The 72,089-nt window shown below is 43.0% G+C and overlaps 2 protein-coding genes across 2 annotated transcripts; one reads left to right on the top strand and one right to left on the bottom strand.

The window, feature by feature from the left end:
• The first annotated feature begins 8,283 nt into the window (after nt 1-8,283).
• Nucleotides 8,284-12,278, top strand: LOC119400237 (uncharacterized). The gene is made up of 2 exons (XM_049417177.1): nt 8,284-9,187; nt 9,251-12,278. Exons 1-2 carry the CDS (start codon nt 8,392-8,394, stop codon nt 12,136-12,138), a joined length of 3,684 nt encoding a protein of 1,227 aa, XP_049273134.1. The 5' UTR covers nt 8,284-8,391; the 3' UTR covers nt 12,139-12,278.
• An 11,197-nt stretch (nt 12,279-23,475) lies between these two features.
• LOC119400229 (flotillin-1) lies at nt 23,476-71,580 on the bottom strand. The gene is made up of 11 exons (XM_037667239.2): nt 71,336-71,580; nt 67,124-67,199; nt 65,336-65,426; nt 64,113-64,256; nt 56,274-56,393; nt 54,398-54,493; nt 50,724-50,843; nt 45,365-45,625; nt 41,622-41,759; nt 34,694-34,900; nt 23,476-29,408 (listed from the first exon to the last, which is right to left on the bottom strand). Exons 1-11 carry the CDS (start codon nt 71,382-71,384, stop codon nt 29,379-29,381), a joined length of 1,332 nt encoding a protein of 443 aa, XP_037523167.1. The 5' UTR covers nt 71,385-71,580; the 3' UTR covers nt 23,476-29,378.
• Between the last annotated feature and the right edge of the window lie 509 nt (nt 71,581-72,089).

Here is a 72,089-nt window from a genome sequence, read left to right as displayed (position 1 = left end):
CTGCGCCATTTTCTTGAACTGTAGGGTGGTGGTGGTAGTGTTTTGAATAGACGTCTTTTTCCTCTTCAAACCACTACCACCACCACCCTACAGTTCAAGAAAATGGCGCAGAATTGTTCAAAGCATTGGGGTTTAGGGACAGTAAAGGTAAACTGTAGGGTGAAGCCCTTTACAGGCCAGTATCAAGTGTTCAGCCGTTTCCTCCTCCTCTCCACATGCACTCCATAACGTGTCTATTCCTTCGTATTTGGCTCGGTACGTCTTGGTCCGCAATACTCCCGTACTGGCCTCAAACAGCAGAGAACTACCCGAGAATTATCGTAGATATTTTCCTTCGCAATTTCCTGCTTGAAAGTTCGGTAGATCTCCAGTGCTTATTTCGTACTCATCCCTATTTTCCACATGTCCCTCTCAGTTTCTTTCACCTTCTTAACGGATAGTTCCCTTTGGTTCGGTTTCCTGCCGTTTTCTAAGTATTTACTTGTCAATCTTCTTGTCCGCTTCCTCTATTTTGTATCGACATTCCTCATGTACAAGTAGCTGAAAACTTTCCTAGCCCAACGCTCCTCCCCCATTTCTCTCAATCGCTCCTCAAATTTTATCTTGCTGCTAGCCTCCCTGCCCTCAACTGATGTCCATCCCGTGTCACCTTGTACCCCCTGGCAGGGTTGCCAGGTTTGGCTACTTTGCGCCAATTTGGCTACTTTTTTAGGCCGGTGGCGGCAGAAAAAGTGTGTTGGCTACTTGGCTACTTTTTGGCTAGTTTCTTGTTGCCTCAATTTGAACCAAATTATCAATAGCTTGTGAAGTCGCAGCCGCTGGCGTTCGAGTATGCGGTGTCAAAACGTGGTCATCAAGGCGTGTTACAATCTCCCGAAATTGAATTTGGCGCTCGCATTATACAAAAGAAAAGTCTTATGCATAAGTGGCTGGGATTTGGGAGAAAACTGTTGCATGGCGTCTAATTTCGCAGACCACCTATTGCTGAACATGACTTTTAACTAATTGAAAGTGAACAGGACAACCGAAAGCGCTCCGCATCCAAGGTGCTATGCACTTGACGACATTAGAAATCGGATATCTGACGAACTGCTTGTGTCGTTTCCAAGAATTAGGGGCGGACTGCGACTCGAGAATATTAATTACTCGAACTTAGTCATCACGCGAGAAACGATTGCCGAAGTGAGTACAATTTATGCTTCAATCACGGAAACTGACTTTGTGCACACTTATGCAGCACTAATTTTTATTGTCGATGGTACTTGTAGCCCTTTCAAGAAAAGTCACGCAAGGCGCGCGAAGAGGACGTCATTTCTGCAACAGCGTAAGAAACTTCATCATCCGGCACGAAATGATTGCTAAAGTCAACAATTTATGCTTTATTCTCAGAAATTATGATTTTGAGGGGTTTCTGGTGTACTTATTTACGTTTCCACCAAAAGGCTACTGAATTTAGTCATTTGAATAACAAGGTCGCAGTCGTTTTCACACACGTGTGGCTACTTTTGGCTACTTTTAGTGCCCTTGGCTCAAGTTGGCTACTTTCTGGCTAGTTTTTCTGATTTATTGGCTATTTTTTGTCTTTTCGACCTGGCAACCCTGAAGCCAGCCTACCCAAGGAGGTTTAAATAAAACTTGCTGGAGTGGAGGCCGCCTATACTTACCAATGGGCCGCAGTGAAGCCGCGCCGCGCGCGCGGCGGCCATATCTTGCCATAGGCAAGAAACGTGAGCCAAAGCGCGCCCGCCGCGCTGACCGCGTCTTTCCGCCGTGGTTTTTAAAGGGGCAGAGACTGCTGCGAAATTCGCTGGGTACGTTCCTTTGCGCGTTTCCGTCATTTATGCCAAATTACAGGCTTGAGACGTGCGCAGATTGTTTGCAAATGAATTTTAAAGATTGTCTGCAAACGCCCTTCTGGCTTCCTACAATTATTGGCAACATTGCGTCTGTGACGTCAGTATTGGGAAGGCGGCGGAAGTGACGCAGCCGAGGGCACCGCTAACTACGGCGCTTCGGCCGCTACAGCGAGCGTCTGCTGTGCACAAGGCGACAGACAGCCTTGGTTTGGCCGGCTCTTCGCTGGTCGTCCCGACTGTCACAGTTTTCATACTCCGCGCCGGCGTGACCGGCATGCCTTGCACGACTTCCGGTTCGTTCGTAACAACGTCTACGTCATACGTAGACAGTACACTTGGTTGGGTTTCGGTTTCGGTGTTGCGCCTTTTTGCTTATTTAAAATTATTCTCCCATTTGCCGAGTATTTTTGCTATCGGGCCCGTAACAGGAGCGCCTCAGGAACATAAAAGCACCATTACTTTGACATGGCCAAAAAATCGCCGGAGTTGGCCTTTAAAGGCCAACTCCGGCGATTTTTCGAGGTCGATGGATCTCAGTGAAATTCGCTGGGTACGTTCCTTTGCACGTTTCCGTCATTTATGCCAAATTACAGGCTTGAGACATGCGCAGATTGTTTGCAAATGAATTTTAAAGATTGTCTGCAAACGCCCTCCTGGCTTCCCACAATTATTGGCAACGTTGCGTCTGTGACGTCAGTGTTGGCAAGGCGGCGGAAGTGACGCAGCCGAGGGCCCCGCTAACTTCGGCGCTTAGGCCGCTACAGCGAGCGTCTGCTGTGCACAAGGCCACAGACAGCGTTGGTTTGGCCGGCGCTTCGCTGGTCGTCCCGACTGTCACAGTTTTCATACTCCGCGCCGGCGTGACCGGCATACCTTGCACGACTTCCGGTTCGTTCGTAACAACGTCTACGTCATACGTAGACAGTAAACTCGGTTGGGTTTCGGTTTCGGTGTTGCGCTTTTTTGCTTATTTAAAATTATTCTCCAATTTGCCGAGTATTTCTGCTATCGGGCCCGTAACAGGAGCGTCTCAGGAACATAAAAGCACCATTACTTTGACATGGCCAAAAAATCGCCGGAGTTAGCCTTTAATGGTTATAATGGCGAACATTAAGGGAGAAGTTGTCAAGAATAAGAAGCGAAATCGCAGATAAGAATGCGGTCAGTTTTATTTTGTTTCTTTTGGCGTTTTCCTTGCAAGCATGCACGCCGAAGGGCCTGTATCGCTGTTTTTTTTTTTTTAATAATTATCCTCGTAAGAGCAGACCTCACTTCTCGGCATTCATTTTCCTGTTTATTTCGTTCGTCATGTGACGGAGTCTTATGCATATATGGAGTTTGGCCACTTTCTTTGAGCGGAATATAAGTGTGGGTCCAAAGCACCACACTCGATATGCTCATCGAGAAGGATATATATTTGTCAAGGCTTGAAAGCCATCTCTTTTATCAAGACAAGCTCAAAATCTCCAAAACGAATAGTTCTGGCTTTGCATGGACGTGCTTCAAGGACATTCAGCTTGCAGTCGACACTATTTCAATAGATACAGCTTTGTAGGCTCGGCCGCTCTCTCTTACCCTGTCAATGAATCAATTAAAAACGCCCAAGTGGCATAAGTCATATGTTTAAGCCAACGAGCATAGTCTGTCATCATGTATTCCAGTCCCAAAGTCCGCATACCTAACCGTTTAGTCGCCCACAATCTCAACATGTTTTCTCATTTGTCATCAACAATCAAAGTACAGTAGAGTTTTTGTGCGGCATTGGGCTAGCTTTTTCGAGACAGTGACTCATCTGTGAAGCCAGCATTTCCTTTGATGGAATTCTGTACGCCGTTCTCGTATAGAGCGCTCTGCTGATCGACAGTGCGCGATTAAACTTCGTGCGTACATACTCGTAAGCTGATGGAGAATAGAAGTGCAGCGTTAACGCAAACGCCCGCAGCTCGGATGGAATACGTGCCTTTCTGGTCTTTTCGTGCCCTAGGGGTTGCTGTATGTATGGGGGAAGGCTGCAGTGAACATCGCCCTGCCCTACTCAGACATGAGCTTTTGATCCTTGATCTCCTTTATTAACGCTTGAGGATCGAGCCTCGCTCTTTTTGGTCAGTCTGCAATTTTTCTGCTGCAGAATTTTCATCTTGAGCTGTTTTATCTCCCCTTGGGAAACATGAAGCATTTCTTAGTAATGCTGCCGTGTAGGTGATGCAAATGTCACATATACAACTTTTTTTCAATTTGAACACACATAACGGCCGGAGTACCCCTGGGCGATCGGTTAGGTCGCTTTATTTGCAGCTGGAAAGAGCACTGCACATGGTTTTACTCGCTGCACTGCATAAAGCAAATACAAATATAACGAAAAAATGCACGAATGTAAGAAAAAAACAGGTCCTTGTATATTGCCCAAATGACGTTACATAACCTCGTAGTTGTGAGCTACCCTTTTATAGCACGAACAGGGCAAGATAACGAAATCTCGCCTATTTATATAACTTCAATGAATAGCAAGCGGTGCGTTATCTTCCTATTCGCGCTCCGCACCAGTGGTATCAACAAGCACAAGAATGTGTATCACTGGGTTTTGCAAGTGTTTTACAAATGCGTCAAGCACAGCTGGTCGAAGAACTCCCAGGTCGCAGCCTAGTCCGGTCGAAACAATTTGGCAAGAAGTGTCTCTAACATATGCGATCGCCGTCTTCTGGCTTCCAGATTTCCCGTCAAACAGCCTGCCCCGACGTCACCATACCGACGTGCTTCGAACATTTGAGTCCTTACGAAACCGGTTAGGAAAAAAAGAATGACCGTCAGATGTGAAATTAGAGACAGATTGCGGGCTGTTAGCATGTGTTCCGGCATATGGAGAAGTTTTCATCGAGCTCGAAATGTTCTGCTTACAACTGAAACTTCATCCCAGAGTACCTTTTCGCTCGATTTATACAGCCGTACGCAACGCACAATGTATCCAACAATGTCCGGACGCCACCACGCCAGAGAACAGCTAGAACATCTATGCGGCCGCTGTAGCATGCGTTGCGGTAGGCGCGCTTTCTGACTATGGCACAGGGTTGCCAGGTACTCGGAGAGCTACCCGCCAAATTTCGGCCCATTAATAGCCCAAAAGTAGCCAAACGTAATTAATAAAAAATAGCCCAAAATAGCCAAAGAGTAAATATGAAAAAAAAATTCTATTTATTATTTTTTGTGCAGAGATAGTTTCACATGAATAAAACAAAAAAAATGAAGCAGTATTAAAAGAGAAATCAATACCTTTTGTGGGGAATTACCCATATGATATGCATATCTCCAAGTGTGCTGCTCCATGCAAGATCGCGTATGTGGTGCGGATAGTGGCAACAGAAAGAAAATGCCACTATTTGCTGGCATTTCTATTTTCTTGTTGCTTTATTAATTTGTTTTCTTTGAAGTGACGCCAGCCACAATGTGATGATCGTAGCCAAAGTAATGGAGAACCCAATGAAGTTACTTCGTGTGTGCTTTCATTGACACTTTGTATTTAAATCCACAAATTTATCCGCTGTCAGAGGGAGCGACTCAGCAGCAACGCGAAACCCGGCAAAAGAAGCTTCGCCTTCAAAGGAAGAGAATGAATTCATTATTACTGACTACCGTAACTGTATGGTGGAGGCTTCTGATACCTAAATAATGCAAAATGCCAAGGAAAAGATAGTAGAAAGAGTGAAGGAAAGATAACTGTGTACGTAGACACTTGATTCACAACGAACTTGAGGCACAACAACCACTAAAGAGGAGAAAAGGCATCGGAAAACAAGCGTTTCAAGCGAAGGCAGGTAATAGCCCAAATGTAGCCAAATAGCCAACGACTAAAAATCCCGCCAAGTCCACAAAAAAGTAGCCCAATTTGGCTATTTATAGCCCAACCTGGCAACCCTGCTATGGCAAGATGGCGGCACGCGGCTTCAGCTGAGTACAGTGTTCTAGAAGTTTATAGTGCGCTCACTGAGCGGCGGAGCGTGACGCACTTCATGTCGCCGCCGACAGGCGGCGCGGCTCACAGCGTCACCTGAAACTTTCCGGCGGGTTGCAGGGCGCGGATAGCGCGCGTTGTTGTTTTGCGCGCAAGAAAAGTCAATCTTACGGTGCGAAACTCACGGAAGTTCTTTTGATGCAAGTTTTCTGTGTGTTGTGAAATAAATTACTGTCGTTGTGACTGATTTACGGACGGCGAGCGATGTTTTAAGCGGCTATTGCATAAATGAATGCTCCTCCACGCAGCCGCTGCAATAACAGGGTGTGTAATTGGGGGCGTTCGGTTTTTTTTTTTTGTCCGGCTGATCGATACGATTTTCAATGCACTTTCGCCACTGTAGCTGTCATAGCGACTTCACTCCCGCCTTTCGAGCCCCACTATGCCGAATATAAACAACGCCTCATTTTAAAAAAATTTCGTGTATATATGATCTAGCTGGTCTGTGTAACTAACCCACTTAATGTTCTTTTTTTTTTTTCGCGAATCAATAATGGGCGGAATCACACGGCTTCGTAATAAATGTATCCGCACCGTACGCTTAAAAAAATTTTTATTTACAGACGTAGATCGTACAAGGTTACCAAAACTGCAGTTGGACTCGTATACCCAATAAAAAAAAATATTTATACATAGTTAATATGAGTACATAACAAGTAACATGTATCACGTGCGTACACATTTTTATTGCACCTTGGAATTGCACCAGCGCGGATAAAACAGGACACGAAGAAATACTCGACAGTGTCATGCACTGACATACTGATTTTATGTACACAAAACCCTGCCTATGTATGCCCAAATGTTTGCCGTATCACAATATGAATTATCAATGCCAAAAATGTCACTCGTGGTCAAACAATAAACAGATGCAACAAACGTGTATGAACATCTGCTAGTCGACTACGAAAATGAAAAATAAAGGACAGCAAGAAACGCCGGCGATGTTTGCAGTCGACAGCCGACGACAACGTCGATCTACCAGGAACTGGGGCATCCCAAAGAGAGCCCAATCCCTTTGGACCTCCCCCGCTTCCTAATGAGAGCTATTTCAGCCCCCCTCTACATCTCCTTTTTCTGTACGTCACTATCCAGCCCGTTTCATCCGTCAGTATAGTTATGTGCTTAGGACTTCGATAGCGAAACAAGCAGCGACGTACCAGCGTTCTTTATTATTTTTTTTAGAAGTACCCCTAACCCCCCCCTTTTTTTTTTACTAAAGCACGAGTATGGTTTTGTTGTCACCACCCTCGCGCGTTTTCTTGCTTTTATTGCTGTCACACTTGACTCTGCGGTCACTCCTAGCTTCGTTGGGTCCAGCTGTTTTTTGTTGTCAAACGCAGCCCCAGAAATTCCTCTGCACGTACGCTGCATGCTCTATGTGCACGACCGCCTGAGGCTGTAAAAAGCGCGTCCCTCCCGTCCAGATGCAGCGGCGGGCCGTCTTTGAGACAGTTGCGATTTACGGATAGACACAGATGCCGATCCTTCAGAAAAACAAGCATATATAAGTGCAGTAAAGCGGCACGCGGGGTGCCGACAAAGGTCCTTCAAGCGAATGAACGGAGCGAACATGCGCTGCAGGGCACACACAAATGGAAACAGTAGCTTCAACTACTTGGATCAGTTTAAAAAAAAAGAATAAAATGCTCGACTCCCTCCCCTCCTCATTTTTTTTTTTTGTGATCTCTTTTTGTGTCGTTGTGGTGGCCCTCTTCCCGCCACCAACCCCGTGTTTGTTGATACCACCGCAACTACAGCGTAACCAGCCTAACCCCCACCGACCAAGGGGACGCGCTCCACACCCCGCAAGAGTTTTCAGGAGAAACTGGCGGCAGCGCCCCTGGCGGGCGCTCAAGCTGTCGACGCGGAGAGGGCCGCGGCGGCGCGGCGCAGGGATATGGCAGTGAGCCCACTGCCCCATTCTAGTACACTGTAAGCTGAGGTAGCTGAGGGGCGCCTCCTCCGCCATTTTTCCTTCCTCCATGTCCTCCACTCCAGCAAATTTTATTTTAACCTCCTTGAGCCTACCTATCTTGCTTTAAGCTCTACAATGACCCCTCTCAGATCCCTCTCACAACATCATACCTATTGTAATTCCACAGTGCCCTATTTTTCATTACAGCTGCATTCCTGTTACCTTTACGTCATCGCTACTGCCGACAGCGCCACCGCTTACTTTCTACGTCAGCGGATCAAAAAATTGACAAAAGCCACGACCTACAAGAACATTCGCTGTTGCATCTGTTTGATGTGTGGCATTTGACTAATCTCATTTGTAATGCTTTCTGCATCATGCGTATTTAAAGCAACGTTCTAAAATCAGCACTAGAGTTCTAGTCAAAATAGCCAAGACTGGCCAAGCGCCAAGCCCTATCACGCTATCACGTCACGTGATAAAAATGTTGCTTTGTACGTTTTTAGTTTTGGCGCGAATGTGCGCTCGAGCCTCGAGCTTTGGTGTAGTGGGGTAGAGGATTGAAGTGTCGAGCACCTTCTGAACGTTTGGCCATTGCAAGCTCTTCCTGGATGAGGCGACTTAAAGAGTGGGGAATTGTGCCTTCCAGCGCCTACGACTTTCGGATTGAGGGTTATTGTGAAAGAACTGGCAAGTTCCTCACAACAGCAAACGTACACAACCGGCTGAGCAGTACACGTATCGTGTGCACTGACGGCAAGAGCTACGAGCTTGTGGGACCGTTCGACCGAGTTTCGGGTGCTGAAGGATACATTCCGGAGAGAATACTCGACGCATTCGTGCATGGTGTACCACGGAACTGGAGGCAAGTCATACGGGGTTGGCTTGAACAAGAAGACTCAAATGGCCGGGATTGCCGTGAAGCCGAAAGCACAGTGAAGTACCCAGACCTCCCTTTTCAGCGTTGTTCTGCTGATAAAAGTTTCCAGAAGATGCAGCGAGACAGTGCGTTCAACTTCCAGCGGCGCAGACGACACAGCGGCGTTGCATCTGCCTCAGCGACTTCGCCAACCAAGCAGCACTCAACTCGAAAGAGCGGCGTTGCCATTGTCGGTAGCTACGCTTCTCCTTTGTACATGAAAGAAGCCAAAATTTATGTTGAAAGACTGCCTGAGGCGATATTGTTGGAAACGGTGAATGGAGCTATTGCGGTGGGACCGACAAGCAGCACGCCTCGTCACGCGCCAGTGTCTCTGGAGAAAACAAGAAACCTTTCAACTTCGACTCGAGTGTCATTATCTGGTAAAGCCAAGCAGAAGGTGCCGAAAAAACTTGGAGCAGAAATGGGCATGTCCTTGAGAAATAGTTCGTCCCCTGCCACTCGGGCCAGAGCACGTGATGAAGTGTGTACACGGTCCTTGAGAAATAGTTCATGCCCTGCCACTCGGGATAGAGCACGTGGTGCTTCAGGGGCACGCAGTGATGAAGTGTGTACACGGTCCCTGAGAAATAGTTCTTGCCCTGCCACTCGGGCTAAAGCACATGATGCATCAGGGGGACACAGTGATAAAGTCTGTACACGGTCGCGATCGGCTAGTGCACAGCGAATCTTGCGGAGCGCAAAGCAAGGAATGCAAGCGACTCGTGATGTGAATGGCAAAATCAAAACAGCTTCAACTTGTGAAATGCAAGTGAGAAAGCGAAGTACTTCTGGCAGCACAGGTAAAAAAGGAACTGCATTCCTGAAGCTTGACCATGTTGCTGCATTGCCTGTAGCCGAAAGAGCATTATCAGGGCCGTCACCACGGAAGTACAGAAATCAAGGCCAGAAGAAAAGCACAAAGCAGAAAGATAAACCTGAATTAAGTGGTAGCCGAACGTCTTCCAGAGGAGAGCAAATGCACAGTAATTATGGGCCAGTGAAGGAACGCAAGAGCAGTACAAGTGTGCAGACCAGGATCGGCTGTTATCCGACACGTAAAAACAGTGAACTTGAGGTTAAGGTGATGTCACCATGCGTTTTGCCAGACAAGTCGAAGTCTAGCGTGGATAGTTCTCGCCACAGAGCTGGTGGCATGGAGCAAACAGGTATTCAGCTCAGAAGTGATAAATGTGACATCTTAGCTTCAAGGCAGCATAAAGCAACTGCAAGTTTGGAGGAGTGTACTTCTGCTATTATCAACAAAAGGTATCCTGTACGCAGCAGTAAAAAAGCAAGCAATACGGGATTGTCGTCAGCCAAGAAGAAATTGGACGACTTAAGTTCACTGTCGGGGTGCCAGAATGAGGCTGCAAAAAAAAATAACATTCGCCCTAGAGAGGATGAATGCGGACTCAGTGTAAATGAACATGTGCGGACAAGAAGTGGCCACTGCTATCAACGCAAGAACGTTGAATGTAAAGACAAGCTTGGAGCCAAGTCGCTGAACATGTTGCCAGCTAAGCGTAAGCATAGCTTGGACAATGTTCAGCGTGCAGCAAGCGAAGAGCAGCAAACAGGTGCTCCACACAGCAGTCGTGCGTCGTGTGACAACACATTTGCGAAGCAGAAGAAAGCAGCAACTAGTCTAAGAGAAGGCAGTTCCACTGTTAAGCAGCAGCATCTATCACACACTACCATTGAAATGGACAGTGCAGAGACTATACCAGTGAAACTGAAGTCACTCAGAAGGAAATCACCTGGCAGCCAAAAGGATCCTGCTACAAAGAGCAGCCCTCACTCTGAAGTACAGGGGAAACACCGGTATAGCACTAGGAGTTGTGCACTGGCCTTACGCAAGCGTGCACCCAAATCATCAAGTGGTTTGCTAGCTAAGCACAAATTTAACCTGGAAACTTCTCAAATCACTGCAAGTAGTAAGCAACAGACAGGCGCTTCACGCAGGAACCGCACCTTGAGCAAGGAACTGGTTACAAAGCAGCAGAAGGCAACTGAGAATGAAACACACCACAGTTCCTGCACAGTCAGAACGCGCCGCACCTCAAGCACCAAGTTTAACACTGGCCAAACAGGGTCACCGAAGACCCGAAGAACACCATTACCAAGAAAGTCTGCAACCACGTCTTCACATGATACATCTAAGAAGACCTTTGGAAATGTTTGTCAAGCAAAAGCTGCTTCATGTACTCACCGTAAAATTGATACTACGTCAGCATCGGGCAAACAGAAATCAAATATGAGCTCGTCAAGACAGGATACCGCTACAAGCCAGAGAAGGGCACCGAAAAGAAAACGTTCTGTTACATGTTCATCTGAATTTTCACCCAGGAAGAAAACCTCCAGGGGAGATACTTCTCAAAGAAAAGGTTCAGCTAAGGTTACATCATGCTCTGTGTCCAGTAGAGCTACAGCAGGCAAGCAAAAATCTAGTGAGGGTTGCATAGGACAACAGGATGTTTGCTCCGAAAACCGAGGGGAGTCATCAGTGAAACCTTTGGCTACACCTTTGCATGCAATTTTGCCCAAGGAGGCAGCCGTTGGAGATAAATCTGAAACTGATGTTGCCAAAAATCACAGTAATACCACAGGCATAAAAAGAGGGAGACCAAGAAAGAAACAACCATCATTAGAAGTTCACAATAACAGTGACGCCCAATCTCGTGGACAGCCCAGTTCTGAAGTTGCTAACGCTTTAAAAAGTGTACAAACAGAGCAGGCAGGTAGTGAAAGTGAGAGCACACCCAAGTTGAGTGTCTCAGATGCACTGAAAAAGGGTTGCTGTGAACCAGCTGAGCCTTTCGTGAAACCACAGCCATGCAAGCAAGGTCGCAGCGCAGACTCTACAAGTCAGACTACAAAGCCCAAAGCAAGTGAATCCACGGAGGCACTTCTAGCAATAACAGCCAGAAAGGGAACCCTCAAACGTAAGGCCCAAATCAAGAAGCTGGCAGATGCACTGGCAGCGAAGGAAGCTTGCGATGACATTTACCAGTCTCAGGTTTTAGGTGGAAACATCCCTGGTGATTTTTTCATGACGGAAAATTGGGATGAGCTGTCCGATTTCCGGGCATCTCGAATGACAACACCTGTGCCGAATTCCCCGCATCTCAGCCCAGGGAAGAGTCAGTTCTCATTTTCTAGTGTAGGCAGTGCATCATCAGAATCGCCAGTAGCAGCAGTTGCGATCATGAAGAGCATCCGTAAGCGAGATTGTGCTACCACCTTGAAATCCTCAACCCCGAAGTCTAAATATATGAAAAAAAATCCGAATGTAAATGTGGTGCTACAAGGACTGCGGAATCTGGAGGCAAAGTTAGAGAAAGAAAGGCTGAAAGAAAACTGCGAAGATTCCAATGAGGAAGTGGAGGACACAGATGTCGAAAGTAGTCAAGATGACGAACATCTTTTTTTCCACTGACATATCCAAATTTTGCATGATTTGACGCAGAGTGAGCACCTTTGTGTAAAGTACTACTTCCATTATGCTGTAAAGTTCTTTCAGCTTGTCTTGTCATCTCAGCAGCATTAGTGAATAAAGCTGGATGAATTTAACATGAAGGTGTTAGGCTCATGAAGTGTTCCTTTGCATGTGTATGTCTGGAACTCATCAGTTGACCTGCTGAGCTCATGAAAACAGTGAAGTGAGCTGGACAAACGTGTTAACAATGACTGCAGCCTTTATAGTATTTGTGTGTGTATCATCAAGGCATGTGAAAGACATCGGCTCCTAGTTGTCCTTCACTGAGTATTCAAAAGGCCCTGCAACACTTTTTCAGCGTGGTCAAAAAATGCTGCCGATTGGTAGTCGAGGGTCCTGAGAACACACGAGCCAAACATTATAGCGCAGCATGCGGCCTGGCATTTACAATTAATTCTCAGTCAACTAGAAACTGCTCGCTCTTCTCTCGAGAAATGATGCCATAAAACCAAATTACTGCACCATAAATCCAAAGTCCTCTGCCATTGACTGATTTGAGCATCGTGCGCTACATAGATACCATGGCTGCTGCGGGATGCCGCCACATGCCCACACGCACACTCGCGGTCACACTGTAAGTAAGCAGCGCGTTCGAAGTAAAAAAGAAAGCGCTTAAGGTCATGACGCGTGCTGCAGAAGGGACGTATCTTCTTGCCCCCTCGTCATACCCCTCCCTGCATAGCCTTCGGCATGCTTGCTGGTACGAAAGGAGAAAGTGCTTAAAGTGTGTGGAAAATTCCTGCATCTCCACTCGTACTTGATGGATTCTAAAAATTTTTGTGGCAGTTAATTTGTAAGGCAATAAGCTCTTTTAATGAAGCCGTTCAATGGTTACTTGGAAAAGTGTTGCAGGGCTCCTTTAAAAAAGATTTGTAAAGTAGATTATATTAAATTACCAGAAAATCATTTAGCTTGCTTATGCAGCAGCAGGGCTAGGCAAAGATACTTTGAAATTGTATCGAGATACGACAAGATATCCAAAGGAGAAATATTTGAGGTACAAACAAGATACTAGCAGAATAAATGTATCCGATACGATACTTGTCATTTTTATCTTGAGATACTTAGACACATTATTTAATTTCTCACTGTAGTTCCATTGTAAAGGCTGTTGCAAGTTAGCAGTTTGCTTGCAAACTTTTTTTCTGACATTCATGAATTCTTATTACGCTAAAGATGACACTGGATTTCATCTGTTGTGTTCGTCTCCCTGTTATAATTATTGTTTTTAGTGTAAGAGGAAACTATGAACAGCATATCGTATTGTCATTGTCTATAGGGCCAGGAGGATTTCATGAGATCAGTCCGCAATCAATGTGTATACTCTTCCTCCAAGACCGATGGCAATCAGGGCGTCAAGTATTACACTGTGGGACACAAGAGTCGAATGCTGTCTTGATATCCAGAAAAATGGCAAGTGCTATGTGTCCCTGGGTAAGTTCTTCAATTGATGAGATGAAGGCTATTACATTGTCAACAGCTCACCGGTGTTGCCTAAATCCATTCATTTCTTGGGGGTAAAGTTTCCTGCTTTCAAGTAACTATGTTAGTCGTTTGTGTACCATTTTCTCCATGAGTTTTCCGATGCAACTTAAAAGAGCTATAGGTCTGAAAGAGGCATAGCAAAGGCGGCAACTATTCATGAGCACTACAGAACGCCATACTGCATACTATACTATAAAGAAGGCACAGGGCGCGGTGCTTAGCCCTTTATTGTTTAATCTTGTTCTTATTCATCTCAAGAAGCAGTTACTACGTGGTGTCCACATCACAATGTGTGCAGACGATATCTGCGTATGGAGCGCATCACCTTCTCGTTATGTCACTCAGCGGAGGTTACAGAAAGCGCTGGCAAACACCTCCTTCTATTTGCCACACCCATCTCCAGAAAAGCATGTCGTCATGGCTTTCTCTTGGAAGAGCATGAAAAAGTACCCATCAATAGTCGGTGGACACGTTCTTATGTGTGATGCCAAAGGTTTCTTGACGTAATCATTGACAGAAGCTTATCTTGGTCACCACAGGTGAACAAACTGTGTAAGGATTTCTGCAATCTCACAAGTACTCCGCTACATGGCAGGAGCACGATGGGGTAGCGACTGCCACTCGATGATACTTCTACACATAGCTTACGTCGGCGGTATTTTGCGCTACAGCCTGCCAGTACTACAGCGAACAACTCTCTACGAATATGCCTTGGCCCTACCAAAAGGATCATCATGTGTCGGAACGGTAACGGAAGCAAGATGCTTACCTCTTGACGTCCTCAGTAGGCAAGAAGTCTTGCGCATTCATCTCCGACACATCACCCAAGATGGAAAGCACTTCCTTGGCTGCATTACTAAAAGCTGCACTAACTCAAGCTTTGGACAAACAGTCCAAGAAATAGCTGCCCCTATTCTTGCAATGATTCGTCAGCTCATGCCCTTGAATTTTCCACCTCGGACACTGTCATCTGTGTAAGTCTGTTCACACATCCCCGGTATCAACATGAAAAAGAATACACCACAAGTTGAGATTTTGCAAATCACCCTAAAATACATTGCCAAGAAATAATCCAGTTCGGCTCACATCTTTACCGACGGGTCTTGCTCTGCCCATAGTTCGTCATGTGGTTTATACATATCTTCAACTGACCAATGTTTCTCTTACTGTCTTGAACGACTAACAACAACCACGTCAGTTGAACTGTATGCAATAAAGGAAGCCATTCTTTACACCCAGCGACAACCTCCTGGACGATGGGTCGTTTCAACGGATTCGAAAGCAGCCCTAAGAGCATGAGAAACATCAACACCACCCGTCAATAATATCCGGTGACGCAAGACATTGGTTACATCCACCACTAGACCACTGTGTCTGGTCACACTGTCATGCTTCAGTGGATTCCCGGACACTGCGGCATATACGGAAATGAAAAAGCGGATCTAGCTGCATGTAGAAGTATGTATTTAAGGAAAATTCGGCGAACATACTTCACTAAATCAGATGCATCAGCAATGGCAAAGAAGTACGCCCACTGAGAGAGAGATCAATTATGGAATCTTTCGCCTCAAGACCTCTTTCTCCGCTCCATAGACCCTGACTTAAAATCAAGATTTCCGCATTGCCTTCCTCGTCACCTTGAGACACTCTATCATCGACTTCGCCTCAGCGCAGCATTCACCAATAGCTACATGTGCTGCCTTGGTTTGACCACTGACCCATACTGTGACAACTGTGGCGTTTCAGAATCAATACAACATATTTTATGAGATTGCCAGGCATACAGAGAAGAAAGAACTTGTCTCCAAAGTAGAATATGCTCAACTTCCCAAGCACCGCTAGATCTCGAGAAAATACTTGGACCTACGTCTTCTCCTCAGAAACGTCAGATTATAAAATTTCTGTTATTCCTCGAGGACTAACCGAACTGATAAACTGTAATGTAACTTACATCAGCATCATTACATTGTGACATGTACGTATCACGATCATAGTATCTTCTTTTCTTTTCCTTCTCCCTTCCTGCCCTCCTCCTCCTAGGGCCTTTCTGTCCTCAATCCCCTCCCCTATACAGAGAAGCATGTAGGCGCCTTTATATACACCGGCAGAATTCTCTGTTTTTCATTAACGAGCTTTCTCTCTCTCATAAGATCAGTGCATGTATGCTGTGCAATTGGCAATTTTTCCCTCCTTTGTTTACAAATCGCACAATGCACTCTTACTGGATTCCGATAATAAATGGGGTTATGTTTTGCTATGCATCTGCCTATAGCTTCTTGTGTGTGTAATCCATACAGAAAAGGTTGCACTTGTTCCATGAAATAAGGATGTCTATAAAGCAATTAAAAAGTGCAAAAGTTACTTTCCATTTCTAAGCATTAGCAAACAGTACTAAACACAGCTTATGCTACATAGTAAAGTAATTAGATACAGCAAGAAATGTGCAAAATATATGCCACCTGCTGGTGTCAAAGGGGATCCTTATATCATCATCACGACAGTGCTATATTACGCTTAGACATGTATCATTGTGCACAGTACGGTCCACTGCTAAAGAGAACACTCGAATGAGCAACCTTCATGTTGTTTGGTGCACAAACAATCTTCCCCTAACGGCTAGTGCATGCGGGAAGATTGATTGTGCACGTTACTATTCTATCGTAAGGGTTTGGAACTGTCAACCACCAGTAGTGTTATGCAGATCTAAGCCATTATGCTTTTGCAGGAGAGAGAAATCCGGACATACCCAAAACGCAAGTGTTCCCTTTGACAGTGGACCTCTCTGTACGTAACTTTAAAAGGTTCATAAAACATAAATTTGGGCTAGTTGCTCTAGCATAAAAGAGGAACCACAGTGGAGTTTCGGCAATGGACGAACAGAGAAACGAGCAATAACAATGAAATAGCACCCCAGTTTCTGCTGTTTTTGTGTTTGCCCCTTGTCAAAATTGTGCTGTGCTCCAGCCATAGGCTTGCGCACAGGGGGGGCAGGGGGGGCGGCCGCCCCCCCTAATCACCTAAGAGGGGGGCGCAAAATCTGCCCCGTACATTGACCCTTCTAGTCACCTACGAGGGGTGGGGGGTGCAAAATCTGCCCCATACATTGACTTAGTAGGGTGGGGGGGCGCTGCGATGAACCTTTGCCCCCCTTATGGGGAACCCTGCGCACACCTATGGCTCCAGCTCTCATGATTAAAGGTTTAAGTTCGCAGGGCACTAATGCTACTCCACTTTGTAGCCCTCAGACAAAGAAACTCTATTTATTTATTTATTTATTTAATATTCACATAAGCTTTCCAGAGGGGACAGTGCGTTTGAAAACGTTGCGGGAGATATTAAAGATTACCCATATTTGGCATCGAACTCATTCGCGTGATAGTGTCTCGGAAAGAACAGAAAGATATTAGCAACTTTCGAGGATCATTGATGAAATGATGTCAAAGCAGCGAAAAGCACTAGAGTGTGTAAAGAGGTAAATGTATAACTAGAGAAATCAACTCTAAACACAGGCATTGTGTTGGTCATACTTTATTATAAACAGGCCTGTGTGATGCTTTTACAAGATTAAACTTAACTAATTTCTTAAGTTCATAGGCTGGTTGACAAAGAAAAAAATGTGAAATCTCTCACAAATATAACCAGCAAAGAGAATTTTCGCAGATGTGTCGGCAACGACATAAGAGTATATAAATTTTAAATATGACTCAGGAATAAACCACATACTGTATAGCTGCAATCGATATGAAGCCTGAAGCCAACTACCTCAAACACCAAAGGCCGAAATCAAAAGTGAGAAATTTGATGATGACTCAAAGCACCAAGCCGTACCGCATGCTCCGACCTATCGAAGGGTGTTTCATTATACGCGAAGTAGAAAATTCACCAATCATGTCTGTTCGTCTATAGTGTCTCCAAATGGCGTAGAAAATATATGTAGAAAATTCGTGTGCCAAATCAACAGGTGGCACTGCCACACTACTCATACGCAGATAAGTTTTTGCGTCTACTTTATTTTACGCTTCAGTGCATCCTTTCACTTGATAGTTGGCATTTGTGTTATCTTGCTGTCTTCTGTTTCTGTCCGTGTTTGCATGTCTTACCTTCTTTTATGAAGAATCCTTACCAACTAGCTCAGCTTTCAGTCATTCTATGCACTCTTTATATCTCCATTCATATTGCATCCTTGTCTGGCCATTAGTATATTTCTGAAAAGTCATTGCACTCATTCCAGTGCACTGCCCAAATTTATGAAAACGTGCACTGCTCAAATGAGCCCAGGACTGCCTGAGGTCACGCTTTTCTAGTGCCCACAATTTATGTTGTGCTCCTGCATGCGAGTGTCATGATTCAGGAGCGACAGCTTCCAATTCTGCCACAGATGAATCTTTCATCTTACAAACTATTCTTGAACGAGTTGTACATGAGTTGTACATCGCCTCAATGAAACTGCTGTGGTGCACCCATTAGATTCACAAATGAACGTATATTTTCCTGCGCATGTATGGTGTCTACTGTGTCAACTGAGTGACTATGTAGGTGAAGTGGTGCACACTAGTATGGGCTCCATGCAATTTGTTTTTTAAAGGATTGGAAATGTTTTAATGCATTTAGCGGTGCTCATGTTCTGAAGTATGCTCTGACGAATTTATTCTATGTTTTCTGAGCATGTAACGGTGCTGATACAGTATTTTCAGTATGGTATTTTTCTTTTTTTCATTACATAGGGGCATGCAGCATGAGTTTTGCCACTAAAAAGTTCGAAGTCATACTGTGCCACAGTTGAGGTGCACTGGCATGAAGCCACCTGAACAACCATTCATGGGCTGTCCAAATGAGACAGCAGTTCATAGAAAAATGGAGGCTTGAAGCGATCAATAGTGATCAAACAAGGAATGACACTGGAGTCACAATCTTCACAAAGGGGCTTTTTTTTCACTAGGGCAGCAAGTGCTTTTCCCTTAGCAGCGTTGATGCATGCATAGTACAGTTATCCCCCACTCTCAAGGAGGGAAAGGATAAGCTTGTGCATAGAGTAAGATAAGGTAAGGAAAGCCAAAGTTGAAAAAGAAGGGATGGTGGTTTCCCACACCTTTTATTTGTTGCGAGGCTGTCATGACGCAGCATGTCTTTTTATTAGAGCTGTGCGAATAGCAAAATTTTGGGTGCGAAGCGAATTCGAATATTGAAGAGTGAGTGCGAATCGAATCGAATATTTCTCGAATATTTCCAGAATATTTTTCGAATACTTCGAAGCGAAATTGCGGAGGAAAAAGTTGGAGAGGATTCCTAAGCATATTCTTATGAGATAGCAACATGAAAGTGTTTCTTTTGCTAGGTTGATGAAGCACTGGCGGCGTGGTGTTTCATAGTTGTCTCATCAAGAATGAGGCAATGTAGAGGCCGTATTCTATTTATGTACATGATTTGGTGCGACCAAAGTGTTGCCAACAACACCTTACACATGATAGGCAAAGATGCCATTTCCTCAGCCTCTCCTCCTCTTTCAACTTCTGTGGAAGCTCAACTGACGTGGCGGCAAGGGTGTGTTCCCTTCAAGTCCGGAGTTCCAAATCTGCCTCGTAGACATCGATATACAAGAACATCTGAAATTTCGAATGCTAAAAAGTTTCGACTTCCGATTTTTCGGACTACCTGCCCAAATTTCAGGTCCAAAACAGCATTAATCGAGCCCCCCCCCCCCCTCTGCCATATCTTTCATCTCCATGTTGGAACCAGCGTTTTCTTGAGTTAGTACATTTGCGACCGTAACGGAGCTTGAAAGGCAGCTTTGCCGCAATACCGGGGTGTAATGAGGTGAAGCATATTAAAAATCTAGGGACCACTTTCAATCGGTCGTTGGCTGTGTCTAGACAAAGTTCGACCGTAACGGAGCTTAAAAGGCAGCTTTGCCGCAATACCGGGGTGCAATGAGGTGAAGCATATTGAAAATCTAGGGACTACTTCCAATCTGACGACTGTGTCTTGGCAAAGTTCGACCGTAATGGAGCTTGAAAGACAGCTTTGCCGCAATACCGAGGTGTGATGAGGTGAAGCATATTGAAAATCTAAGGACTACTTCCAATCGCACGACTGTCTCTTGGCAAAGTTCGACCGTAATGGAGCTTGAAAGGCAGCTTTGCCCCAATACCGGGGTATAATGAGGTGAAGCATATTAAAAATCTAGGGACCAAAAAGGTGTCTTAACTGACACCTTTTTTCGAAGGCGAGTTTACTCTGCCATACGTATCTCCTATACGCAGAGACGGCTCTGAGCAAGTGTGAAGCTCAGCAAATGCTGATAAGATATTTTAATTTGATATTGAAGTCAATTTTTCCATGGCGCACCTACTGACATCGACACTAGCTTGACGTCAGGCTACACTACAGTACAAATTCTGGTGACTTCACACAGCAGTCTGGCTTGTTGTGACGACGTTAGGTACCGAAACCACTGATCTAATGGAGGTCAGTGACCGAAACTTCCAAGATGGCCGCTTGTACGTCATCAAAACTTCCAAAATGGCTGCTTGTGCGTGGAAACGTCATTCTATATTGTGCGAGCACGTGACGAGAAGCTCATACCGTGTTGTGACGTCAGGGTACACTAGGAACCGAAACTAGCTTTTAAAAACATACTGTAATTACTTTTTCAGGGCGCACTCGCGCTTAGCACTACCTTTTCTAGGCTCTTGAGGGCTTCACCTTTCATTTGACGCAAAAAACAACTGAAAATATTCGTGTCAGTACCCCTTTAACAAAGTTCGACCGTAACGGAGGTTGAAAGGCAGCTTTGCCGCAATACGAGAGTGTAATGAGGTGAAGCATATTGAAAATCTGAAGGAGTCACTTTCAAACTGACTTTGACTGTACTTGTTTTTGGGAAGTTCGAATAGTTCGAATAGTAAAATTCCAGTGCGAATCGAATCGAATAGCAAACACTACTCGAAAAATATTCGAAATTTCGAATATTCGCACACCCCTACTTTTTATTATTTTAGCTGTTTCATTATCTTCTTGCAGTGCTGACTGCATTGGTCAGCTGAGGCAAAGCATTTGCAGAAATGCCTAAGACATGGCTGGGACAGGATTGATGATTGTGGAAGAATGTAAAGTGCGCAAATTTGGGCACAGAAGAGGTGGACCAGGCAACACAAACGGCAACTATCAGTCGAAATTTTGCACCTTTTCTGAGTAGGTGCAGATAAGTTTTTGTGTCTATTTTCTTTTCTGTCACAGTGCGATCTCTCCGCTGAAAGTCCGTGTTTATGTCGTTTGGCTCTCTTTCCTTGTTTTCACGCCTTACTTTTTTCCACGAGGAATTCCTACTAACTAGCCCAATTTAATGTTTTTCCAAGGATCATTGAACTGTCCTGGCCCTGGTGGACTTGTTCACAGCAACAATAGCGCTATGGTTGCACAGAAATGTGCCACGCAACTATACCTGCCTTCCTGTAACTTTAGAATCTAAACACTCTGCAGACAAGACACCAAGGGTGGTAGCACAGGAATAACTTGTTTGTCCTGAACAAATGCCTTTTGTGGGATACACATGCACTTTATTAATGATGTTTAATTTTTGATGCAGCACATAAACAGCAGCAAACTTGGACCAGCAAAGATTGACAAGCAACACATTGTTTTTAGATCGCAGTGTCTTTTTCACATTGCTAGTTTGCTGCAAGTGTCATGCCTGCTTCAGAAAATTTAGTCTACATAAACTTACTTGAAGCAAGTATACATTTGGTGTTTTTTTACCATCACAAGCCCACCAGTGGACAGATGAAAGACTATATAATGCATGAAACTTCTCTAGTGAATATATTTTTTATAATTACTGATGCAACATTTATAAAATCATAAAGCAATCCCAACTTTGTAAAGCTTTAAAAAAAATGGAAGCATAGGCAGATATGAATAACCCAATATTTAGTATTAAGTTATGAATCATACTTGGATTGCAATGCCCAAGTCATAGACCAGTTTTGTTTAACTTGTGTGCCCCCATCCCATGTGCAGTTCTGATTACACATCATTTGGAATTCCAAGTAATCTAATCTGTCTGCTAAATAATGATCTTTGCTAAGTTAAGATTGCATGTAACAGCTCAAGTCACCATCTAAAATTTCATGAACTGAAAGTCACATGGCTGTACTACACAAAATAGAACATCACTACTGAATTTAAAAAACTGGTAGTACAATACAACAAAATCATTATTCCATGAAGTTCCCCATGGCTACATAATACCATGCCTTCAACTCTTTTTTTCGCTTAACCTGAAAACTCCTTTTGTATTAATGTTCTCAACTTCCTTCAATAAAAATATTCTTCGAGATATGTGCAACCTCGACAATGTGTAACTGCGAAGATATGCACTGTTACGCAGCAGTGACAACACAATTTGTGCTTGAACTTTGCGAGAAGTGGCAGGCTGCAATTCATTTGTGCATATGAAATGACAACATATTCAGTGGGCAGCTGTGAAACTTGCAAGATTTTATTTGTATGTAAACTCAGTGGGTCTGCAATGGGAATGCTCTTGTACCACAGTGTTTGGTGGCAACATCTTCATTAGAGCTGTGGTTGAAGACTCGTTGAAGACTCGTGCAATCTGGCACAAACCACGAGTAGGTGTGTTCAGACAAGGACTGACTTGAGGGTGCCCAGCTATTTTTAGTTCTAATTAAATTTTTGTACGAGCTGGGAAAATGCCTCATAGAAAGGAATCAACCTATGTTTTGCAAGTTGCAAGTATTAGCATGGATTTTACCAAAAAAAATATTTCACTATCGATGACAAAAACCACCTTTGCAATTTACAGATTTCACAACTTTGGAGGCCCAACAATCTAAAATTAGTAATGCATTGTAGCCACCAAAATTTGTTTTCTGTAAATCCACACCAATACTACCAGTGGCCCGTGGAAAGTTCATGTCACTTACAGCACATTTTTGAAAAGTTGCCAAACTAATTCCTGAACAACTGCCTCAGGCCGACCCCAATATTAAGGGGTATTTTTTTTTGCCATTTTAGCGAACACGATGAGGCTGAAAATATTTCTCACAAATCTTCAAAAGCTTTTCCTAATTAAGAAAAAAAGTATGCAACAGCACCACATTTATTTCATTATAAAATCCCCAAAATACCACAATTGTAAATATAGTGAAGTTTGCAACATTTTAGAAATGTTTGTGAAAAAAATCGTGGATTTTTATGAAGATATTCATGAATGCCCAGCCTTGACTGCTATAGTGCTGGAAAAACTTGCATTATTTTGTTTTAGACGAGAGAATTTAGCCATATAAGACCCATGTATGGTAAGCCCTGCGACGTGTGGCATTCTTATAAAATATCGCAGCATACTTAATTCTTAGCTTGTATTTTTTGGTTGTAGTAAAGAATGGCGACTTTTATTGGATCCTTTTTGCCCTTTCAAGTTACAAGAGGGCTGAGCTTGAATTTTCAGGGCTTCTGTATCCATATCACTACTACAGTTCATTAAAATAGCAGGTCATGTACAGCAAGTTTTTTTTTAAGTAATGCTAGTCAGGGGAACATATTTTGGGCAATAATTGCACTCGCTATTTGACGTGCTCTCTCTCAATAAAAATGATGTGCCAGCCTAGTGGAACAAGGCAATGATGCCATGACAATGAATGAATGAGCAGGGCATGTTCACATGACATTGGCAATATGGGTCCTGAATATTTTTCAAGTTACACCCTTATATAAGGCACAGAAATGCTTGCTGTAGCTAACTGGACTGACAGTACAGGACAGTACATGGTTCCGACAGCCTTTGTAAATATTTTTATTTCTCACAAGACGTACAGCACCAGCCGACAAAATAAAACCAAGGGGTCAATACACAGAGCGCTAGGCTAAAGGCTATTGCTACCATGCACATAAAATACCTACTATATGCATAAGCTAACATCTGGACGTTACCAGTGTTTGCACCGTCTTTGACTGGCTGCAAACATGCAACAACCAAGCCATATAAAAGAAAAAAGCACATCCGACAGACTGGAACATCATAAAAATACTTTTTTTTTCCCCCCCATGTTTATTAATAAAAGGAACAGGGGACAGGACAGTCAACAAGTTTACCAATAGTATTGAGACTATGTTCTACAACTTTTTCTGGAAGGATGGACGTTTTTCTGCTTCAAGAGCAGAGTACACATACGGCAGACAGTCATAAGCACTGCCAGACAGTCGCAAGTGAAAAATGCAGGCTGAATGCTGATGAACACATTTCTCCTGGCTAGAAACTCAACTTTCCCACTCACAGTAGTAGTTCAGAGCAACACATTCCATCCCTCATTACTGCCAGCTGTAAGCATGCAATTATGCTTCTGTGGCACCACAGAGCTGCCAACTATGACATTTTCACAAGTCACTGCTCAATGGAGAAACCTTCGAGAGAGTTAGAAAAGCCACACAAGAGAAGTTAAGCCTAGCCCCAATTGCTCACTGTACATAAGTACACTAGGTATACTTTTGCAAGATTTCTTGTGACTAGCACTGGATATGTCAACATCTATGGTCTGCAGAGTTTCTGGCACCGTGCCACACACACACACTCAGCAGTGTGCCAGAAATGCTGTTGCCCATAGATGCAATGCATCAAGTGCTAGTCAAATCGCAAAAGTGTTCCTGAAAATGAACCAAAAGTGCCCCACACTTGCACATTGTGCTTACTGCTACTCTATTCAGCCTCATTAAAAAAACTGTGAGCTGTTAAGCTTGTGCACATGAATCCTCAGTGTCCGTTCACATCAGTCTGCATTAATCACATAGTGTACATTTTGCAATGTACTAGTCTATACAGCTTAAGTAGCAATGGCAGTGGTAAACAGTATCTTGTACCACTCGAAGATCCCCTCAGGTGTGCTTCTTACTCTCTAGAGAACAAATCACGATTTGTTAACTGGATTCTAGCAGCAGCGCAGCATTTTGATCTTATAAGGTTTTCATGTGCTGAACAAGTTTGTCCAGTCTAATTTTGCAAGGAACTTTTTCAAGGAAAATTGCACAACAAGCCTATTACTTGATGTACAAGTTTTGAAGAGCATAACTTCGCTAATTATTCTTTTAAACCAACTTCGAGAAGGAGCTGTATTTCTTATAGTCTTAACATATACATGTACTACTTCAGAATTCCCCCCCCCAAACAAAAAATTATGCATACAATTTTACAGCTGGGTAGGTGACACTACTGGACCTTTCACATTTTAACTGTACCTTTTGAACAATGAACTCCATACCGTGCTGAATGCTGAAGTTCCTGCCACTACAGATTGACAGCAATTTTTTTTTTTTTTTGGGGGGGGGGGGGGGGGGACCTGTATTTAATATTTTAGGACTACAAACAATTCTTAAGACTCAAAATTTTTTGTTGCATGAAGGCTTTGAAGATTGGAACACGTGGCTCTTAAGCTTGGCTCTACAAGCGAAAATTGCGCTGCAAGGACATACTATACGACGTGCTATGAAGCATCAGCCCACTATGGAAATATAATTGCAACCTCCAGGCTTCATACTGCAAATGCGAAGAATTCCAACGCTGATAGATCAGCCAAGTTTATACCCAACAAATGTGTACCTATTTGTGCATCACTCGAACTGGGGTGTACAGAACTAGCAATTTTCTTGGGCCAAAAAACTGGTTATGAATTTATTCCTTCCATCTATCACCAAAAGATAAAGAATGTTGGGAAGAACCTGGCTGAATGTGGTAGTGACAGCTTTACATAAATCATATTGTGGAACTTCTGGGAAACAGACTGCAGGCTGTTTTGCAGCTATGGCAGTTTATCTCCAGCAGTGGTAAACTGTACCACCCAGCTGCTAACAAAAAGCACATACAAAGAGAAGGACCTAGAGGTGAAGCTGCAGTTGCTGCCAGCTGCTTGCTGCGCTGTTAATGTATTCTCAGCACATGAAAATCTTGTTTCCAGCTAGGCAATTCAAAACATCTGTAAGTGCAGCCCAAATATTTTGCACAATCGCTGTTGTAACAGCATGTTACGCAAGTGTAGGGTCTCAATTTTGAAGAGCTTTTAAAGCAACCAAGGCCTTTATATAAGCTTGGACACTCATATGCACATGCAGTGTAACACACTCCAGTACAACGAGCAGACTTTACTCAGAAGAGAAATAAAATGCAATGAAGAGGCTGTTACAATAAAGCACAGGACAGGCATATACTCTTCAGATTTCAAATCGCTCAAATACGACGTACTTAAACGCAGCGCACAGTGGCTTCACAAAGGTTACATGGCAGGGCTGGTAATTTGTAGAGCAGCGAGAATGTGCCATGAAGTACGCAACTGTATTGGCTTCAGTTAGGCACAGCTATGAAAATTGAACTAAAAAGGAAAGGGAAATGTTCTTCATAGTGTTACACTAACCACAAGACACAAATGTACAAGATTTATTCCATGTGGTGGACATTTTCCTAGTAGCCACACAGTACTAAAACAGGGCCTTTTCCTTCATTTAAAATGTCATTAAGTAGTTAACACTGTGGAATGTGAAACATAAGATGCGTGCAGTCCACTGTGGCTGAAGCATGCGTCATCACAGAGGCGCCAACAACACGACAATAGAGAGTGCCGAGAGAAGTTCCTAGTAAGCCAAGATGCGATGTCAGATCAGTTTTGCAGGCAGTGACATAATTGAAAAAGTTGTAGTTGCCGTAGAAAATCTGCTTCATTAGGCTGGCTTAAAGAAGCTGTGAATTGTGCACATACAGCCAACTCTGCTGCCACTGCACTCTTAAAAGTGGGAGGCAAATGATTTTGCATGTAATACACAAACATCTTGCTACAACAATGGATGGCATCCATAAAATTGAGCAGGCAAAACTTGTCCAAAGCTGTACATGCTGTTAACACCAAGCTGCTACAGCAGTTTGGCATGCCAAGGGTGCAAGTAACAGTCTCTTTCACTGCAGCTTTAATGAATTTTAAGCCTATGGAGAGACAGGTGCCATATGCTATCAAGTACACAATAACAGAAAATGTCTTCAACCATTTATGCTAAATGTGTACTCAAAAATATTCAGAAAGCACCTTTGTGCATTCTACAACAATGAACCAAATCTAATATACTGGATACCAGCAAACTGATAATAGCTGAAGCTAATGATTGGAACTACTGTAAGACATAACAGCTTCAAAGTGTCAGCTTCGTTGCAGCACATATGAATGTGCAAAAAGACTGCTTTTGTTACATTGAAGCTATTGTTTCCTACAATAAGCACCAACTTGACCAACAATGCACATCACTGGAATCATGCAATACGTTTTTAAGCATTCGCATTCAGTACAAGAGTATGTCAAATAAAAGAATAGCACTACGGAGCTGGTTCCTAAATAGTGCTGAAATGATTATAAGGACTTGTCACCAGTCTGTGTTTGCATGTCACTGGAACAATGAATCCACTGGCAGGAGACGAACAGGACATTTTTCATCCTTTATATTTGGCAGAGCAAGCACTTCACATCAACCACAGTGCAAATGCATATGGCGCAGTTAGCATGCATGACAATGCAACACACACACACACCTTTCATACAAAACAGGTCACCTTTTAATATTAAAACTTGACACACAATAACATTCTTAGCTGAGTAATAACGAAAAGGGAACACAACATAAAAGCTTTATCACAACAGAGGAAAGAAACAAAGGGAAGACAAGAAGGAACGTTCTATACAATTACATACTCCTAAAGATATTGTTGTAAACATAAGATAATATCTGGGGTTTAACGTCCCAAAACCACGATACGATTATGAGGGATGCTGTAGTGGAGGGCTCCGGAAATTTCGACCATCTGGGGTTCTTTAACGTGCACCTAAATCTAAGCACACAGGCCACAAGCGTTTTCACCTCCACTGAAAATGCAGCCGCCACGGCCGGGATGTTGTAAACACAAGATAAAGTACAGATAAGTTGTAGAGTCCATTATGGTAATTCTTGCTATGAAGATTCCAAGGGCAGAGCCTTCACACATCCTCTAAATATGTGCGTTTTCTTCAAGTGGCACACAGCATGTGGTCAACACAAATGCTCAGTGGCAATGTCATAAAATGAACTCAAACTTGAATACATTAAGATGCGTAAGGCGATCATTAGAGGATTTTCTTTCAGTGTGCAGACTTCTTGTGCGGTTACCTTTCAATGGACTCTAAAGGAGTTTGTTCCTCAAAGAACAAACAAGCAGAAAAACCTTTATTCAATCCCACCAAGAACTTAGAAGCATAGTGACTGGTGAGCTCTTTCAGTAGTTTTTAGGAAGCTGTATCCTTACTTTTCATCTCATTTGAATGATTTTCTTAAGGGCTACATAAGGCTGGAAATCACTGAAACATCAGCTACTTCATTAAATTTACCTGAATCACCCTTCTAGAACATCTGCACAGGACACTCATGGTACTTGAAGAGCAGCACGAAAGACATGCGTTGTATCTCTCTTCTTCTTCGGTCCAGTCTTTTGTGCCATTGTTCAAGTACCATGCATTTCAACCAACTCACCCAGTCTGCCATCCTACAGCACAGGACACATTAACGAACTGCACAGGTTTCTGTTACAAGATACAAAAGTGTGCAAAAAGCTTGGCGGCCATTGTAACAAAAAGGAAAAAAACGAACTCCACATTTCTTGCTTTATTTTGCCCCTTTTTTAAAAAGCAGTGCAAAGAGTATCATTACATAAACTTTCTGCTTGCAGTACCATGAGCCAGATGTACATGGTTACATGCTGTCTTATATACAATTCAAGCTGTAGCATGCACATTATGAAAGCTGCCACTGACATGCGCTTACGGTTAAAGTGATTTCCCACAAAAAAGAACACAAAACTAAATCTTTCAATAAAACAAACTTCAAAGCAGATACGACTAGGTGGGATACGCCACAGCTTCTCTAGCAATCACGGCATAAGACCATGACATATGCTAGCTCGTGACACTGATTGTGCATTTCTTTTTGAAGCATGCATTGAGATTACGGCTGCTGCTCTTACTGGCAGATACATTTAGCTGTGAATAACTCAGCTGTAAGAGACGCACTTTAACAAATTACACTGCCATACTGCAAGACTTTGCAAGCAGAACTTTTGGAACTCAGCAATAGGTATAAAAATAGCAAAAAAAAGGGATAAAACTGTTTCATGTAAATAATATATATAGTTACTGTGACGCCGTAAAAGTTTTTTTTTTTTTTGGCAAAAGACACTGTCACTACACACTTTTAAAACATTAAATGTGCAACCATTCATTTAACTTATACTGAAGCAGTCCAGCTGACATGGCTACACTTTTAAATGCAAGCTAAAGAAAAGTTTACAAATGAGTTTGTAAACTATGACAAAAAGAAAAGTTTCGCTTTGTAGGCTCTTTCAAAACTTTCTCGCAGATGACAAAAGATATTATACCACACAAATAACTTGTAAAACTGTTCAATGTCTGAACACAAGCTTACAATAATACTAATGATTAAAAAAAAGGAGAAAGCATGACCTATCTTTCAATCCATGTGCACCATTATTAAACGAGCAGAAACAGGCAAAGTGCGCAACCTCAAGGTGCTGCTTAACAGGCTAACATCACAAAGTGCACGACTTAGATTGGCCAGCGCAAAACAGTCTTCAATAGTCATCAGCTGAAGCAGGTGGCACCTCTTCACATGGCAGCTTGGGCAGTCTTGGTGTTCTGAAGCAAACAAAATTAAAAGATACAAGAACAATTTAGAAGAGGAACCAAAGCTCATGTGATATTAGCACAATTTCAAAGTAATGATGAGCCTGCTTCAGTGGCATCCCCAAATTTTTTTATTAACTACTGTGAAGACTGCATCTGAGCAGGTTGGTTGGCATAACATTTTCCAATTAATGGTTTAAAACACCTGCAAAGCATGTTTATAGAGACTGCGAGCAGGCCACAACGTGCAGGCAAGAGAGAAGCGAGTGCTCTGCCGAACCAGTTTCTCCTCGCTGTCTCCACCCGCCACCATGGTGAGGAGAGGGGAAAAGCAAAGAGGCTGAAGCAAATAAATACCAAAATTCAGTTGACAGTTGGAATTCATACCACTGATTCCTTTTTCTCCTCCACACGTAGTACTAGGATCCTGACATGTCTATAGGGCCAATGAAACACAGTCAACTAACCAGCACCTGCAGGTGCACTGGCTCTGCATAAATGAACGTGACATGACCATCAAAATGTTCATTCAGGCTATGGCCACTGGTAGGTGAAGCTCCAACTTACTCGTAAAAAAATATGTTTGCCTAGGGCTCACTAACTCAGATGCGCTCAGATGTGCGATCAGGCCCAGCATGGCTCGTTTCGAATCAGATTTTTACCCCTTCTGGATCACTGAATCAGTGCCTCATTCAGACTTGTGAAATAATTAGGCTCAATCTACTGTGACTCAAACCTTGATACTCGCTATATTCAGTATTCATTGTGAACATATACACAAATATTACACAGCTGAGCTGCCACTGAGTAGCCAGCAAAGGATCGCCTGTGGATTTTGATGGCCCATCAACATCTTTCCACGCAAATATGAGGCATGGAAGCAATAAATTATAGACACACACACACACAAACACACACACACACACACACACACACACTGCAACGTGACAAATACACAACTGTGCGATCAGTGCTGTCAAGTGGGGCCAGCACATCGGACTGCAAACTGCAGTCCAAATCAAGAATTTGCGGCCACCAGACTTTTCCCAACACAGAGGGGACTGCATAAGAGTTTGTACTCTGCTTCTGCAGTCATTTGTCTAGCTTGTGCACTTGATGTCATGCTTGATCACTGAAAGGGTCTCGAAGTGCAAGCATATTCACAGTCCGCTTCCTAAAACAGCTTGTCACCAACTGCTTAGTAAGCCACACCGTGCTGCACGGCCCAGCCAGTGACCCTTTGTCAAGCATCAAGGTGCAAAGTTCCCGTCTTATACCTAGTTGGCATGGTGGCAACTCTGTTCATAGTCGCCATGTCTCTGGCACAGCATGCAGTTTATGCATGAGACACTGTGCAGTGTCCAAAATTTATTGCCATTATACATTGGCGCTGTTGACGACAGTGCCACAGACCAAGAACCAAGTGCTGATAGTCACAAGGATCTAATAATTGCAGAAATTTTATGTGTCAAAACCACAATGTGATAATGAGGCATATTACAGTAAGGGACGCCAGATTAATTTCAACCATCTGGGGTTCCTTAATGTGCACCTAACTCTAAGTACAGGGGCATTTGTGAATTTCACAACCATCAAAATATGGCTGCTGTGGCTGAGAATCGAACCCACGTCCTTAAGCTTAGCAGCTCAGCACGTTACCGACTAAGCTAACGTGCCGGTGAAACATTTTCCTTTAACTACAGAATATATGAAATTAGCATGTGTGAAGCATGTTAAATACTTAGGTGTTAATATATCAGAAAATCTTGGCCAGAAGACACAAATTAGCTTAAGCAGCAAAGCAGAAAAAGTGTTTTTCCAAAGGTTAAAATATGCATCCACTCAAATCAAATTGACAGCACATTTAATCCTCCACGAGCCTGCATTACAAAATACAGGCATTGTATGGAACTACAAAGCAAATTTCAGATTGACAAGCTACAAAAGGTACAAAGGAGACGAGCAAGATCTTTTTTATCGAGGAACAAGCTTTCAGACGAGTTGTTGCTCAGTTATTTTTCTATTTGTAAACAGCCAAGTGTTGTTTCCACTAAACTTGCCCTCATATACGTACTGAGTATTTGATGCATATTTTGTCTGCACTTCTTCGAGCTCCTTTGTATAACAAAAACTTATGCTGTATGACATCAAAAACTTGTGCACTGTATGCGGACTTTGCAAGGGGAAAGAAGCCTGCGAATGATTAGTGACCATACTCTATATGAGGGGTTCTAAAAGTTTGTTCTACGGAACTAAGGGGTTCACAAAGGGACTTTTAAAGTTCCATGAGTGGTCAGAATGAATGTGACCCAATCATGTCTTACTCCCATTAATGCACAATTTATTTACTTTAAACAAGAACATTTATATTGCATTTTGAATTTAATGAAGCTGTCACATGCTGTATCTGCGCATTAGGAGTCTGTGAGCAGTGGGAGACCCATGCGGAAGAAATGGTAAGACTTGTCATACAGGTTTGCCAGGTTTAGCTACTTCGCACCGAATTGACTACTTTTTCAGGCTGTTGGCAGGAAATATTTTGCCTTGGCTACTTGGCTACTTTTGAAATACCTAACCTATCGTAACAATTGGATAGAAATATGTGTAGCTCATAATGTAGCAATTTTAGCAAATATTTAGCCACCAAGACACCACGGCACTTGAAATCTTTTCAAGCATGTGCGTCATCATCAGCAATCCAATGCGGATGCTTTCATTCCATCCACATGATCCAAAGTTTTATGCGGGTTACTCCAGCTGGAATGGGACCTATGGGGTCTACAATTGGAAAGGATCAGATTTCTGGATGAGGATACACCACTACAAAGATTCGTCCAGCAGAAACCCTATAGTACATGTTGCAGACGGAGCAGAAAAGCTGCTTGTCCTGCCTCGTGATTCTTGCCGTCTTCTTGTCCTCCGGAGAGTTCGTTTCGTCCCCTTTCTTGTCCTCGGCATCTGTTCCCTCTTTCAAACTCAGTTGTCCTTCAGACACCCAATGATCTAGGTGTATTCCTCCCTATTCCTCTTTGATGCCTGCCAGCCCACTTCAATTACTTGGGCTCAGTCTCCCTGTTTATATCTTCTTGCATGCCCAACTCTTTGTTGCCGCTGTCTGCGTCCTTTCCATCGGCATTCCTGTACGCAGTGTCCTTCCTGTCAGTGTCGCACTTTTGATTGGCACCCTCGCTGGCTTATTCATGTTCCAGACATCGCAAGGCTTCGCTTGTCTTTGTCAAGCAGCCTGGGCACCTTAGCCCCCCTCTGGTTGCTCACGTCATCCTCTGCTGGCCGCTTTCGTTTTTCCCGCTTTGTCTTTTGACTCGGGAGGTGTGACTGAACACATCTCGATCGAGCCGTCTGCATCGCCGCCCACCGCCACCCCTGCACTCCGCGGCCTTTGAGTGCGAACCATTGCCTTTGGGCTGGAGTTAAAAGCCTTGTGAGCAGAGTCGAGCAGTTATCACTCTCTCGACATGTGCTAGCTATTTTATTGTTGGCTTACCTTAGACCGTGCACAATTCTCCACCGCTAAGTTTCTATTTGTATTTGTTGCTTACGATACCTCTGTGAATCTGACATTGTCAGTCAATGACTCGTCCCTGTCCCCCCCCCCCCCACTGGCCTGAACATGCCATGGTCACAATTCAACGCAAACCGCATAGGGGGTCACAGCTCTACTTGTTAGGGCTGCTGTGGAGGTCTGTCACTCCACAAGTGCAGTGCGACCCAGAGAAGGGTCAGGTCTGCATGTGCTGATTGGAGTTTAATTACCCCTATAACATGTGTATGTATTTTTTCCTCTTTCTGTTGCACCCGTCCTGCAAGTGCTCGAGAAGGGCTAGCAGTAGAGATAACTAAATAAATGATAGCAATAATAATAATAATAATAACAATTGTTGGGGTTTTACGTCCCAAAACCCGATATGATTATGATGGATGCCATAATCGAGGGCTATGGAAAATTCAACCACCTGGGGTCTTTAACATGCAACTAAATAAATTATTGAATATTACACAAATTCTGGGTGACATGACATGAGAATCAACCAAAAAGAAATATAGGAAACCAAACAAGCACGTCTAATTTGTTGACATACTGGATTCAACACAAATGGGTGATCAATTTTGTGGAAGTTTTATTAAAGAGGAGCCTTAAAGGGGTCATGAACCACTTTTCCAAGTAATGATCTAATGGCCTCAGTATCGGAGTGTACTGCCTCCCGCATCGATTGCCGCAAAAATTTCTCGAATCCGTCAAGAATCAGCGGAGTTACGGGGGTTGGCGCACGCTCCCAGCGCTTTCTCTCTTTTCTCGTGCCGGCGAGCGCACTGGAAGCTAGACAGGGAGGGATGGCATGGGGGAAAGAAGTTACGCCAGCGCGCGTCATGAAACGCGATCGCTCTCCCGCTGTGATTCGCTTGCGCGAGTGCGGCTACCGTGTACTGAGGAGTGCGGCGCCGGCAAGTGGTGGCACCCCGCGGCAAGAAGCGCATCTGATCCGAACGCCGCTCTCGATTTACGTCGGCTATCGGCCAATAAGCATGCTATGTCTCTTGCTACGTACAGCGGACAGACGCCCCGCCCACCGACGAGAGTGAGAACCGGCCTCTGTTTGAAAAGAGGGTGCCTGGGGAAACGGCAACTTCGCGCTCCGCTTGTGGCCATTACGCGGCGCGCACGACTGTAATATTTGGCAGAGCAGTTCATAGCCGTGTCAGCTTTCCGCAGGATGTGTTTTTTCAATCAGCCCAAGGGGTGCTTCATGACCCCTTTAAAACAATATGCGGTAAGCAATGATGCCATCGAGCTTCACTTTCCTTCGATGTTATCTCTAGAAACACAGTACAAGTTGTGAATCGGAGGACAATGTGACACAAGTTGACACAATGTGAAGACTCCCTGTAGGTCCACTGTGCTAAATTTCTTTGGTTGCAAGATACCGAGTTATGACATCGTGCTCTGAAGAAAAGGGGCATGACTACAGTCCGCTGCAGTGTATGTATACCAAATGAATACCTTCAGATGCTTGTTCCTTGGATTGGTGCTAAAGAAAGAAATGGGTCACAGTACTCAAATTATTGAAGCATTCATATTACTAAACAGATAATGTAATAGCATACTGGACAGGACACATGGAAGAAAGGAACAAAGTGTTGTTCTTTCTGCTTGTGCTGTATCATCTTAGATAAATTGTATCAAGCAGACCAAGTTAGCAGTCTTTTGCATTACTCACAGGTCCCCTAATTCACACAAATTTGTCAGCATGAGAGGTAAACACAGGCATGAGACTCACCCAGGCAGCTGCTGAGGCAAGATTTCGGTCCTTGCCACAGACCGAGCCCACATTGACGCCTGTCAGTTGGTGAACCATGCTGGTAGTCTTGGTGATGATGTCGATCACCTCACCCGTCAGCTTGCCTGCTCCAACCTCACCTTTACCAGAGGACACCATCACAATGCGCTTGCACTGGGAGATGGGTGCTGCAACCTCTGCTGCCACCTGCCGCACAAGAATCAGTTGAGCCATACATGGATGACAAGTTTTTCTGCACATGTGGGCAGTACTGTCCGCAAACAAAGTCTTTTGTAAAAGGCAACTTTAGATGTTAAAAGTGAATAGACTCAATGGAAGGGTTTTTATAGGTAAAGATCATATCCTTCCTTCATTGCCAAAATGACAATTTGATGGGAACTGCTGGAAGCTAATCATACTAAGAAAGGGCATGGAGTGTATAAACAACACATCAATTTTGCTCTTTGGTAGCAAGTTCCCCTATGTTGACATGAAATGGTGTTGGCATGGCGATGCATGTGTGAGTGTTCAACTGCCTTCCTGCTGCAATTTCGAACCAAAATATATTGGTTGAAGTTGGTGCTTGCCCTGTATGTTGCCTTCTTCTGCCTCTGTACTTTTGTTTCTTCAATGCGCTACAATGCCTTATGTCTACCAAATTATGTCTGCTTGCAGGATGGAATGGCATAAGCCACTGTTCGGATACAAAGCTCCAGACAATTTCCACAACAGAGCCTAAATTGACAGCATTGTAGAACCGCAGCAAAGTCGCTTTCTCAATCTGCACTTCTCGACAATGCGTGGCGCACATTAGGCTGCTCAAGAGGTGAATGTGTTGACCTAGGCTTTGACCATAAAATTTTAAATAGATACAGTCGAACCCACTTATAATAACACCGGTTTTAGCAATATATTGCTTAGAACAATAAGCACCTGCTGCACCATGAAATTTTGCATGTTCTTTATGTTGAAATAAACCACTTACAACAATGCCCCCACGCCACATTATCGGTTATATCAATGAATTCTGGCTGCTGGGCATCCGTACCGAAAGGTATTGGAACACAATATCCCTGAAAAGCAAGCATAAAACGAGAAATTCAAGCTGCTGCACATCCAACCACCACCCCAATGGCCACAGTGTGCTCATAAAATAGGACCTGTGTTGTCTTCTCTGTATTGCCAGCCATGTGTACCTCTCCCATTGCCATTCCACCTCTCTGAACATGAATAGGCTACTCCATGCCACGTCAAGGTGGTATTGACAGTAGCCCGTTCGAACTCCCGGTATGCTTCACTGCATAGAGTTTTGGGATTGCGGCAAAGCTGACTTTTGAAATCCGCTCCAGCTGCAAGTGGATTGACTCGCGACAGCGCCAGTTCAAGCTTGAGAGATGATCGATGTGGCAGTGGGTTCAGTTACTGTAGTTTCGGATATGCAATTTGAGCAAAAAGCCTGAAAAAGGAGACTTCAAAGAGTTTCAGCATCTGAAATTTCAGACTGGGTTCAATTGTATTGCAATTATGCACAATCAAAAAATAAAACCTGAACAAATTTCCTACAATGCACACATTGTAAAAACAGTGCAATTAGTTGTACCACTTGAATTCATTTGTTAAAATAGCCTAAATACTTAACATTTTGTATGGCCTTTTTCCGCATATGACAAATTGGTCAGCAACGGTACAGTACTTACTTACTCCGCGTTTTTTTTTAGCTGCTCAAAAAGCAAGAAAGGCTGCATTGCTTTTACAGCATGAAGCATGTTAAATCAATGCACGGGCACATTCTCATGCATGGCACGTATAACATTTTGTACACTAAGTCTGACATGCCACATTAGTACACCACATCATGGAAATAAATGGCAACCTGTACGACTGTCAAAGAAGTACCATGGATGACACACTGCATTTACATATGGCACTAAAATATAAGAAAGACCGTTTACCCCTATCAGTACATCTGCGGTGTGGATACATTTGTCAGGATGCGTGTATGCGCAGAAGTAGACTTTAAGGCGCGAGTTCCAAACCAACACTGGTTTATTTTCGTTCTCTTTTACAGGTCCCCTTACCACCGTTGAAGTGGTTCTGGCCGGTTCCGGTTCCGCCAGAGTGCGTGCCATCTCGTGGCCACTACACATTTTAACATCTGGACACCAAGAATTTTGTAGCATTAAATGAACGTGTAATGTAAGAAGGCCATGTCCTTCTGACATTGTTAGCAGAGATGCCGGGCATGATTTAGATCCTCCAATTCAGCCTTCCTCCAATCATTTGATTATTGGTGCATCCTTTCTTTATGGATATGTGTAGGCTTGTGCGAATAGTAAATTTTAGGTTCGAAGTGAATTTGAAGTGAATAGTGATTTGGTCAAATAATTTCTAATTGAATTCAAATAGTATATATCAGATATTATAAAGGAAAAATGAGCATACTTGTCATGACCCAACTAACCTGCACAATATTTTTTAAAACTGAAACAACGCATGTGTACATATGTCATTCCTTTTGGTTCAAAAGGAAGTGGAAGCAACTTTGAATAGTAGCAGGATTTGACTTTTGGTAGAATGCAAGTGATAACCTGTAAAATATGTTAAGTTTTAAAATTTACTGCACTTACAGCATATAAGCCGGTATAATGAGCTTTTAAACTTAAAAAATGATGAATTGATGTGAGGGTAATTTGTTCATTTAACCTTAAAGTGATGCTTCGCGCCAGTGCAGATTTCCCCTGGATAGGTGTATTCACGGTATAGCACTCCTCCACTGCAGCGAAACCGCCTTTACAGGGGTTACATGCGGTTCATGTATGTCTACTCGTTCATTTCGAATACTTCAAAATTTAGAATAATTTAAATTTGTTTCGAAGCGAATTCAAATACTGTAATATTCGTTCGAATATTCGAACTGACTGAGCCTAGTTATGTGCCATGTTTGAGGCTCTTTATCATTTTCATGCAAATTTCCTTCATACCACTGATTTACGCTCCAATGAATGACAATTACATGCCAACACATAGTCAAGAACAGCTGCTAAGCAATGCATACAATGTCATCATTTGAAACAGTATATCCAGCGGCAGTCTTCGAAATGCATTTTGTGTATGTTGCACGTTTGAGGCTTAGCATCACTTTCATATATGCACACCTCTTTTGTGCTGCCAATGCCATTTTCACCTCTGGTTTTCATGACTATAGTAACAAGCAATTGCACACAAGCACACTGTAATCTTGTCGAGGAGAATTTTCATGCGATGCACATAATGTAATCCTCGTTCACAAGAGTACTGCTTGTTCTGGTCTCCAAAACATATGTCAGAGTGTGTGCAGTGTAAAGCCTTGCACCGATTTACTGGGTACAGCATGAAGCCTTGGTCAGTGATTATAGGGCTAGACTCCAAAATGAACATTTCTTCACTGGCATGGGTTCAAATCTAAGTGGAGGCAATTGTGGGTTTTCCTCACGCTGTAACAATGACAAAGTTGGGGTTGATGAGGTGACCCGAGGACAAAAATTGCACTTTAGGTCACATCACTGGTCACTGTCAGCACAACGAAATGGATGGATGAACAAGGAAAACCGAATTTCAAGCACTTAACTGCTGTTGCAGTAAACCTGGAAAGCAACATCTGCCCAACGCCAACAAGGAGTAAACAATGTCCTTGCAGTCATGGTACATGCACAAATCTGCTAGCAGTCTGTTTTAAGCAACAAAAGCTATTCCATAATGTTGAGCACTTCTCTGAAGATTCGCAGTACAATAAGACCAAATTTAACCCATATATGCCCAGTGTCCTACATATAGGACGCTTCTTTAATGCACTCTAACATCGCTATTTCTTTAGCTGATGACTAGGGCCACCTACAGCACATCAAGCAGGTCTCATTCTCAACGTGGGCAAGCCTAGACATTGCTTGCTTTTCATGCTGCCACGTGCCGACTGCTTTCTCCGGACAAGCGCCTGTTTTGTGTGAAAGACGTCATGGAGAGGAAGAAGTGCACGTGAAATGCAGACCGATTTCTCCGGGCAAATGCGTGCTTTGTATGAAATACGTGATGGAGAGGAAGAAGAGCAATGTCGGTGTGCACGCGAAATGTTTCAAGGCTTACCACACCCGCACCTAGCATCTCTAATGCCCAGCGTCCCATATTTATAGGACGGCTTGAAAAACAGTGCTGTGTTTACCTGGCAGTAAATAAAAAACTTGTGCGTTCTTTTGAGGGTAGAAGTACACTTCTTGTGAAAAAAAATATTTGTTTTGTCATTTTTTCTGAGTTTGAGCATATATGGGTTAACAACCATGACTATGTACTTTCACACAGGGTGGAGTACTGAATTGATCGAATCTATCTTCCCTGTCCCCTCGAACAAAATGATGAGAACTCAAAGAAGTGCAGCGAAATGTGGAAGCACTGGCTAAGCAGTGCCATCTCCCTGCCTCATATTCTACCACCAGGGGTGCAACAGCTGAAACAGGATTTGGAGCAATTTTTGGAGCAGCAAAATGTTGCTTTTGGAGCACAAAAATCCAAATTTGAAGAAGGTTACGAGAAAAAAAACTGAGTTTTTTAGCACGAAATCCCAAATTTGGAAAGGCTTACTTTTAGAAAACAAAACAAAAATACGTACAAACCATTCAACATCAGCTAACCACAATGCACGTGAACACGTGCACTATTTCAATAAAAGCAATGTGTTGAGCCACCTTACAGTGCGAACAATGACTAAGTCCATATTAGCATTTACAGGGCCTGTCAAATAATTCGACAGGCACTGCAAATGCTAATGTGGACCTGCGAACCTGGCAACCTCGAGATTCTGGAGATTCATAAAGCAGGAGCCAGTGGGGGTGGCAAAAAAAGAAAACTGGCGTGCATTTTTGTCTACTGTTTCTCAAGGGCGCAGAAACACCATACACAGCAGCTCCAAATGATTGCCAATAATTTTTAGACATCGGCAATCATACTAGTGGTCGTAATTACGCGGTACGTGTATGAATGAGTAATTCAGGAACAAAATGTGCTGTGTCCCTGACAGCTAGTACTAATAGCCCCTTCTAAATCTCAGTACGCTTTTCTGCAGGACACCAGTGTACTGCGGCAAAAGTGGCTTAAAAACGCATTCTGCATGCAATAAAACAAGCATCAGGTAATTTGAGGACCACGGTCCTTTTTTTTCTTGCGATAGTAATTATATGGACACTCAATGGGTTTTTGCCGTCATGTCCCGCATAAAGTCCGAATTGATAACATCCCCCCGCGCTTAGTATGTTCTACCGCGGTTAAAAGCGTGTGAGTGCGGGCGACGAATGCGGCTGAAGCAGAGATCAAACGAGCCAGCCCATCTCTGTTGCTCGGAGGGCGCATGCAATACCACCACTCCGCTCGAGAGGCCTGCCATCAAAGCAGAGAGAAAATGCCCCGCCCATCTTGAAGGGGAATGAAAAGACACAAGGGGGGTAGTCACTCGAGCAGCAACTTTGAACTTTGACTCAAAGGGCGCGCGCACTATCTCGGCAGCCATCAGCTGGCGGCTCGTACACCGTTTTACGTGCTGCGCTCTCAATGCAGAAACTGTGCAGAAAGAGCATCTTTCCCTGGAGCAGCAACATTCTCTTACACCAACGTTTTGTAGAGTTACGCGAGATTGGATACAAAAGAGTTTGCTGCCAGCCCCACTTCGTATAACATTACAATTTGCTGCTATCGCATTCAATGCTTCGCCCTTGCGGTGAAACTGACTTTTCTCTTTTCTTTCGTGGGAGGGGTTAGGATCTGCATTGGATGATGATGCCCACACTGCAGATGACCAACGCGGCGTCCATTTCTCGCTAAAATTTGCGCACCTGAAAATTTTGAAGCTGGTTGGGCATTTTGGCACAGCGTGGCGCAATTTCAACAAATTTCATGGTTATGGCTCAGCTTGGCGCAAAAATAAGGAATTGTATCAAATTGGCTCAAGCGGCGCAGCTGTTGCACCTCTGTACCACTGTTGCTGAAGTCCAATTTTCACATACACTAATTGATCGCTGTTGCTTAAAAAAAAAAGCCGTTCATTTTAATGTAAAAAGCAGGCTTAATCATTCAGGCTAGATTCTTTAGCTTGTGTATTACACATCATTTGTCTTACTCTGCTTCAGAAAGCGAACTTGGAACCCCTAGATCTGCGGCGATATCACGAGAGATTAAAATACATGTAGTTGCTCTATCACGATAAGCTTGGCATTGAATCAAGTGTGTTCATTGAAAAAGTCGCGTGACGACCCACGCAGGCGTATCATTAAAAAAGAACTAAAGGACTTTTCTTGTAGGACTAACACATACATGAGCTCTTTTTTTCCCCACGAACTGTACACAAGTGGAATTGCCTCCCTGGTGAGGTTGTGGATGCAGCAACAGTGCCCTCATTCTTATCGAAGCTAAAGAACCTGTAGCATGTCTTCTTACCATATCTTATTCTCTGTGTTTATGACGTTGGCGCAATTTTTCCTTTAGTTTGTTTTCGTGTGATGCGAGTTCGAATTTATATATGTGTTACACGCTTTATGCAATTACATGCCATGCATTGTATTTTTTTAAATTTCTTGCCGCGTTCCAAATTGTGTTCACAGTATTTTTTTATATTCATAATTTATTGTGCAAATTTTGAGTGTGCTATATTTGTTCATGTTACCCACTCCTGCTTATAACTTCATTTGAAGCCAGCAGAAACCCTGTAAATAAATAAATAAATGAATAAAATAAATAAATTAAATTAAATGCCTGAAGGCTGGGCATTATACATATTAAATACACTAACCAGACTATGCTCCGAATCTGCCACAGAAAATTATCGTGCCCTCCTACTAAATGAGCATTTCAATAGGAATTGCAGTGAAAAAATGTTGCCGATTGTGATAAGCATGACTGCTGCACAGACCTTTGGCAGTGTATCCAGCATCATGTCAAGGATCGCAGCCTCCTTGTACTCTCTGAATGCATCTGCCTTCTTGATCAGCTGCTCTGCTTCAGCACGTGCCTTGCTCTCAATGGCAAATGCCTCTGCCTCTCCTTTGAGCTGCAAGAACACAAAACAAAAGCTGTCACATGATGAAGGAAGAAAGGTATAACAATGGACTGCATGGTATTCTAAAAGAGCCAAGAGTGAGATTAGCCAGCTAAAATGGCCCCAAATATGAATAAAGTGCTTTAAAAGTCTTGACATCACCTCGAAAAAGCAGGCTAGATTAACGCTCAGGTCTCAGTGCAAATAAAAATTAAACTAAACTGACTGTTTTCTCATCTAAATCAACCCAATACGATTGACTCCTGTTAATTTGACTTCAATATACATTAAACCTTTTGCTTAATTAGAATACTACACTGAAAATCACTCCAAGCAACTGTACATTGCCAAGAAAGGAAACTTGTTTTGTTCAAATGTGAAAGCATGCCGCTCCGGTCTATTCAACTTCAGCAGTGGTCACAGAAAGCCTGAAAGCAAGAAATTCCGCATACAGCAACCACTACTGCATCTCTTGATGACGACGATGGCAGCAGCAAGATGTCCTGCCGTCATGATGACAACTTAAACTGCCCCTCCGGGCAATCTTTCCCTTGCAGACTTTGTCAGTGTTGACACCACTACAAATTAATTTTTGTGGCTATACAAGCCAAAACTGTGATAAGATTATGAGGCAAACCATAGCGGGAGACTGAATTTTCACCGGCTGGTGTTCTTTAACATGCACTTGAGCATTACTGTATATACTCGTGCAATGGCAGCATCCGTGTAAGAGCCGCACCCTGGACTGTTTAAAAAGTCCCCCAAGATATATATGGGTCATTCCATGCCAAGTGTCCCAGATGTGGCGCTTGCACATCGCAGATTTTGCTGATAAAATTAGTGCCTTTTTCCTGTGTCACATGGAGTATTGTGGTAAAACATTTTTGCTCGAAAAAAATTTTGGCGATCATGGTGCCCCCTCGAAGTTTGCTTGTATTTGTTAAACTGTGCCCAATAGAAAAATGTGTATGAAATCTATTTTTGTGTGTTGAGCTTTGAAACCACGCCTGCACTATTACAGAGGTTCTGTTTAGTTGCTCCATTTATTAATTCCGAAATTTTTGCGTTTCACTACCAGCTATGTATTTTCAAAAACTACAAAAATCTTCAAAGTTCGTGATTTTTTTTCTTGAGCTATCTCGAAATCTCCCTAACCAATCTTAATGATAGTATGATTTTCAGGAAAGTGTATTTTAGTGCAAAAATGTTTGGGGGTAAAATAGACTTCAAATATTCCCGGAAAAAATTGTGAAATCATAAAAAATATGCGATTTGGCACATGTTTGACCGTATTTTTCATACCGAGGCGGTCCAAGTAAAAATCCTCTTCATTTGGCGTTTGATAGAAGACTTCATTGTTAACTAATGAAGCAAGTGTAATCAAATAATTTTTTGTTTTAAGGAAGAATATTATTTTTGAATTTGGCCCTCCGAATGCACCCTGCATTTCTTTTTGTTGCCACTTCGCCGCAAAGCACGCAGTTGCCCTTGCAGCTGAAAATAGTCGCAGGCGGCAAGATGGGAGATGTATGTCAGTGGCTCTTGAGTGCTTGAAAGTCTTGCGGCGTTGATGTCAGGGCGACCAGTAATGAATTCGAGTTACGATGCGAGCTTGCTTGGCGGGCCCAATGGGAAGAATGTATGCCCGAGAGCAGCTTATGGTATCGTTGGCACACTGTGCTACAGGGCCGTCTGCACAACACGTATACCCAGAATAAAGTGCATACAATGTGCATTATTTCGTTCAGCATGTGTATGCCAACTGTGCAGACGGCCCTGTTACTCAGAGGCAGAACACGGCAACACAGTGATGCTGCTAAGTGAGGCGTAAGAATTTTTTACAGCGCGCCGGAGGATGTGGCTTCGAATCCAGTGGAATAAATATCGGTTTTCTATGCCTTAGGACAGCGTTATTTACAAGTTTTATACTACTGCTTACAGATATTCAGTGCTAGGCGTTACACATTTTGGAATGAATGTACTCCGCGTGCATCATTCTGTTTTATCATGTTGACACTGTTAAAAATAGATGAATCTTATACAGAAGTGAGTCTTATACAAAGGTGCGACTTCTACACAGAAAAATACGGTGTGTGTACACACACACACACACACACACACACACACACACACACACACACACACACACACACACCCTTTCATGTTTTGCTAATGCAACTAAAGTAAATTCCATTGTCTGCATAAGACCACAAGCGAAATAAAAAATTTACAAGCTCTGCTTTTGAGCATGAGGCCAACAAATGAGTTTTTCTTGGCAAGCTTTTTGTCTGTCTTACTGTGACCTATTTCTTGAAAGGTTTTTTTTTTCTATGCATACATTACTGTGTTCTGAGAGCACAACAGAATGTTTTGAGCCGCTCATACGCAGCATTACTTTTAATTTTGGAAGCAAAACCTAAAAAATTGCAAAATGTCAGAAATTTTTGCATGCAATTAAGAAAAAAAAATTGCCCATTTCAATCAAGCTTCACCAGGATTATCTGCTATCATCAGTTATCTCTCATATGCAAAGACCTGTTGAATAATTTTGTTCGAGTACAAAATAATGCCAATCAATAGTGATCATAAGCTGCACAAGTACAGCCCCGCTTGTCCCGTCTTCTAGGGAGTCCTGTCTTCTGCTGACTGGCATCAAGCTTATTACGACTTCCGTTTGAGCCACAATCTATAATAAGCAACCTTGAGGGGTAAGAGTAAATGCAGGTGCCTTAGTAAGATATACAAAGGCATGACCATCTCAAATTACAGTGGCTAATTGGTGCAGCCCTGATGAACACAATATTACGGGTTCAACTCCGTCATGGAAGTTGTATTGCAGTGAAAATCAAGGCAATTACATCCTAGTACTCAGTCTAAATAAAAAAAAAAAGTTCAACGATATAGTAGTTTAATACAGAGCTTTCTACTGTGCATTTCTGTAGTGCTTTAAGCTCGCCGTGCTTTGAGGCAAAACGAAAATATATATGGCACTGTGTAGCATATACGGACAGGCTGGTTCTCTTATGCACAGTGTACATTTCTACCTTATTACCCTGAATTTAGATTCCCACGTACCAAGCACTCCAATGCAACCTGTTAGCGATAGCATTGTGATCAGTGTATCAAAGACTACTACTCTAGCACAGGTGACTTCAGGCATTTGCATGCATTCAACCAGGTCCTAGAGAAGCAATTTGGTACATTATCACTTTTTATGATCTTGGGAAACTGTCCCAAGAGTTGTGGAGGTTTCAGATAAGCTTCAGATGGGCATACATACTTTGTATTTAGAATTATTAATACATCAAACTATTTCGTGATCCTTGTCACAAAATGACATGAAAGGTGGTACATCAGACTATTTCAAGTCGCAAAAAAGAAAAAAAAAAAGAATAAGGCCATTTTGACACTGTTCATTATTTGACATTTAGGATAATCAGACCAAATTCTGTGCCCCCCGCAAAGCTTCAAATTGTAGAAGTTGAGTGTAGTGTAAAATTCGCACAAATAAAGGTTTTAAAGAAATTTTTACAAGTCTAAATTATTGGACTGTTTCTCCTTTAGTGTGTCTTCAAAAATGCTTGCACCCAAAAAGGCATGGTAGTCAGGACACTCACTCGGACAGCCTCCGCCTCTGCTTCAGCCTCCATAATGACACGGTTACGATTGGCTTCCGCCATTTTCTCAAGCTTGTATTTCTCAGCCTCAGCAGGACGGCGCACAGTTGCTTCGAGCTCTTTCTCACGCCGCATGATCTCTTGCTCTTGCACCTGTATCTCTTGGGAACGCTCAACCACCTGCACCTGCATTTGCTCCTCTTTGATGCGCTGCCGCGTTTTGGCTGCTTGCAGGCTGTATGCCAGGTCACTGTCCGCTTTCTGCAAGTTGGAAAAAAAAATTACGTTCGCTCTTATCACATCCTCATCACCTATAATTATCACAAATGGACAGTCAATTTCATGTATAGACTAGTGTATTCACTCAAGTGTTCGTGAAAAGCAGGATTTACCAACTAGTACTGCATAACAGTTTTCTGTTCTTAACAGCCACCTTGCGCTCTATAAATGTGATATTAACCTATAAGATTAAATTCAGGCATGATTTTTATTGTCATAAAAGTAGAGAAAGTGAACTTTACAAAACAAGTAATAACAAAAAGCATAATTAAAAAAAAAATGTGCATTTTTCGAACAGCGCATCCTCTTGTACTATCTTGTATGCGATCTGCTACGGCGCTGACGACGAGAATATACTCATCAGTATAGCATTCCTGAACTTCGCAGCCAGAAACAACAGACGACTTCAATAACAAATGGCCCTCAAAAATAGCTATTGCTCATTCACAAGCCAATACAATGACACTGACAGTCTATTACTGGAAGTACGCTTCACAAGTGCACTGCACTGTTTTGTGCCAAATGGATGACACTTGCATCAAGAAATTGTGCAAGCTTAATAAAAACTTATTAATGGAACTCTGCAATGTAGTTACTCTCTAAGCCCAGGTAGCAGATGGTGTAATGGAGACTACAGCCCCAAGCCTCTGAAGACATACTGTCTAAGCCCGGGTAAAATTGCAGGAAAGGAAGCAGCCCCAAAGGGAAATTAAGGTGCATGGATCCCATCGGAGGCTTGACTTTAGCGCTTGGTGGAGAGTGCAAGGATCCCACAGAACGAAGATGTTTCTTGTGAGAAGAGTGATGAAGCCAGATGGCCTGCTATGTCATTTGAAGTGACTCTGACCATGCCCCGATAGCTACAGCCCATCAGTACTAATGTGTGACAACATCTCTTTATAGATTTGCACCATTTTTTTCAACATGCTTCAGGTGCTTCACTGCACCAATGGCAAGAGCTACCATTTTCAATTATATTTATGACACTAACCCCTGTATTCAGAAACGGCCCTTAAGTTGAACTTGACTTGCCACTGCCTCAAGGCAGTGCAAACGCGTTTCAGAAATCCTTCTTAACTTGAAATGTGTCCTTGCAGTGAGCTTTGCTCCATCAAGTCTGCTTGAAAACCAAGTCTGGACACAAGCAGTCTTGAATTTGTCTTCGAAGCTGAAGCAAAGTGGCGTTTCAGAAAGACTAGGCCTACCACTGCAGACGCAGCCTCATAGAGACGCTATGAGCATTTCAGTTTGCATGCAAAACCTCTGATGCCACGTTAGGAAACGCTCACTTTTTGCCGAGTGTGCTGAAGCAATGGTTGCACGATAAAGAAAACCAAATGGAAGTGTACGGTGATGATGAAATTTGCACAGTTGCCTCTGCGATTAGCTCTGACAGTGCACCATAGCAACAGAGAATTGCCGGAAATAACCGTGGAGGCCATGTTCCATGATACTGTTTCTCGAAGGAAACAGCACAAGCGCTGCTGACATTTTTGCCGTTTGAAACAACATGGGCGACGCGAAATTCACGTGTGACTCATGTTTTATTTATTTGCTTTTTTGCTGCGTTGCTATGGATTTGCTTTAACATAATGTCTATTTGCGGATGCTGGATTACACCACATTTTATGTTTCCATATCCCAAATGATGGAAGCGCAGCACTTCCCAGGTTTCGTGGTTAGCGTTACTTTTTTCTGAAAAAAAGAAGGATATTGTGTTGAAGTTAGCATCATAATCTCGAACCCAGTTGCGTCGCATCATGGGCAAACGTAGACTTGATGAAGGAAGGCGCTAGGAGCGTCTATGAAATGAAATTGCTGTCTTGGCCAGTTTGAAGTCGCATGCTGTCTTGAGGCTCACCTGACCAAGTCAAGTTGGGGCTTCAAGTTAAGGCGAGTTTCTGAATACGGGGCCAAGAACAACCTAGTTCACTCCAAGTCGTTTATTTTATTTTCTTGCCCTAAAATGAATCATAGTTGGCAGTAAACAGCAAGTGTCGACACTTTCACTGGGCACTGGGTAATACCTCAATTGTAGCCAATTTCAACAGAGTAGGCTTCCATTCATTCAATCCACTTATTTTTCTTGGTTAATTCAAGCCAAGATGAAGGCCCCGATTGGTGCCCATACAGTGCGATGAGCCCATATTTTTGTTACTTCGATCCAGTGATTTGTCTTTGCTGGAAAATTTTAGCTTTATTGGTCATCTAGCACGTGCCCAACCACAATGATGACTGCGGCAGTGATTTTAATAGCAACAACCTCTCTCTTTGGGGCACCTAAGGCTCAGTCAATGCACCGAACACACACCTCTAACTGAAAATGCCTACAGTTAAAACTGGATACACTGAATTATTTACTTTATCCCGAACGTAAAAACTAGGGGTGTGCGAATATTCGAAATTTCGAATATTTTTCGAATAGTGTTTGCTATTCGATTCGCACTGGAATTTTACTATTCGAACTATTCGAACTTCCCAAAAACAAATGCAGTGAATGTGCGATTGAAAGTGACCCCTTCAGATTTTTAATGTGCTTCACCTCATTACACTCTCGTATTGCGGCAAAGCTGTCTTTCAAGCTCCATTACGGTCGAACTTTGCCAAGACACAGTCGTCCGATTGGAAGTAGTCCCTAGATTTTCAATATGCTTCACCTCATCACACCTCGGTATTGCGGCAAAGCTGTCTTTCAAGCTCCATTACGGTCGAACTTTGCCAAGACACAGTCGTCCGATTGGAAGTAGTCCCTAGATTTTCAACATGCTTCACCTCATCACACCTCGGTATTGCGGCAAAGCTGCCTTTCAAGCTCCGTTACGGTCGAACTTTGCCAAGAGACAGTCAACGTTCAATTGGAAGTGGTCCTTAAATTTTCAATATGTTTCACCTCACCACACCCCCGTATTGCGGCAAAGCTGCCTTTCAAGCTCCGCTACGGTCGCAAATGAATTAACTCAAGAAAACGCTGGTTCCAACATGGAGATGAAAGATGTGGCAGAGTTGGGGGCTCAATTAATGCTATTTTGGACCTGAAATTTGGGCAGGAAGTCCGAAAAATCGGAAGCCGAAGCTTTTTAGCATCCAAAATTTCAGATGTTCTTATATCTCGACGTCTACGAGGCAGATTTGGAACTCCGGATTTGAAGGGAGCACACCCTTGTCCGCCACATCAGTTGGGCTTCCACAGAAGTTAAAAGAGGAGGAGAGGCTGAGGAAACGACATCTTTGCCTATCACGTGTAAAGTGTTGTGCAAAACTTTGGTGGCACCAAATCATGTACATAAATAGTATTTGACATCTACATTGTGTCATTCTTGATAAGGCAACTATGAAACACCACCCTGCCAGTGCTTCATCAACCTAGCGAAAAGAAACACTTTCATGTTGCTATCTCATAAGAATATGCTTAGGGATCCTCTCTAACTGCAATTTCGCTTCGAAGTATTCGAAAAATATTCTGGAAATATTCGAGAAATATTCAAAAAATATTCGATTCGATTCGCACTCACACTTCAATATTCGAATTCGCTTCGCACCTAAAATTTTGCCATTCGCACAGCTCTAGTAAAAACCCCTTGAAAATCCCATGGAAAAGTATATCACTGTGCTACATGTACATAAAATTCCATTCACCTCTACATTTCCTTTATCAAACGAACGCACTTATCCTAACTGCCTGCAATCACAAGGATCATTGGAGATATCCATGTCAATGAAACAGTACAGTTTTGGCAGAAACTGTCAAACAAGATATTGAAACCGAAGGGCAGAGTGAGTAATGGAAGAAAAACCTGGAGAACGCTTGGAGGATGCCTTCAAGAGTACAACGTGATCGCGTAATCAGGCCCCGTGTGCATTGCCTTCACAATTAGTAGGCTGGCTTCGGTTCTCGGTGCATGCCTCAACCGTGTCGCAAGGAAACTAACGTCTGTGCGTGTAACAGTGGCAGTTTCAAACTATCCTAGAATGCCTACTGCAAGTACAGTTGTTAAGTGCCCACTACGCCTTAATTATTCCTATTGCGAATCAGTGAAGAGCCCACTATGCATCCGTAAAGCAACACGTGCACCTATGAAGCTGCTCACTTTGTTGATGCTCTTGCTGTTGCTGATGATTAAATATGTCTGAGTGCTTTGTAATGGGTGAGCCTTTAAAACACCCGCTCATTGTGCAATTCACATGTTTTGATGCCAGGTGCGATTCTATGCTTCTGTCATGCAATATTACATGCGCTAAGGAGACTTCTCAGCATATGACATTCATATAGTGTTTTTTTCCAAAGCAGTTTCAAGAAATGACGTGGCTCTGTGGTAGAACACTTGCTTGCCACGCAGGAGGCCTGGGTTCGATTCTGACTCGAACCAAAGATTTTTATTGTTTATTTTATTTGCATGCTTGTCGATTTTTCGGTCACGGACAACGCCAATTTTTCGCTCACAACCAGCGCCGTCGAAAAAGAAGCCGACACCGGAATTTCTGTGTAACGAGCTCTTTAATGCTGTTGCATTAAAAATGAGCAAGGCGACTATTAAAATATGGGTGGCTAGCGCATTAGATATTTTATTTGCACTCCACAATGATGGTTTTGCTCTAGTAAGCTTCACCGCAACACATTAAATGCCATTTGACAAGCCCAAGTGACCACGGTCTTGTTGTCCGAGGCTAATGCACTTGGATTTCTCAGCTAATTCTGCACTCAAGATGTGGGCACCAAACCAATATGTGTCCGTCAAATGATCAGCTGCTCCTTTACAGGTAATATCCATGATTACAGAATATAAAGATGCAACACCTACAGCATACGATGGCATCTGTGCTCTCCTTCTATTAAGTACAGTAGACTCTCAGTAAACGGAAATCTGTTAAACGGAACTGCTGCTTACACGGAACAACTGCATCTAATATAATTGGTTTCATACTTGGATTCTGCACTGCTGTTCATCTCTCAGTAAAAGGAACTCCTGTTAAACAGATGGAACACATTTTCTTGGTCCCTTCAGGTTCCGTTTAACGAGAGTCTACTGTACAATGAAAAGTCACTGAACCAGAGGTAAGTTAGACCACAATCATTACCAACCTTGGTGTTAACCTCCATGTCATAAGCTGCTTTTTTTAGTTCAAAGTCACGTTGAGCCTTGGCTATCTCAGTGTCATTAAGATAGCGTGATGCCATGCGCTCTTCCTCAGCCAGGGCCTCCTAAAAGATAAAGGTACTAGGGTTACAGTCTGAATTAACATGTTATACAGGCAGCGCAGTCTACTTCTAAATATACAACATTTTGCCTATATAGCTTATAAACAACTCTCGCATGAACAACCATCAACTTTCTCATAGCCACAGTGCAAGGTTATGGTGTGCATAATGTAATCTTCTATAAAATGTCTAACAATGATCAAGTCTTGTCTTGGCTACAACTGGTTTCAGGGCAAATTGTGCAACAAGCAATATAAAACAAAAGTATTACAGACTAAGGTCTCAATGAAAAACACTCTGCAGTGCACCTTAAAATTCAGTTTTCACTTTCATGCAGTCTAAACTGCAGCTGGGTAAATTCCAAGTGAAACAACCCAGAGCCACGAAGCGAAGTGGAACAAGTAAGTACTTTGCATGTCTGCGTGAATATACTTCTGCTTTGATACAGTCCAAAAAGAAGTTCTTCCACTACGACTTACAGGTTATGTGCTTCAACCCTAAAAAATTTGGGAGAATTCTCAAACCATATAATAGCTCCAACAACATTTCTTTGAGTTACCCTGATGGTTCCAATGTGCCAGTTGATGAACATTGAGATATAATCAACTTACTTTTCATCTGTTTTCACTCTAGAACCAACACTAAACTACTCTGATCTGCCAAACCACTCTTTTTCCCAAATGCCTCTTATTACCATTACTTCTCAAGGGATTATGAAGCTCAGTGCATGAAGGCATTACTGCCAAGATACTAAAAGGTACAAAAGTATTTTCCAGTTCTATATTACAAATAATTTTTACGCAGTTCATTACTGACAGCTCGCTTCCAAATGACTGGAAAATTAATAAAGTAGTTCCAGTATACAAGTCTGGCAGCCACTCTGATCCATCCAACTATTGTCCCATTTCGCTAAAAGCACTGCCTGCAAACTCCTAGAATATAAAACATACTCTCAAATAACATGCTATCTTGGTAATCACTCTTTGTCCACAGTCAATGTGGTTTCCAGCCTGGCTTATGTGATACACAGCTTTTTGAATTCTTCACCTAAACTTACTCATTTTAAACTGATGTCATCTAACTAAATTTTTCCAAAGCTTTTGACTGTGTTGCCCATCAACAACTTGACCAAGCTTTCATGCCTCCAGCTGGACCTTCTCACGTTGTCATGGATCCATTGTTTTAAAACAAATAGGCTCCAATACCCAGTTGTCGGTAATCGTTCAGCCACTACTAGCGTGATTTCTGGAGTACTACTGCAGGGATCTGTCCTTGGTCCTCTCCTCTTCCTCATCCTCATAAACGACATTCCTAACAGCATTTCATCTTTTATTACTTTTTGCAGATGACTGCGTTCTTTATCATCGCATCACACGCCAATCTGACCACGATATGCTTCAAAACGACTTGCATCAAATCGAATCCTGGTGTTCAAATTCACTAATAAAGCTTAACATATCCAAATGCAGAGTGATGCAGATATCTCGTAAGCGCTCAAACAATGTTTACACGTGCTTCCTAAACTTTACAGCTTTATCCTCTGTTGAATCGTATCGTTATCATGGCATAACAATCAACAGCAAGTTGACATGGTCTGATCACATCACAAAATTAGCTGCCGATACTACTAAATCACACTTTGCTTTCCTGTGCCCCTTATTCACACAAAAACTGGCTTCAAAACTTTTATTAGGAGTAAGCTTGACTAAGCCTCAGTTATTTGGAGCCCACATCAAGCATACCTTATTAATACTTTAGAATCAATACGGAACCATGCAGCCAGATTCATCTCTTCCAGGTACAGTAGTGATGAAAGTAAGTGCCACGAAGTCATCCCTACAATTTGCATCATTGGTGCTCTGTCAGAAGCTTACAAGGCTCTGCCTTTTCCATCGTCTATACTCTAACTTCCAGCAACTGCATGGTAAACTTCTTAACCCCCCAACCCATACATCTCGTCGCCTTTTTAACTCTTGTAGCATCCAGCGGTTGCACGGTTCAACGTCTTCCTTCAATCAATCATTTTTGCCTATCGCCATGGCGGAGTGGAACATCTTGCCAGACAAAGTTGTCACCAAGTGCAAATCCGTTGTGTTCAAACAGTTGCTTACTGATCACCTCAAACTGCAATAATCATGATGACCTTACACTGTTTTTTCCCTTAATCAAATTATGACTTCTTGTCTTGCACCTTAAACATTGCATTTCCCTAAGAGCTGTGCTTTGATGTTGTGACCCGATCTCTTTTATCTGTTTTACTTCCTATGTAACCCCCACCCCCTTATGCCATACCCCGACAGGGGTCTTTAGGGGAAAACAAATGATGATATGATTTCCACTCATTCTCTTGAGAAAGGAGGTGGGGAAGGGAGGGGTTTTCACTAAAGTATTTGCTGAAAATGTTTATTTGGTCAAGTAAGCGCCCTTGAATGTTCCTGCTGCTAAAAAGAAAATTTGGTTAGAGTAACTCATTATTCAAGCCTGAAATTAGGTGCAATGATCAATTTTATTTAAGCACTGTTCATTCATGTCACAAGCAAATGCATAGTATACGAATTTTCCATGTTTCGTAGGCTCAGCAAAAAACTTGCACTTTCAGAATTTTTGTACATACAGCGGCAGGGTTTCAGCTACAAAAATATTTTACTACTTTGACCCATTTCTACAGTGTCTGCTAAAAATACACCAATTACTTGAAATTAAAGTTGCTCAAGTAAAATGTCCAATGTTGACAGAAAATGACTCTTTCGAGGGATTGAGTCCCCAATTTAGCATCGAGGTCCACGAGATAAAAATAAATGAGAGATGGTTCATCACACCAACCAGCCTCTTAGTTTATGATGTTGAAATTTCATTCAAACAAATTTTGTTGGATGCAAAAAAATAATTTTTGAAGTCTTCAACTAAAGCCACTTCTAGGCAGTGCCAAATGCAGTCTTCACTGCAGAAGACGTACATGTTGTTGGAGATTGTGCAATACAATGTGCTAAGGTACTCGCATGCTCTCCATCTCCCTCTGCTTCAGAGGAGAGCACTCAAGCACTCAAGACAGGGCAATCCATGCCTGTTCTTTCAATGCTGTTAGAGCAGCAAAAGCACCTCACGGTGTTTTTGCTGCTCAAAGGTCTTCATTTAGATTTTTGCTAAATTTGCAGACACAGAGGCTCCAAGTACGTGCATGAAGTAGCCAAAAACTTTGTTAAATTGAGACTATGTGATGAAATTGCTTTGTTAAATAGCAAAAAAAAACACTGTTCTTAATGCAACCAAGATTGGGAAATGAAGCTTCATTACATTTAGGATTTCATTAAATTTAGGTTCACTATATTGAGGTTGCATGAGTTGCCCTTATTTTCATAGAAGAAAGCACAAAAAGTAGCACTTAGGTTCATGTTGGTGTGGCTTGTAGGTGTGTGCAATGCAATTTGTAACACAAGTGCAAGTCACTGCATAAATTTTTATGTTGCCCTTCGAAATTTACTAATCCTGCATTTCACAAGCCTCTTGCAGAAGCAATCACAGTAGGGGCACTCTATTCATAAGACATAGGAGATTACCTTGATCTGAGAGTCCCTCTGCGCTTCGGCTTCTCCAATGCGGGCGTCTCGCTTGACCTCCGCCGTTCTGGCCATACCCAATGCCCTCAAATAGCCCTGAAAGGAAAAAAAAGCGACAACTGCAGAGTTATTAAAAATGAACATTATAACTTAGGAAATGCATGAGAGTTTTCCATATTACCATGTTGAACTTATACTAAAACAAATGTCAGCCTGTCAATATGTTGGCTCATTAGAGCAGGCTGAGCAGGAATGTTTTAGCATTAGACTTTATGAAACACTGAGAATACTGAGACCATACATTATTGTGTATAAACTTTATGCCTAAACACTGCATTTATTTGCATAATTACCAACTTGCACACTTTTTCCTTGTCTTAGGGCTTCAAGAAGGGGTGCACAAATTAGGCGAAAATCTCGTAAACAAGTACTCAGTAATGTCATAACCAGACATTCATACTCGTCAAACGGTCTTACCCTCCCATGCCAATTTTGGTCTACAAGTTAAGGAGGCGATCACAAGGGCACCCAGACATAGGCGGCTAGATAGACAGATAGATACATAGATAGAAATGCTCAAAGTGCCTTGGGTTCTCTAAGAAATGCTTCGCATTTAAAATCAGCTGATCGAAAGTGGCTGCAGGTGATGACAGGTGCCAATAAGCTGACACAGTGATAAACTCTGGCAATAAACTTCTCCAGACACAGTGAACCCATCCCCGAATGCTATGTGATTCAGTAAAACCTCATTAACATGTACAGGCTGTTTCACACTCAGGGGAAACACTGAGCACACTGCAATGTGCTCAGAGTTTTCCCCTAAGTGTGAAACAGCCTGTACATGCCAGTTCACTGGCTGTAACTATGCAATGGCCACGAAGTACAAAGCCTTTTCTTGTTAGAGCACGGAGAACAATTCTGCTCGCTTGCACTACCCTGCGATAGCATGTAGTAACGACACCAAGAATCATTTCAAGAACTATGACAGAGAACATGGTGTACAGGGTTCCTGATGTATGTGTGCTCGCTCATAAAGCAATCAGCTACTGAGCAAATCCAGCACCACTTCGTTTAAATGTGGCAACTATTGCTGCGTGGAGCTGATGGTACCTATAGCTAATTGTTTGTGGCACGTCGACTACTAAGCTTACGCCGTCAGAGCTGGGGCACTTGCTGTACAACATGCATGTTCATGTCTTGGGGGTGTGTGCAGTAAGGTTTCTTAATGCCCATGCTGCTCCTTACCATGCACGGTTGTGGCACGTATCCTTTTGGTTTGCTTCTGTAAGCAACACACACTTTAAGCAGCTTCGCAGAAGGAGGCGGCAGTGAACGATGGCGCTTGCTGTCGATGGGACTTTACAAGCAGTTTGATTTAAGATCTCCTTGATTGTTCATTATAGTAAGAACCTGTATTTAAGCAGGAGAAAGGTAGCGCATGCCTCATCTTGAGAACACATTGTACACATTGCATACACGTAAGTCACGATGCCATCAATACAAGGCTTCCATGGACATGTGACTCATTGGCAAACAAAGCACCGATTTCATTTCATTGCCATGCTTAAGACAAAATATTTGGCATGAAGCCATAGTGATTAAAAACTCAAACAAGTGGCTGCACTGTCAGTTCATTTTGTTAAATGATGGTGAATCCATTGCATGTATAGGACAGTACTGCGATCCTGACACCTTATTTATTGCAAACATTCTTAATTGCTCTAGGAGTCCTGAATATAAATGTTACAAAGGATTTTCTTGCATAGTATGACGTTTATCGACATTGTTCCCTATCACTGTTGAAGCAAAGCGATTTTTTTCAGCTTTTAACACTTACCCAACATTTTTAAATTTAATTTAAAGAAATGTAGTGTACCTCGTCATCGCTGATGTCCTTGATGGTGTAGGATACCACCGTGATGCCCATGTTGACGAGGTCGGATGAGGCCACCTCAAACACCTGCTTGGAGAACTTCTTGCGGTCTTTGTAGATCTCCTGAAGTTAAGAACGACAAGCTTGTACAAGCTCACTGGCACAATGCTGCAGGCCATTTCAATTTGCTCTCAAATGATAAATGTCTAGAGATGACAACTTACACAATCTATGTATTTCCAGACCTCCATTCAATCTGCCAGAATTTACTGCGCTGGTTTAGCTTAGGATTAATTTTTATTATTGCATGCAGTATAACTGCGAAGGAGGCTACCAATACCTCCAATGCATTTCCACAATGTGGCCAGACTGTGAAAAGTCCAGATAATTTGTTCCGATTAGTTTCACAGTGCAGCAGTGGTGGATTACTCGGCATGAACACATGGCAGTGCAGTCCAACTGTGACAAGACAGTTTTCTCTCTAAATAGACACAGGAGTCCTCTCACATCTTTGGAAAACCCTTTCTGGCATTCTTAGCTCCATGCATAAACAATGTACTCTGGCAGCTATACCTGGACAAATAGCTGCTTACTGCTGCTCCTTACCCAACTAGGTAAGCAAATTTTGAAAGGAACTTTTTTATAGTGCATACTTATGCCTCAGGAGAAGCAGTAACATGAAATTTTTTGTTCTTTCTGATTCAACAATAAGCTATTGACTGAACAGCCATGGTACAGAACCTTTATTCCACGATAATAACTGTTTATATAGGATAAATACTGCATGCAACATCGAGAGTACCTGATAATGAGATATCGCAAACCACTTCGATGTATAAAATGCAATGTGGCACTTAGGCACTTAAGGGGGAAGCGGTTTGTAGGACAAAGTGTCATATGATTCAAGCTAGGGTGATGAAAACTTCCAACGATTATGTATTTTCGTGTGCTGATATCAAACATGAAGTCAGTTTCTATGTAGACTATGGCATTAATTTTAATATAAATTAATGAAAACATCATTCGTCCACATATTTATTAAACTGGCTGAAAATGACCGAAAAAGGCACTTTTCTTATTTCACCCTTTTAAAAATTTATAACTTCCCAAAGGAATATTTGGCACCCTATAGCACCCACTAACCACTCCACTTTTCAGCAAGACAAGAATGATCAAAACTAGGGGTGCCAAAGCTGAAAATAGCTTCTCCGAAGATTATAAGGTTACAAAAAAAAAACAAAACAGAAAATAGCAATGAACAAAACACAATCGGTTGCTGACACTATATAAAAGGCTGTTGTGGATAAAATAATGATCTAGGATGCATGAAAATTAGTGAGGTTATACATCAGTAATGGTAGAATCCAAAAAATGTTTCTGAAAAATTCATTTGTTTTGGCAATTTTCGGTCCCAAAAAGCAGCTTCTCCCCTTACACTAGAGTACTGTTTTTAGGTAACCAATGTGCTTCTGAAAAACAAATGTATCAAACACCACATTCATTAAGGGGGCTTAAAATGCACTGATCCATTTCCCATGCTATCATCAGGAAACAGCGCGGTAAAAACGAAGACTAAGCATAGGAACGAACAACACACCACATGAAGCGCTGTGTGGTGCGCTTCATGTGCTTCATGTTGTGTGTTGTTCGCTCCTATGTTTCGTCTCCGTTTTTACCACGCTGTTTCCTGATACAAGATGTTCAACCAACTAGCCAACAACTTCACCTTATTAATTCTCCCATTTTGCCTCACTCGAAGTCTTTTTTGCATATCACACAAGACAAGAAGGGATGAAAAAACAGCCCCCATAAAGGCTTTTACCAGTCTATACTCTTACTTCCAGAAATATACTGGCCTCCCAGCACCTATTTGTGATATGACCCACTGATCGTTGTAAAACCTTGCACAAAACTGAATTCCCTTGCCAACATGTTAATACTGCTACATGAAAGTAGCTGTTATAGAACTGCTACTAGCCGAAGACACGATTATGAAGACTATGAGAATGACTGAAAAGACTGGCATGAGCTGTTCGCCTTGCCCTATCCTACATGCATGCACAGTTGTAAATACATCTGTATATAGTCCTTCCCATGCCTGTTGTTACCGTAATATATTTGGTGGAGAGCTCAGATCCCCGTACTTCCCACGCAACTCTGCCAGACGCTCACAAATAGACTTCGTGCACACCAACCGGCAGCCTGCCGCCTTGCCTGCCACCACATAGGCTAGAACAACATTCATCATGCTTCCTGTTCATCATCATCAAGATCCTAGAGTGTTCTCGGGCCTCGACGGTACAGACTTCGGCAACCAGATGAACTTGTGGAAATGTGTCAGCGCCAGTTACAAGTGGGACCCCAGTCTGATGCTTGCCAACGTCATCTTTTACCTTGGCAGAATGCCTTGAATATGGTTTGACATCCACGAACATGAGATTACAAGCTGGGGCAGCTTCAAGCAAAAGATCCGCAACCTTTTTGGAAATACTTTTGATCACCAACTCGCTGCCAACAAAAAATTGTCATCTCGCACACAGACCTCCACTGAACCATACATCAGTAATATTCAAGACATCTTAGCACTCTGCCGCAAAGTAGGCAAAAATATGGCCGAGACCGATAAAGTTATGCACATCCTCAATGGTATTGCCAACGATGAGCATAACTTGCTCATATTTTTCAATGTTTCATCTGGTGATGTAATCGTTAAAGGACCCCTGACAGCAAAATTTTTGTTGGTGACTTTTTTGCTGTAATTTGTAGCTTTGTGTCTGGTAATCTCTAAATTAAATCGTAAATGCTCTAGAGTATCGTACAACTAATTCTAGCGTAGTTAATTGTGACCATTTTAGCATCACTTCAAAACGCCCGCCTAAAAACCACAAGAAACTGGCGCCCCATGCGGGGGAGCGTCAAAGACCACGTGCACTCAAGCTGTGGTGACGTTGAAAGCGCGGTTTTCAAATCGGGGCCCCGCGCGTGGTAGAGATTGAAAGTATGTGGATGCCTCGGTATGGGTTAAACCTGTTAAGCGCGTGTCCCCTCACGAAAACTACCTCGAGATCAGCCCGACAACAGAGCGAGAGGGGTGCGGAACAATAGGCCTCGCCGGGTGCCAGTCGTCGTATTGTGCACGCGCACCCCGCAAACCCTCTGTGACGTGTCATGCGGGGCCTCTATCTACGTCATACCAGGATGTCGCAAGGTGTAGCCCACTCAAGTGAGCACTAACGCTTACTTTAAAACCAAATTAACATATCTTAAAGGCAATGTTCGTCACTAGTAATCGGTCAGATGTACTCCCGTATACAGGAAAGTCAAACAACACAAAGATCTCGAGGTTTCAATTTTGGTGTCAGGGGTCCTTTAAAGAATGCCATCCCCTGGAACAGGCCAAAAGCCGAGGCACCACACATCAGTTCCAGCCCCTTCCAACTACCGCAGCGATATCGTCTTGTCTTGACGCAACGGATGCGTGCAATAATTTAAAGTGAATTGTCTGGTCTGAACTCGAAGTGGCCGCTCCTACTACCCTGGAACCAAAATGTCCATTCAACCCTCACTCACCTTCAGCTCTCGTACAACTACACTCAAACCTTGACATAACGAACACGGATATAACGAATTATCGATTATAACAAAGTAAATGAAGAATAGTCTTGTCATATATACAGTGTTACGAATATACATTTATAACGCAATTTCAGATATAACGAGCTTATCTTCGTGTCGGATGCGACTTTGTTATAATGAGGTTTGAGTGTAATTCAAGTAAGTCGTACGACAGGAAGTCACGAGCATCTGTACATGCACTATTTCGTCATGTCCCCACTCGTAATGTCCAGTCAATGATTGCAACTTCATCACGACCCCCCCCACATCTGGTTTTCCATCAGTATTCTACAATATTTCCACATGGAGAACACCCAATGACAAGCCTAAATGCTTCTGCTGTCATCACACTGGGCACGTTTCTCGCCACTGCCAAGTCGCTGGAGTTCTACAGCACACATCTTTCTTAAGTGTCTTTAATGGCCCTTCTGTTTATCGCTCATATGTGCCCAGACCAGACCAGATTGGCCATCAGGAACCAGTGGGTGTCCAGATACTCTCACTCCCCTTCACCTCAGTGTTGCCAGTCTATCTCCGCAGCACCACCGACCAGCTTCCCTGGCCTTTCCACGAAGCTCCCCAGCGAAAAACTATGCACTGCAGCTCTGAGAGGTGGTGCTGCATTACTTGAACTCACCGAAAATCCTCTTGACCATCCATACTAAACAGAATCTTGACATACGCATCGATTGTGTCCATGAAACTGCTTTCATCGACACGGGCTCACCTTTCCATCATGACCGCGCATTTCTGCCACAAACCATAACAGTTTCACACCTTGTACACAGTTATATGCAGTTAGTTCCATGCAGCAAATTCAAGAATTGAAATTTCTGCAACATTATTTAGCTTTTGGGACAACTAGACTATATCGTGTGGGCTTGTGCGAATATTCGAGCACTTCGAATATTCGAACGAATATTACAGTATTCGAATTCGCTTCGAAACGAATTTAAATTCTAGGAAATTTCAAAGTATTCGAAATGAACGAATAGACATATATAAACCGCATGTAACCCCCTGTAAAGGTGGTTTCACTGCAGTGGAGGTGTGCTATACCGTGAATACACCTTTTCAGGAGAAATCCGCACTGCCGCGAAGCCTCACTTCACGTTTAAATGAACATACCGTAAAACCTCGTTAATTCAGTCACTGGGGCTGTGAAATATCTAATTAAGCGGGTTTTCGAATTAACCAAACATACAAAAAGCGGGATGCAAGGAACTTTGAATTACAGTAATCAGAGGTGGTCGTTTGCTGTTCCTGCTAGTTTGTGGCTACAAGGGTTGTCTTCCAGTAATACCTGGTCCCAATTTTGCCGCTAAACCGGGGAAACTGCGGGCCTCGCTGCTGCCAAGGCAAGAAAAAAAAAAGAAAGAGGAGAGGAAAAAAAAAACGGTCTCGTGGTCATCTGAAACGCGCGCCTGCGGAAGAGACGTGCTTCGCTGCAACACTGTGGTGACATGCGAGCAGCATGTCACCTGCTGCTCGCAGCGTCAGCGCGTCATGATGCGACCATTCGCCCATTCTTTCTGGTAAAATAAAGAATTTAATAATGACCAGTGTGACTGAATTCGCGATGTGTTCTGGGTGGAAAAGATCATCATTGAAGTTTTTGAACTGAGTTTTCGAAGTAGGCGTTGCAGGCAAGTACTCCGCCAGCAGTGCAAGTGGGCAAATTGCCGGAACAACCACCATTCGGAAGTTCGCATACATCGCGAATTCCGTCAGACCGCCCTTTATTAATTTCTCTATTTTCCCAGAAAGAATGGATAAATCATGACGCGCTGACGTTGAGAGACGCATGCGTCATGCTGCCTGCGTGTCACCGCTGTGTTGCAGTGAAGCACGTCTTTTCTGCAGGCGCACATTTTAGGTGACCACGAGAACGCCTTTTGTTTAGTTTTTTTCTTGCGCAGGCAGCAGCGAGGCTGGGGTGCTTCACTTGTCACTTATTAGTATCGCTACATTGCATTGCCTTGTGGCTCCTAAGGGCCATCGCTTCTGCGGATTTGCAGCTAAATCGGGATCGGGGAATTGGCATATGGCTCCCAAAGTTTTCAAATTAACCGGGCTGGTACTGACCGCCGCTTCAAATTATCCACTCAAATTTACATTGCAAAATATGGGGCCAAAGAAATCCTTCTAATTATGTGGGATTCCAAAATAACAGAGTTCGAATTAATGATGTGTTACTGTATTACCCTCACATTGATTCATCATTTTTTAAGTTTAAAAGCTTGTTATACCGGCTTATATGCTCTAAGTATAGTCAATTTTAGAACATAACACATTTTACAGGTTATCACTTGCATGCTACCAAAAATCAAGTCCTGCTATTACTCAAAGTTGCTTCCACTTCCCTTTGAACCAAAATGAATGACATATGCATATGCCTTGTTTCAACTTTAAAAATATTGTTCTGGTTAGTTGGGTCATGACAAATATGCTCATTTTCCTTTATAATATGTGACAAACTATTCGAATTCACTTCGACCAAATCGCTATTCGCTTCGAATTCGCTTCAGACCTAAAATTCACTATTCTCACAAGCCTAATATCGTGTCATCTGCAACATGACTTTTGATGGCACATGTGGCACAGAGGTCAGCGTAGTTGCACAATAAAGTGAGACATGGCACGAGTGATACTGTGCTGATGCCAACTGACAGTGTGGTTACTTATTCCCGCTGATGATATACTCCTGTATTTTCTAACTGCGTGAAGGTATAAATGCAAGTAGCAGTCCACTTTTTGCAGTTCTCTATGTGCTATGTTCACAGCATCATAATTTATGTATAGCAGTAAAGATCCTAACTTATCGAGCAACTAAACTAGACGTCGAAATAACATCATAAAGGCAGAAGTATAATCGTAAAATTTTAACTACAGCGGCAGTAAAGGCTGGCTTTTGCATTTAAAGGGCCCTGCAACACTTTTTCAGCATGGTCAGAAAACGCTGCCGATCAGTAGTCGAGGTTCCTGAGAACACGTGAGCCAAACATTATAGCGCAGCACGAGGCCTGGAATTAACAATTCTCAAAGTCGGCTAGAAATCGTTCCCTCTTCTTTTGACATATAATGTGATAAACCCAAATGACCACACCATAAACCCAAAGTCGACAGCCATTGGCTGATTCGAGCATCGTGAGCTGCATAGTTACCGTGGCCACAGCAAAATGCCGCCATGTGCCCGCGCGTGTGCTTGCAATCACATTGAAAGTAAGCCGCACGTTCAAAGGAAAAAAGAAAAAGTGCTCAAGGTCACGACGCGCAGTGACAAATGGACGCACTTCTTGCCCCCCTTGTCTTTGCCTCCCTGCGTAGCTTTCAGTGCACTTGCTGGTACCAGAGGAGAGAGAAAGCGCTTGAAGCTTGCAACAAATCCCTGTAACTCCGCTCATACTTGATGGATTCTAAAAATTTTTGCAGCAGCCGATTCGTGAAGCAATAAGCTCTTTTAATGAAGCCATTCGATAATTGCTTGGAAAAGTGTTGCAGGGCCCCTTTAAAATATGTGCTTCATAATTCTTGCTCCCTCAGAAATATTTAACTTTATTTACATGTGTGAACCATTTCTGTGAGCAAATATGCGTCCTACACTAATAAACTGAAGTTTAATACAAAGACAGTCGCATGTTTAACTGGGTTGGCACAACACATAGTCACTAAATTTCCTTTGAGCATTAGAAGTGGTCAACGTATACCAGTGCACCAAGGCTTTCGCAAGTCAACAGGTGAGCCCCTACCGAGTGGATAGAGAGCAGGCTTACAGTGCCCCCCCCCCCCCACTTAATTTGCACAACAGACTGAAGATACTCCTGTACTTACACAGACCATAAAGAGAAGCCTGCATGTAGTCCAGCCTGGCAGTGCCAGAACTTAACTACAGGAGGTGCTTTCTCAACCACCTGTTTATGAGGGTGCTTCCCTCTGGTTTACATTTTTCACAGGAATTAATTTCTAGGGGGTGTTCAGGCACTGAACCACCTCTGGCCCCATACCTTGATGGTTATTCCACTGGTAAATACCCCGTGAAAAAGAAAAGCCCACCACCCCATGTCTCACCACTAATGGCATCCTCAACAAACTGCACTGGTGTACACTGGTGCAATTTCTTGAGAATACGATAAACCAATAAATATTTTCATGAATTTCTCAGCTCTTGAGCCACACTCGCATGAAACTTGCAATAGGCCTTCAGAGTGGGAGGAAGCCAATACTCACCTCAACACTCATGGTGCCCATGATGGCACGCTGGTGCCCCTCAAGGGTCTCACGTGCAATGTGCATCACCTCTTCATCCTTCTTGCCCAGAAACTGCTCACATGCAGCTCGCAGCATCTCCACATTTTGGCCCTGAATCTTTACCTGCTCCACCAAAAAATTGAGGTATATAATTACAAGAGAGCTAAGGATGAACTTGTTTTAAATGAGCACATTCCTTGACATTTGCTACTGCCATCAACGAGGAGTTTTTGTACCTAACATCATCACAACTAGCCGGACTGCTGCGTGAAGTCACCAGAATTTTTACTGTAGCCTGATGTGAAGCTAGTGTCAATGTCAGTAGGTGCGCCATGAAAAAATTGACTTTAATATCAAATTAAAATATCTCATCAGCATTTGCTGAGCTTCGCACTTGCTCAGAGCCATCTCTGCATACAGGAGATTTGTATAGCAGAGTAAACTCGCCTTCGAAGAAAGGTGTCAGTACCCCTGTGTTAAAGATTGCGACATTAGATGTTTTTTCGTTTAAAGATGGCAGTATCGCACGACACAAAATTCTGAAATAATAAGGATTGAAGCCTGGCCAAAATACAGTCAATTTGCTGGAAAAAGTTGACCACAATCGACGATACATTGCAGATAGAGCTGCACGACTGCTCACAAAAGAAGCAAGGCAAGCAAGACGAGAGGCTCCAAAGTAAAAACTTGACTTCGGCAATGGTTATCAAGCTCGCAGCTACTAAATAAAATAGTTTAACAGTGTTTGTGGCAAAGTATGTTCACTTTTCAGCTGTTTTCTCAATTTAAGCTTGATTATCTCAAAACCATGTTTTTTATTACTTAGGTACCTTTATTTCCTATGTATTCCAAGATAACCAGTTGATTATTTTTTCCCTGTATTCTGCATAAATGCATACAGCTACTGAACCAAACACTGAAGTTGTTCACATTACAGTTTTCGTGTTACAAGTTTTCAAAGATGCAAATTAACTCAAAATTTAGGTCCTCGTGGTAAAAAATTCACCAAAATTCTAATATTAGTCAGATTTAAATAAATCTGCTTAAGTTACAACAGCGATAAATTTCTAAGAAAATGATATATGCATTATGTGATTATCCCTTTTATTCACTGAGAAAACGGTACCTAAAGATGGCCAAAAATGCATGGGACATAGAGGGCTTACCCTGTGCCCTTAAAAAAAACAAAAGAGGCCACTCACCTGTGCTATGCCTGTGACTGATATAGGAACACCTTGTTGTGTGTACACCTTGGGGCTTTCGATGGTCAATGTCATGGTGTTCAGGCTGATCCTACAAAGATAAGGAAGAACAATTCAGTGTCACAAATATAGACATGCACAAGTAGTATGGCGCAGCATTGAAAGTACTTGCATGCGCACCAAGACCTTGTTGCTTCATGCGTACCAAGTTCACTTGCAGCACAAGTTTTGTGTGCTAGGCTGTTCCCACAAGCAATGACACCACTCTTCACGATTAACTTAGTGGAAAGCTTTCCTGCTTAACGGAGACAGCAAGTGCGCATGCACCCGGATGCGTCATTTTTACCAATGCTTTCCCTTACAATACAGTTGCATTGCAGCCTTACACCTTTTGTTCATTGTTTGCCTCTGCATGCACGCTACAGAAGCACATACTAAAGAAAAAAAATGCCCAAGCAACGGGTACACACTCTTGCTATTTCCAATAAGACTGCAAACTTGCACCAATTTAATAGTGCCAGGGGCTGTGTCATGCTGGTTAGAAGAGCCTAGCAGACAAAGCTTGCGCTAGAAGTGAGCCTTCTGTGCATTCACTAATCTTGCTGATCTCATCGATTTGCACTGCTAGAAGACACTGATCGTCAAGGCAGTTGACGCCCATGCGGTACTCTGAAGGATTCGGGAGACTGCACTTACTTGCAAATACCACAATTCATCTGCAGTCTGTTTGTTGCCAATGGATAGCAAGAGAGGAAAGGCAGTAAAGATCTTGTTTGGGCTATTTGGTGCATTCTTAAAGGGGCCCTACAACACTTTTTCAGCATGGTCAGAAAACTCTGCCAATCGGTAGTCGAGGCTCCCGAGAACACGCAAGCCAAACGTTATAGCGCAGCATGCGGCCTGGGATTTACAATAAATTCTCAGTCAGCTAAAAATCGCTTCCTCTTCTCTCGGCAAATGATACTATTTACTCAAAATCACTGCGTCATTGTCTCAAGTTCCACGCCATTGGCTGATTTGAACATGGCGCGCTCGGCAGTTACTGCAGCCACCGCAAGAGGCCGCCCCTTGCCCGCACTGCAATCGCACTGAAAGTACACCGTGCGTTCAAAGAAAAAAAGAAAAAGTGCCCAAGGTCATGAGGCGCGTGTGACGTACCTTCTTCCCCCGTGCCATCCCTCCCTGCTTTAGCTTCCAGCACTTTCGTCGGGTCAAGAGAAGAGAGAAAGCAATTACAGCATGCGAGAAATCTTTAACTCCGCTCGTACTGGATGGATTCTAAAAATTTTTGTGGCGGTCGATTCAGAAGGCCATAAGCTCATTTAGTGAAGCCATTCCATGGCTACTTGGAAAAGTGTCGCAGGGCCCCTTTAAACACATATAGCAGGGCTGCACGAAAAAAACAAAAACAAACCTGGACGAAGAAAGGCAAGTACACAGGAAGTTTGCGCCTGTCCTGTGTACTTGCCTTTCTTCATGCATTTTTTTTTTCTGCGTGGACCTGCTATCTGTGTTCCCGAGGAAAAACGAGTATAATTTTATCTCTCTTAAATTGAACTACAGCACATTTTTAATGATACCTAATGAACACAATATTTTACAAGCTTTTAATGGAAAAGGCAACAAGCCCTTGTACGTTACAAACCATTAAGAAAACTATTGCAAAAGAATGAGTAGCACAGGAAAGAGCCCACAACCCTAGTGGAGAGAAACATTCCGCAGACAAAAAAAAAGGCAGTAAACACGAAGAGGCTTCAAAGCCTCTGCTCTGTCTCATCCATCACTCACTTTTGCACTCTCTGGATAATGGGCCAAACGAAGACCCTGCCTCCAGGAACCAACAGCGGGTGGGCATGGCAGCACCCTGTTGGGGGTAAGAGCAGAGCAGATGTGACCTTGTAAAAATATTCCATACAACCGGAAAACAAAATGCAAGCAAAGAACAAAATAAGATCACTCCAGAGGTCAACAGGAAAAGTGGCTTGTTATCCAAGCTTGCAGAACCAAGGTCTTTTACAGTTAAGAGCAGTTGCTTAAGCTCACATTTCACTGAGGTTCATAGATTTGCCCGTTCCAAGGTAAAGTTCATGTCGTCATAGAGAAAAGGAAACATACATGAATATCTTGGCATACAATTTCAGAAAGACTTCAAAGATATCTCAGTTCTTGACGGGACAAGCCGGAAAACAGCGATCAAGAAAAGAGTTGGACAACAAAGGAGGTCTCCAATTCACCGCATGCTGAGAAGTCTAAGCTTAGACAGGAAAGAACTAGGAATGAGCATAATCTGGTAAAACAAGCATAGACAAAAATGTTATATATATATATATATATATATATATATATATATATATATATAGATGGTGACACAGCACAAGTGTGAGTACTAAGAATTAAAAGGCACGGTCAGAAGGGAGTGGTTGAGGTCACAGTACTCCCCTCTCACTGCCTTTTACAAGACCTTGTAATCACGTTTGTCAAGACTGAGCTACAGAACCAGATTTTTCATCACTTGTCATTTGTAAGGCAAGTAAAATGACTCCTGTATTGCACAGGTTACAATGTGTAAGTGGAAGATTGGGTTGGATGGTATGTCCCGAGTACTCGCAAGAGCTATAGGGGTAAGCACAAGATGACTGACAAAATGACAGACGAAGATGAGCACTAACCTAAAACACATGTACCCTACAACAGTTTCTGCAATAAATTGTCAAGTTTTGCCAAGAACCTGGGAATGGGATGACAATGTCTATCTTTAAAAAAAGATCATTCAAGTAATAGTTGCTCAAAAAACAGCTGTGGCTTAGTTTCCGTAATTTAGTGAAGTGATGGTGGGCTCAGCTGGAGCCAGAAGAATTTGTTGCCATCGTGTACAGCAGGGCTAGCCAACTTTCTCGGAAGTTTGGAGTGCTTGCAGCTAACATCCTCAAACAGGGTGCTCAGATGCAGTGAACTCAAGGCACTGCCAAACAATGCGGAACATTTCGAAGATTTTCTCAGCTCTTGCTGGACGCGGGACAATAGCCCTCAATGCAGGACAGTCCCGTGAGTCACTGGACGGTTGGTCACCCTAATTCTGACGAACAGAGCTTTTTAACATGCGCCTGATTAGTGCATGGTGCAAAAGTGGTTTTGCATCCTATTTCCATTGAAATGAAGCCATTGTGACTGAGATCAAGCCCATGACGTTAAGCTCAGAAGTGCACCCTCGCAGCCACTGCGCTATGGCAGCCGGTTCACAGGGCTACTGAACAAAGTATTAACTAATTTGGTAAGTGACACCAGTGGCTTCTTTCTGTGGCTTCATTTAGAAAAGGGGGAGAGATACGTACAGGATGTTTCATACACTTCAGCCAACATGAGTTATTTTAGGGAATGAATCCTACTACCGTAAAATGCCGAGCAAGCAACCCCCTCCCTTTTTCGGGAGATCTGAAATGGGCGCCAGTGACCGAGCAAGCACTCCCCCCTCCCTCTCCTCCCCTGCGGCCACTTTTTTTTCAAGATGAGCATCGCTTGTGTAAAAAGAACCACAAGAATGAGTACATTGAATGCGTATCTAATGTTTATGAAATTCCATTGTCATGTGGCCAGTCGTATATTGGTCAAACCGGTTGCTGCTTCAATGGTTTGACAGTGACGAGGGGGAATGACAACAGTAAATAAATAAAGCATTTCATTAGAAACATGGATGGGCATTTTTTACTTTTAGCGGCTCTCCCGCCGCCATCTTGAATTTCGGTCCAGGACTGAACAAGCCCCCCCCCCCTCCAAATCTGGTCGGATTATCCTGCCCCGCTTGCTCGGCATTTTACGGTATATACATAGAATAGAAATAAAATATCCCACCATGCTCCTGAATTCAGGCATCCTCACACATATTTCAATGAATGAAGCCTACATGCTAGCCGCCAAGTGGCAAGCTGAGGTATTAAGAGCTAGCCAATCAGTTTGCATCAGAAATCTGGCCCCAAACGATAAGGGACTAGCAACAAGGAAATGCTTTCTCGTTGCAAACATGTGGGCTTTCAACCCAGATGGCATGTGACAAAAAAGCAGCTTTAAACATGTCTCAGGCTCAGCCTTTTTAATTTTCTTCTACAAAGTCTGAGTTCTTTTCTGTTTAGCCAAAAATGGTGTTTATTTTGGCTATCAGGCCGTTAAATGAAAACTTACTGTTTTTGTGCATACTTTTTGCGACTACATTGATGAAACAGAACAGAATTATTTTCTCATTTGATTATTTATGCAACTTTGCCCCCTTGACAAAAAATTTCTGAAATTTTCAGCTAGGTTGGTATGCAGCAGCAGCTGTTCATATTTTTATCAGGAAAGTTGCTGTAGCAGCAAGCAGTGAAAGGACATGGGTTGAATGTAGCACTGTCATGAAGCATATGCAATTCATTCAAAGTTCATTTAACTGTGGCAACAGACACTGTAATATAAAGAGACTGACCGAAAACATACGCACCCATATCTGTTATATTACACATTTATTAAGAACAACACACAGCTATCAACAGTAATGATTTTTTTACTTAACCTAGCTGACAGAAAGAAACCAATTACTTCACTTTTAATACTGGCCACTTGCAAATTGTATTTCACAAACCTGTTCTCTGTGGCTGTACTTGTGGTAAGTGTTTTGTTTTGTCGCCTAAGGGAAACTGGCTCGTACCCACGAGGGGGATTGGCCACACTGTCGATTATACAGGGAAATGAGTAGTGATAGTGTTTTTTGGTAGTGTTACATGAGAACTGTAAGTGCCAGTACTCCTCAGACTGTATGAGAGCTGTTTCATTGTTTTTTAAAAATAACAGGCGTTTGAATCTCTCTCCTGTTATAAAAGAAAGGTGTGGTGCTACATGTAACACCGAACCTTCTAAAGACCTAGTAGACAGCAAGTAAGCTGCTTCATTTAGAAAAACTCCCATGTGCCCGGGGATCCACACAAAACTTCTGATAGGCTACATGGTAAAAGAGTAAGAAAAATATCCTGAGTAGATGTGATTGCTTTGCGGGCGTTAAATGTGTGCTAACAGACAAGGCATATGAAATAATGATAATTTTTTAGCTCTGAGAATGTAGTTTTCTAACAGCAAATGTGATTGCCAGAAATTCTGCAAGAAATACTGGGGTGAAGTCAGGCAGTCGGAGAGCAAAAGACTTTAATTAAGCTTGTGGGAAAAGATGCCCACTCTGGCCTCCTGAAGAACACATTTATACTGCGAAAGCACAACTTTGTATTTCTCCTGTTGCTAAACATCCTGGAACACTTGCTTCCTCACTTGCAATAGAGTTAATTCCGCGTGCTTTATTTTTCCCATGTTTTACGCACTCAAAATGCCGAACTATACCAACCCATGAAAACATGCGCTTCAGCTACAGGGACGTTGTTTACATCATCTTACGTGATAGCGTGTTAAGGACGTGTTGGTGTCAAACGCAAATCAACCACTTGCCAGGAACAGCTGCAGTCTGCGGTACTTCGCAGAGCGAGCAATTTAAAGTGCGCTTTGAAATAAAGCAAGATCATGAAACTGCAGCTTTTTGAGAGCATCTGAGACGGTACTAGTTCAAACTACAAGCCACGCGAAGAGAAAGTGCATGCAAGCACACAGGTATCATAAGGGCGAAAATTTCCGCAGGGTATCGGCCACGCGCCGCAATTCCGGGGAAACACGCGCGCACTGAGAGAAAAGAGGGCCAGCCGTCGCGACAAAAAAAAAAAAAAAAAAAGAACGTAGCAATACAAGCACTTTTCTTCTGCACACGAGTTTCAGTCAGTTCTTACCCTCTTCGCGCGTAAACAATTTTTCGGCACACTAAACACAACTATGAGAAGAACGACGCTTCACTGAGGTTGTCTTTGCGACGATTGAAAAACCCTGCAATGACAACCGGGCTCAAACCCTAGGCCTATTGTTGATGTTTTGCGGGAAATAGCTCGCGAAGGGGCGGGGCGTCTAAGCAGGAAAACGGCCAAACAGAAATCTTACCAGACACGACCAGAGCTTCGTTGGGCCCACAAGCGACGAAACCGACCATGGCGAACGTCTAGCGTTTATCAGCGGGGAAAAGGCAGCAGAAGACAGAACATAGCAATTAGGACGCTCGCTTCTCAGTTGCTCGCCCCTACGGCAACACAGCACACTCTGCACCGGCGCACACCGGCAGACTTCGCTCTGTTCGCGCAACGGCAAAGAGAAAAATCGTTGACGGACACAGCGTTGCCAAATGCCACCGCGGTTGTCGCTCAACTGCGCCTATTTTAGCGCCCAAACCTCGAATGCCCCAAGCAGCTCTGGACGGACAAGCTGCGCTCTTATTAATCCATTTTTCTTGTTTTTCATTAAAATTACGCGTTGTAAAAACAGCACGAACTGCTCCGGATGTCATGTTTGCTGCTAACCTACGGGTGATACGGGTCAAGTACAGGGTCAAGTCATGCATGGACCGTCGGCATTTGCGGTCGAATATGAACGCAAGAAATCAGCAGTTTATAGAATGGGGTACCCATAGCTTTGCGAACGCAATCACCATTGGTAGTCGCCAATAACGCACGATATTGTTTTTTTTTTTTTAATGGCGTGCGTACCCAAGGAAGTCCTCATTCTAAAACTCAAATTACTGCATCCTCTGGAGCAGTGGTTCTCAGTCATCGATGTTTCGGGGACTCCTTGTGGACCGGTGGAAGTGATGAGGAACCTTTGGAAGTGAGAGAAAAGGGGGGGGGGGGGGGGGCGTCATAAA

This window comes from Rhipicephalus sanguineus, chromosome 1, assembly GCF_013339695.2.
Source record: "Rhipicephalus sanguineus isolate Rsan-2018 chromosome 1, BIME_Rsan_1.4, whole genome shotgun sequence".
Classification (NCBI taxonomy): Eukaryota; Metazoa; Arthropoda; class Arachnida; order Ixodida; family Ixodidae; genus Rhipicephalus; species Rhipicephalus sanguineus.
The sequence above is the reverse complement of the archived record's forward strand: the minus strand, read 5'-3'. Positions and strand labels throughout refer to the sequence as shown.

What these genes read in the sequence shown, in the direction of transcription:
- LOC119400229 (XM_037667239.2), bottom strand. Translation starts at nt 71,384, where the DNA reads ATGGTCGGTTTCGTCGCTTGTGGGCCCAACGAAGCTCTGGTCGTGTCT. An exon ending in CGAAGCTCTGGTCGTGTCTG is followed by an intron (nt 67,200 to 71,335) that starts GTAAGATTTCTG and finishes TACCCCCAACAG; the next exon opens with GGTGCTGCCATGCCCACCCG. An exon ending in CAGAGGCGGAGGCTGTCCGA is followed by an intron (nt 41,760 to 45,364) that starts GTGAGTGTCCTG and finishes GTGTTCTTGCAG; the next exon opens with CTCAAAGGAGAGGCAGAGGC.
- LOC119400237 (XM_049417177.1), top strand. Translation starts at nt 8,392, where the DNA reads ATGAGGCGACTTAAAGAGTGGGGAATTGTGCCTTCCAGCGCCTACGAC. An exon ending in CAGAGCACGTGATGAAGTGT is followed by an intron (nt 9,188 to 9,250) that starts GTACACGGTCCT and finishes GTGGTGCTTCAG; the next exon opens with GGGCACGCAGTGATGAAGTG.